Here is a 72089-nt window from a genome sequence, read left to right as displayed (position 1 = left end):
GTATTAAAGTCGTCTTAAAGACTCACACACACGCAACTCATCAGCTTATCGAGTGGGCGTTCGATGCTATCAATACCATCGACAAATGCGAATGCGATATGTTTGGTTTGAATGAGAGTGTAAATGTGTGTGCAAATGTCCTGGATATGTGCCATGTATGACCACACATGCACGACAATTGGAGATGTGTAAGCACGTGTGTCTGTGTGATTGTCTTGTCGGCAATGTGGATTAACTTTGTCTCCTGTCGCTCAACCTGTTGAGGTGTTCTATGCAAACACCGTCAATTCCAGTAAACGCCATGGGGATAACGCGTGGCTACAAATATAGGATTTCTTTTGGATATTCAGAAGGCTACTATATCCCCATCATCTCCTGACCACAAATCAAAGATGAGTTGAAAAAGCTTCACAAGAAATTTGCGATGAAGACAAATGCCCATGAAATATCCTCGAACTTACCCCTGCCAAGGTCTTAAGGATTCATGTCAGTTGGTATGCCTTAATATTTGGCGTATGTGGAGGTGGCAGTGTGACCTTCAGTTCTACGTTATTGACCAAGACATGGTTGGCTTGCATATGGCGAGGAAGATGGGTGGCCAAGATGAGGGTGGCAGCCATGAATGTCTAGAGTCTTACAGGTGGTTGCCGAGAAATAGCTGTCTGCCTGTTGCTGACCAAGGCATACAACCGCAAAACACATATTCTATTCAAATTTGCTATTCTAATGCCAGCTGTTTCCATGTCCATATCCAGGGTGAGGGGATGTGGGGGTGAGAGTGGGCAAATGTAATGTGTGTGTGTGTGTTGGTTTGTACGGATGTTGCTACACATATCTCTCTCGGTCGGTGTGTGAATATCAACAATCAACAGGACTGTGGTGTCCTTACAGTTTTCTCTTTAGGTTTTTTTTTGTCATTGCTGGTTTTTCCATTGTGTCAGCTTGAATGTTGGCCATAGAGTAGTCTTGTTTTTGTTTTCCTTATGATTGCCTGAAATTTCTTCTTATTTTTCGTATTCTCACACAAACCCATTTTTTCCAACGAAGGCTCAAGGTCGCCTGTGAAAACGGAGTTCTTCTTATTCCCTTTTTGGAGCTTCTTACATGTCGTTTTTTCTCCACGCGAGTTCTCCTCCACTCGCAGTAGGTTTTCCTTCGAGTCTTTCCTTTTTTCTTCTTTATTCAGAAGTCTGCAATATTTTCTTGTATTTTTTTGCCGTGTTTCTGTCAGCTAGGTCTGGAGGATCTACCTCAATGTGCTCTATGGAAAATGAAAGTGGAAATATCAGGAGTCCCTGTGTCCGACCTCCTCCTCTCTGGGAAAGCAGGCCATTATAGTGATGATTCGTGAAAAAAAACCCAATGTGTTACACATGTTTGTTGTTGGCTGGATGGCTCATTCATTGCCTCATATTCGCTCTCTTCCTTTTTGTTTTGTCAAAGAAAGGGATGGGGGGGCGGGTGTACGAGAAGAGTCTTCGTTGTTTTTCTTAGCAAAAGGAAAAACGGCGAAATGTTCTTTGTCTTGTTGCTTTTGTTTGCATACGAATGGCCTGTACCCAGAGTTTGAATGAATGCATGAGTGCGTGTGTGCATGACATTGCCAGTGTGTGTGTGTGCGTGTGTTTGCCACAGTTCATTCTCTTCGCCGTTTGTGTTGATGCTGCTGTCGATTGTGTGTTTCGTTTTTCCTGAGTTTTCCTTTTTGTTTTACTCTGTCTGTCGAGTGGGCCTTGTGATTCTGCAAAAGCACTCTCCCAAGCACTCGCACACCACTACACACTCGTCCAACATAATTTTTTCCCTTGTTTCTTTTTCGGGCAACACTTGAATTGTTCAGATTTTTTTTTCGCCAACTCTTCGTTCCGATTTCAGTTTCTCTTTTATTGAAGAAATGATGAAAAAAAAATCACCAAAAGTGAACAAATTCAAAAGAAAAATTGCGGGTGGAAAATATGTGTGTTACCGGAAAATCCAAAAACAAAAAGATAGACAATATACAATCGCGATATAAAGAGGTTAATGATGACTTATACTGTCACAAACCCATCTGTATAGATAGCAATGTATGTATGTCAACGTGGAATTATGAATACCCATATATCAATAATCCCCGATATTAAGACTTGCAGGATGAAATGGTCTTAAATATGGGCTTAATTAATTAAACTAAGTTAGATGAGAGGGATCTACATTAATAGAACTTTTGAAAGGCGAGATTTGAAAATATTTACATATCGTACGCGATGAAATTTTAGTCAAACTAAAAAACCATTTTGCTATACAATATTTTCTTTTATGTACCACACTAATGATTTCGTACCAAGGAAGCAGGTAATTGAAGTACATTCCTCTTAAATTTGAGTTGTGCCTATTTGATCCTGAGAAAACAAAAATTAATTTATTCTATTTTTTCTTCAACTTAAACATCCAAACTCAGTATCCACTTCAAGTGGAAATTATGCTATGTTTCAAGTAAAAAAAACCTTTGAAATAAAGTCTTGTAAAAAATATCTCCCAGTTTTTTACTTTTGGACTTTTTGACTTTAGTTTTTTTTTTCCCGTAGATCAGAACGAAAATATGTTCATATTTTAATCCTTCTGGAAGAAAAAGCTGTTAATCCAGTGAACAAAATCTCAAAAGAATCTTGTTTATTATACCCACCACCATAGGATGGGGGGTATATTAACTTTGTCATTCCGTTTGTAACACATCGAAATATTGCTCTAAGACCCCATAAAGTATATATATTCTGGGTCGTGGTGAAATTCTGAGTCGATCTGAGCATGTCCGTCCGTCCGTCCGTCCGTCCGTCCGTCCGTCTGTTGAAATCACGCTAACTTCCGAACGAAACAAGCTATCGACTTGAAACTTGGCACAAGTAGTTGTTATTGATGTAGGTCGGATGGTATTGCAAATGGGCCATATCGGTCCACTTTTACGTATAGCCCCCATATAAACGGACCCCAAAATTTGGCTTGCGAGGCCTCTAAGAGAAGCAAATTTCATCCGATCCGGCTGAAATTTGGTACATGGTGTTAGTATATGGTCCCTAACAACCATGCAAAAATTGGTTCACATCGGTTCATAATTATATATAGCCCCCATATAAACCGATCCACCGATTTGGCTTGCGAGGCCCCTAAGAGAAGCAAATTTCATCCGATCCGGCTGAAATTTGGTGCATGGTGTTAGTATATGGTCTCTAACAACCATGCAAAAATTGGTCCACATCGGTCCATAATTATATATAGCCCCCATATAAACCGATCCCCCGATTTGGCTTGCGAGGCCCCTAAGAGAAGCAAATTTCATCCGATCCGGCTGAAATTTGGTACATCGTGTCACTATATGGTCTCTAACAACCATGCAAAAATTGGTCCACATCGGTCCATAATTATATATAGCCCCCATATAAACCGATCCCCCGATTTGGCTTGCGAGGCCTCTAAGAGAAGCAAATTTCATCCGATCCGGCTGAAATTTGGTACATGGGTTTAGTATATGGTCTAGAACAACCATGCAAAAATTGGTCCACATCGGTCCATAATTATATATAGCCCCCATGTAAACCGATCCCCCGATTTGGCTTGCGAGGCCTCTAAGAGAAGCAAATTTCATCCGATATGGCTGAAATTTGGTACGTGATGTTAGTATATGGTCTCTAACAACCAAGCAGAAATTGGTCCACATCGGCTCATAATTATATATAGCCCCCATATAAACCGATCACCAGATTTGACCTCCGGAACCTCTTGGAAGACCAAAATTCATCTGATTCAGTTGAAATTTGGTACGCGGTGTTAATATATGGCCTCAAACTCCCATGCAAAAATTGGTCGATATCGGTCCATAATTATATATAGGCCCCATATAAACCGATCCCCAGATTTGACCTCCAGAGCCCCTTGGAAGAGCAAAATACTTCCCATTCGGTTGAAATTTGGTACGTGATGTTAGTATATGGTATCCAACAACCATGCAGGAATAAGAAGTTTTAAGATACCACAACCCAAGTAATTCGATTGTGGATGACAGTCTTTCGTAGAAGTTTCTACGCAATCCATGGTGGTGGGTACATAAGATTCGGCCTGGCCGAACTTGCGGCCGTATATACTTGTTTTTTATATCAATTTCATATCTACAGTATGACAAACTACAAGCTAGCTAGTTTTGTTAAAAGATAAGAAAATTCTGTTAAGTTTTTCAGGGGTGGATTATACGCTCTCAGTAATGCTGGTGAAGTCTTTGAGTGTTTCAAAGCTTCTCTAACTGGTTACACTGAAAAATAAAACGCCGTTCTGACTCGGCTCTAAAAAAGAGGTCCCTTTTCATTGAGCTAAAAATGGAATCGGGCAGCACTCATTGATAAGAGAGAAGTTCACCATTGTTGTATCAAAATGGACTGAAAGGCTAAGTGAGCCTGAAATATTTGACCGCCACTATGCCTATAATATATTGGGTATAATATATTGGGTTTATATGAAATTCATTTTATTTTATTCTTGTTAACCCTAGACAGCTTATCTTCGGATATAAAGTATCATATTTATTTATGTGTGCAAAAAAGGTCTTAATTTCACATTATATGCCAATTAAACTCTATATTTCAAATTTAGGGCAATGTTTAATAAATAAAATAATGACATAAATACCCATCATAATATGAGAAGATACCAACAGTATATGTATTTGTGGACCAAAATTATTTATACTATCTCAAATCCTTTAAATTTGTTGCGAGCTATATAAAGGTTTATATTCCCATATGCATGAATTTGAATCTGCATCGATTTAGACAAAATTGTATATACTTCTACAAAATCTATGTACTTAAAATTTAAATCTAACGTTATGGGACGTAACACAATTTTAACAAAAAATAAAAATGCAAGGAAAGTCTAAAGTCGGGCGGGCCGACTATAATATACTCTGCACAACTTTGTATTTAGATCTACATTTTGATACAATCTCAAATTAGACTTCTACAAAATCTCGGGAAATATTTGGGATATATTTATAATTGTTTAGACAATTTCGCAAAAATGCATTTATGATTCATTCATTGAAAAATTTTAAAATTTGAGTCATTTCTACAAGTTTTCGACTTAGCAGTGAGTATCAGTGAGCATACAATTTTGGAAAAATGTTTGTCTAGTAAATAAAATTTTGACTAAATTTTCTACAGAAACAAAATTTTGACTAAACTTTCTATAGAAATAAAATTTTGGCAAAATTTTCTATAGAAATCAAATTTTGACCAAATATATAGAAATAAAATTTTGAATAACATTTCTATAGAAATAAAATTTGGCAAAATTTTTTATAGAAATAAAAGTTTGAAAAAATTATCAATAGAAACACAATTAAAAAAAAAATTGTGTAGCGAACAAAATTTTGCAAAAATTTCTATAGAAATAAAATTTTGCAAAATATTCTATAGAAACTAAATTTTGACTAAATTTTCTATAGAAATAAAATTTGACCAAATTTTATATAGAAAAAAATATTTCTATAGTAATAAAATTTTGAATACATTTTTTATAGCAGTGAGTATCAGTGAGCATCAGTAAGAAAAAAAATTGAGAAAATTTGCTATAGAAATAAAATTTGACAATTTTTTCTTATAGAAATAAAATTTTGAAAAAAGTTATCAATAAAAATACAATTTTAGAAAAATGTTTGTGTAGTAAATAAAATTCTGCAAAATATTCTACAGAAACATAATTTTGACTAAATTTTCTATAGTAATAACATTTTGACCAAATTTTCTAATAAAAAATCTATTACTATAAAATTTTGGCAAAATTTTCTATAGAAATAAAATTTTGACTTAAATTTTTATAGAAATAAAATTATCAATAGAAATAAAATTTTGAAAAAATGTTTATGTAACAAACAAAATTTTGCACAATTTTCTATAGAAATAAAATTTTGCAAAATATTCTATAGAAACAAAATTTTGACTCAATTTTCTACAGAAATAAAATTTTGACTAAATTTTCTATAGAAAAAATATTTCTATAGTAATAAAATTTTGAATAAATTTTTTATAGAAATAAAATTTTGACAAAATTTGTATAGAAATAAAATTTTGACAAAACTTTTTATAGAAATAACATTTTGACAAAATTTTCTATAAAAAACAACTTTGAAAAATTTTCTGTCAATATTCCACATATGTATATGGCCTTAAAATAAAATTAAAAAAAAAAAAAAACATAATTTCGATTCTTCGAAATATTTCAAATAAATTTATATGAGCATTAAAATGGATCGATCCAGCCCATCTGCTAGTCTAACATTCTAAGAAACATAAAAAGATAGCCGTAATTGGAAGTTGATTTTCATTTACAATCATGCTGTACATTGATCGAATGAATAAAGCAATGGAAACTAATTTGCGTAAAAACTTGCTTAGTTACAAAAATGTGAAGTGTTTTAAAAAATATGATTTAGCCGGAGTCGGAGTCGAGCAAAATTTTTACGACTCCGACTCCAGCAAAATCTTCAGACTCCGACTCCAATACTCCGACTCCAATACTCCGACTCCAGCTCCACAGCCCTGCTCAAAACTACACCCAAAGAAAAAAATACTTTTAGACAAACGAAATTTGCTTTTGTTTTAAAGCATTTTCTTAAAGAGCAAATAAACATGAATTTGTGACGGGTGTTGTAACGATTTTTTGTAATGATTTTTATTTATTTCAATATAATAATTTTTGGCATCAAAATTTCAAATTTAGTTCCTCAGAAAAGAAAACTCTTCTTTCAGTGTAAGTTTCAAAAATGTTAACCTCCTCTTAATGATTTTGGTATGATTTCACGCGCAACACATATAATTAGGGAGCTATCTAGATTTAAATCTAGGTTATATAAAAATTAAAATTAGGTCATAAATTTAAGTCTCTTTCTCTCATTTTTGTCGCAAAAGTGTTATTTTCTCGTCAAAGATAACATGACTGAGATAACATCAGACAATGTTTCCCGTGAAAGATTAACATTATGCTCCTGAATCATGTTTGGCGTGCTCATATTGCTTTTCAATGAATTATATTTATCCGCTCACAAATTACAGGTTTTTCACTATCTTAACCCTCGAATGCCCAAGCTCGCCTTTAGGCGGGCTTCATTTAACAAGGAAGCTTTTAGTAAAACACACCTTAAGACAACAAAAATAGGCAAAATAAAAAGAAAACTTATTTGAAACTATTCAAGAGGTTTTGCAGCATATGCTGAATTTTACTTTACAATTTTTTCTTGATTAATTCTCTTGCTTTTGTATCATTAACATTGAAAATTTAATCAGCTGACAAAAAATTGGGGCATTAGAGGGTTAATTTTTCGACTTCTTATCATGTTGAATAACACCGAATTAAGTTGAGATGTAACTGTCATATTCATGTCTGGCTTTTGTTTTCTTTCTGTTTTTTAATTTTCTTTTTCTGCTATTAAATTAGATTTTCAATTCTGAAAAGGAAATCTTTCGTGGAAATTTTAAACATAATACTATAAAAATTGCACATGACATACTTTCGATTTGTTTTGGAAATTGTTCTTTTTATGAAAGTGAAAGAGAAAACTATTACGATGATCTCTTAAACGATCTACGATATAATGAATAATGGAGCTTTTCACCACACCGTGTATTAACTCTCTTAAAGAAATAGTGAATGCTCTTTCATTTATGAAAATGTATTCGATGACTTTTAAAAAGCTTTTGCATTTATTTGCAAAACACACACACACACATATGCGCGTTATTTCTCTTCTTGCAATTAACCACAAAATAGATTTGGATTTTATTTTGCTGTTATTCCCATATTCTACTGACCCATCTTGATCTGGTGTGGGCGGGGATTGTCTGCAGTGTCATGTGTCAATGGGTTCGTGAATAGTCTCTTATCTGCAGTTGAATTTAATATTCAACAGGCTTCATGGATCGGCCTTATGCCTATTTAATCCATTTAAGACAATGTTAGAAGTAATAACAACATAATACCACACTACTTCCTCACAAGGCGTACGCAAGCAGATATGGAAATGAGTGTGAGCTTTGCTGTGTGTTAATCAGAATGAAATACTGAATTGAAGCAGTTTTCTTAACATACTTTTAGGCATGTTCCGAGAATAATTTGTTTATTCACCACCACCACCTCCGCCAACCAAGACTACTACTTCACCCCATTCACCATGACAGCATCTAAAGAAAAATCCAAAAAGGCTATAAGAATAAAAGATGGAATCAATGTCGTTAACAAAAACCAAAGCAAGCATCAAATTCGCATTTGAACTACATTCGCATACACACGCACTCACACCACATCTTCCCCTATGAGAGTATGTGTGCGAGGGTATGTGAACGATGGCGAAATGAAAATAACAAAACAAATCCCGATTTGTAAGCCAATTTGCACTTATGCTTATCTAACTAATGTCATATCATTTGTATAATGTTCTCGATATACGGCGTAAGCGTACGCAACAAACACATACGCAATCACCACACATATATGTACACAAACCCATTGGTTGTGCGTGAGAGTGTGTTCATAAATTGCTTATATGCATTAAACATAACACAGGCTCTCTACAAAAGACAACAACTCTTCACCTCCACTCTTCCCATCAGCCGCCTCCACCACCCTACATGTGTGACCAAATACAACCATCACAGATGCGATGTGAATGAAGAGGAATAGTTAAATTGAAAGTGTTGCGAAATCGGGGGAATGGGAGCAGGAAACAAGTGTTTCATCCTGCGGGGCTCCATTTCTAAGCTCATTTATGTTTATAACAAATGCGTGCCAACGCAAACATTTCCCGTTACCGTAACGCGTTGCCATACACGCAGTACAAGGCATATTTCCATTTTAGATACCCAGCAGCAACATTGCCGCGCAAATCTTCTAAAATATTCACGAAAATCGAGAACTGCCTAACATTCACCTAAATGGCTTACGCCACACACACATCAGACCCCCCCCCCCCCCCCACACCACTACTTTACATTTATGGCATTGCTATGAACTACTCACAAAACACACTAAAACCATACTAAAGGTTTCTTAATGGAAAAGTGAATATCTCCAGGAGACAGTGGCAAGGATATGAGAGGGATGTGCTCTATATTAACTCTACTCCATACACACACACATGTATGTCAGATAATATTCACTCTTGATTGTGTTAGTAGAAAAGGCAGGCGGCACACATCACCAAGCAAACTCATAGATAGGAATAAAGAAATGAACCTCCTATTCAACACTTGCTTTATCTGCCCGATGCCATCAAAATCCCGGGGCATAATATCGCAGATAGTAAATGTTGTTGGCGGCTCATGTTCCGGCCATAGAAATTCATCTAACGGCTGTAACAGGTAATTGAACACATTTTGAAGTGAGCTGTGTGTGTGTGCGTGTGGGTTAGTGCGTAATTTTTTTCTTGTTTGATTTTGATATGCTAGTTGTATACACCTTGACTCCCCCCTCTTCGAGATCTTGGATGTGTGTAAGGGACTATAAAAAGGATTTGTTGGGGATATGTTTAGATAATAGAATACATTCGAATGACTGCCATTGAACAGCTGTTGGATCCTCTGGCAGGTCGTTTGCTGAGCTGGGCCAAATTGCAAATGCGTATTCAATGGCAAATAAGGGAATTTTCTTATTTCCGATTTGCACTTGGTTAGTTTGCATTCATAAATAATTCCAAATCGCTTTGAAGCATTCGCACATAACGCACATTTACTTGGACGTAGATGGAAGGTAGATGGATAGATAGGCTGGTAGGAGTACATTGGCCATAATCGTAAGGCGTATTGAGGCTGATTGAAAATGTAAATGGATCTCTTACATATTCTCGCAATGATGATGGGCCCATGGTTATTACAAATCGAGCACATAAAACGAATAAAGGTGAAAGTCATTTGGGGAATTGATCCATAGGCCAAATAGCATTGGGTTTGCCAGCGAAGACCAATGTAAGAATGTGGGTATGAGGTATTCGATATCGCTACGAACAGTCGAAGATGAATAATTGAAACATGGAAACTTAATAACAACTGCTTACTTTCAAACTATTGTATACTAGTTTTGTAATCATCTCTCTAGAAATTCAAAGTACTAGTCTATATCATAAGAATCGAATTTTATTCGATTGTTAAATCCGTGTAAAGAATACCCAGGTGTAAATAATTAGTAGAACGCTACAATACGATTTGCTCCAAGATCAGCTAAAGACGTTTTTTAAGTGAAACATGACCTTGAAATCCAGTTTAAATTTGAAGTTTTAAGTTTCTGTTAAAACATATATATGAAGCATTTTCATAATTCATTATGTATAATACTGAAAAACGAATTAATTAAATCTTGCTTTCCAGTAATAAGAACAAAGAACTACATTTAAATGTGAAATATGTACCAGATGAAGTCGTTGCTCTTATGGCTTGGAATCAATACCAAAGTCATTAAAGTAAAGCTTTCAAAAATAGGAGATTGTTTTCAAGACTTTATTCCAAAGTATCTATAATTTATTAATTAATATTAAGACACATAAAACCTCAATTTAAAAGTGAGATTTTTTGTTTGGCTTGTTCTCAACACCAAAATAATGTATGTAAAACTAAATCTTTGACGTTGTGAGCTTTTTCAGTGTATCCTGCAACCCAAATTTCTACACCCTCAAAAAATTCGCTTCTCTAACATATGTTCCAAACATATTTTGCAGGAAGCACATATATGTTATTGGATACTGCCGAAATATTAGTATGTTTGTTTTATGTGAACATATTATATGTTTGGAAGCATTTTGAGCCCAAAAATATTATATGCTTGGAAGAATTTTCCCCAAAGAAGATTGTGCTCATTACCTCACATAATTTTCACTTCCACGAATTTTTTAGTTATTGGCACCTTTTTCTGTAATACAAATAATGTTGAAGAAATTATTCAATTTTATAATTTTTTTAAATTTTACCTTTCGCCTGGACGGAGAATCGAACCGGTGATCATACAGTCTGTAAGGCAATACACTATCCACTGGGCTACGTAGCTGTTATAGTCACCAGACAATTATCGTTATAAGTTACATTTATATATCATAGTTTGCAGCGCCCACGAGCCCATGCAAACATAACATTATTTAACAGAAACATACATTTGGTGGCCACGTGGAGCAGTGAATAGCATATCTGCCTTGCATGCAAAGGGTCGTGGGTTCAATCCCTGCTCCGACCGAACACCAATGTTTTTTTTTAATTTACACATTTATATTTATACTATATAAAATTTTTATAATGAAACTTCGAAATGTGGGTTATTAAAGATTTACTTAGCTGATGGCCTCTGTAGCCAATGCTACTATTGTAATATTATTCTTATATTATACTATAAGTATAATTTTGTAAATAAAAAAAAAAAAAAAAAAAAAAAAAAAAAAGATTTACAGCCCGAAACAGTGCTTGATATAAACGAAATGGACTGAGCTTTTGGATAAAATATATATTTTTTTTATTGCAAAAATAACAGTTTTGTGACAAAAAACTGTTTTGGTATAAAAGTGAGAAATTTTGGAAGGAATTCAAAAACTCTAACAAAAGAAGGGCGTGGAGTCGAGTATAAACATACATAAATAATTTTATAATATACACATTAATTTATTTAGGCGTGAACAGTTTTTTACTAGCATTTTACACAATTTTAAATGCATTTAAAACTTAACGTGTTTTGTACTTAATTCCATTTTTACCTTTAAGGTCGGTATTATTTTGGCATTATCGCTCTAAAATGACCTTGTTTTGCCTTTTACTTTTCGTTAATAATCCTTTTTAAAGAAAATAAACTTTTTCAATTGTTTTAGCTGCAAAACTCGAACTTAAAGCCCGCGTTTATATTTGAAGGTATCCGTCGACTCCTCTTGGACTACTTATTAATAAAGAGGAACTAAACTTTTATATAATTTACTGTTTAATTTTTCACTATTTCCTCCTTTTTTCATTTTACTGTCCCAACTCCAACAAGAGTATAGTGCCCTTTCGTTATTTTTATAAAGATCCCTTTGTAATTTTTGTATATTTTCCACCGTTTTTTTTTTTTAATTTCCTTTTTTTTAAATTTCCTTAAGCATATCAAATTTTTGGCCTTATCATAAAACAGTTTTCCGAAACAACGTACAAGCGGTTTCACAGAAATTGCTCTCTTTTCATTCTCTCGCTGTGTTATGTTGATATCTGTCATCAACCCTCCCGGTTTCCATCTCTAGTTCTTTCTCTATACATTCTCTCTCTCTGTCGCTCTCTGAATAAAATATCACAACATATATATGTTTACTCGAAATTTGTAAATTTATATATGTTTACATTCACACATATTATTTTTATGAAACATTCATGTCCCAAACATAATATATTCTAACATATTAACATATGTGTCCCAAACATTTAGTGTTAGTTTAGGAACATTACATGTTTGCACTTAAATATTGTGTTTAAAAATTGTGCCCGAAACACATTTTGTTTATATCGGAACATATGAAAAACATATTTTTATAACAGTGTATGTGTATGCATTCGTTAACTCAAACTTAGTAGATTACTTGGACTTTAAGAATAGTTAAATTTAAATTGGAAAACGTTAAGAATTATAATCAAAATCATAAAGCCGGCTTTTCGACTTTTCTCAAACTTTGGAAAAGTCGAATTAGACTTTATTAGAGTTTCAAAAACTGATTTCTTGACTTTTTAAAAATATTGAGCTGCGATTAAACTTGCTAATTTTCATCGTGTTTCTGTCCATATATATTCCTTTTAAAATATTTTCTAAAATAAATGATATCGCTCACAGATATTCTTAGAGTTACCTAAGAGGTATTTGCAGTATACTGGCATTTTAATCAAATGTTGGCTTCCATTAAAAATCGATTGGTCTATTTTGGGTATCGTATGTTAAATAGTCGATGTGGCATATTACAGTGGGCAAAAAAATTAAGACTACTTAATATATTTTTCATGCGAAATACATTTGTCTTCATTGTTTTCTACACCCAGAAAAAAGTGCCTTCGAAACTAAAGGAAAAAATCAATTTAGTTTAGCCATTTTATTTCCATTAAGTTAAATTTTTGTGTGAAATAATAAAATTTACTTGTGTCAGTAAAAAAATCCTAAACTGAAAGCAGTTAGGAGTAGTTCATTGACTAGAATAAGGCATGGAATTTTACTAATACTGGGTATAAGAATTTACTACTGAACAAGAAAATTTTATTCACTGATAACAAAGCATTCGAAAAATAAACAAAAACCGTATATGGTATATCTTTTTATTTAAGATAAGAACGCTTCAAATTAAGCTTGGGATCTAATAAAACTATTGACATTTATTGAAAGAAAAATATCGAATAAAACACCAAAAAACAAATAGACATAATTAATTTTCTTTCACTTGTTAAAGACAATTTTGTAGTTTGAAGGAAACAGTTGGAGTTCAAAATGGCATGAATGTCTTTAGTGCCATACGAAGTTCATGATGGACGCATTTGTAGTAAAGTTTACAAATTTAAAGAAATAATGAACTATTTTGTGAGAAAAACGAATTTAGTAAATCTCTGTGCTTAATTTGTGTATAATTTTTTTCCGTTTTTTAGTTAATTTAACTAACGTAGAGTATCTTAAAGATACATCGAATTGTACCTATACCAAAGGCAGTAGATACGAGTTCCGTTAGAAACTACAGACTTGTAGCAGTTTTATCTACATTAGATAAAGTGTATGAGAAAATTATTTACGATAATTTATTTTCATACTGTATGGAAAACCGTTTATTGTATGATTATCAATACGGTTTTAGACGCAGATGTGGAACTGAGGAGGCAGTACTTAGTGTCATGAAATATATATGTAGTGGTTTGGATAATGGTTTCAACGGAGTTGCGGGAATATTTTTCGATTTTTTTAAAGCGTTCGATCTGGTAGATCATCAGTTATTTCTTGAAAAATGTCTCTTTTATTTAAGAGTTATTTATCACATAGAAAGCAGTATGTCGATGTCGACGGATCGCGGAGTTTTAAAGTTCAGTTATTCACGGAGTTCCACAGGGAAGTTGTTTAGGACTTTTACTATTTTTGATATATATTAATGACTTAAAAAATCTTCAACTCAGTGGTAAACTTATTCTGTACGCTGATGATGTATGTTTATTTTATCCGTATAATTTTGATATTTCATTAAAGACAGCTATAGAGAAAGATTCGGCGTTGCTTTTCGAATTCGCAAGACTGAACAGGCTTATTTTGAATCCAGAGACGACGAGGCTGATAAGATTTCGGCCTATTCCTTCAGCCAATAATGAGTTTAGCGTGCGTATTAACGGCGAACTGATTCGGGAGACTAATTCTGTGAAATATCTAGGTATTATTTTACAAAGTAATCTGAGGTGGGATTCGCATATTGTGGCTTTAAAGATGAGGATTGCACCCGCTATTGGAATTTTGTACAAGATAAAGAACACATTTCATACTAGTACGAAACTTAAGATTTTTTCTTGCCTAATACAATCACATCTGAATTATATAGTTACAGCTTATGCTTATAATAAAACTAACAGTATATTGAAATCACTACAATCCATGCAAAACAAAGCGTTACGAATTGTATATAATTTGCCATCGAGCTACTCCAGTTTGACATTATTTAAAAATGTTGCAAAAACTACCTTGCCAATCAATGGGTTAAATAAATACAATATCCTGAAATATGTTTTTAGATCCATTTTTAAAATCGGTTACCACACAACGCATTTTTCTCAGAACCAAACGATATTGAATACAAGGAATGGAATAAATTTGCGAATGCCAAGATGTCGTCTGGAAAAGACAAAACAACGTATAGATCAAATTGGCAGGATAACCTATAATAGGTTACCCGTAGAACTAAAGGCATGTTTTCCAATATCGAGATTTAAAATGCTATGTAAAAGATATATAACTTAATAACTATGAATCGCTTCTGCTCTAATAATTAATTTTTTTCTGCACTAGTTTTACCTATAGTATTCACTATATTATTATTATACTATGAATCTGTTTAGCAATATTAATTGTTAGCATCTCTTATACATACATATATAGTTTTTGTTTTTTTTATCTGAACATTATGAAATAATTTTTGCCAATTTGTCCCAATATTGCCTTCTTGGGCGGGACCATATATATATAAGGAATTATTAATTAAATTGTTCAATAAAATCACATAATAAAAAAAAATGAAATAAAGTTAGATTGTTTTGAATGAAATAGATAGTTCACTTTTTTTTGGAATCATACTCCCTAAAATATTTTTTTAGGACCAAACCAAAAAATGGAACTATTGTCACTAACAAACAAAAATATGTTTCAAATGTAAACAATTTGGTTTGCGAAAAATTTAATAATTGGATTTGAGATTCATACCAGCTCATTTGTAAAACTTTAATTTTGAAAAAATGGCGACTTATTTTTTTATTTAATTTCATAATTATATTATTGCCTCAGCGCTGATAGGCATTGTAGAGACTAGTTGGCAAAATTTTATACTATTAGTTAATATTAAACTATTTTGAGATCAATTGTAATATTCAAAGCATTTCGTTTCCTGTACAACATATTGGTTATAAGTTATTGTTGTATTGCGACTACAAAGGAATAAATCAACAATTGACAACAAACACTCCGTTAGGTTAAGTTAGGTTAGGTGGCAGCCCGATGTATCAGGCTCACTTAGACTATTCAGACCATTGTGATGTTTACTTCTTTAAATTCCTTTAAATTTTTCTACACTGTCTTATCATATAATCTTGTATACCAGAATATTCAATACTTGCTTTGTCGTCTAGGTCCGGCAAAACACAAGCCGCAGTCGCTTGTGTTGCAAACAGTTTGATTTCGCACGAATTCGAACGTGTAATGACCTACCTCATCACATGGACATGCCAAAATAATGCTCCAAGCGCAAAAGTCCAACGGATTGAAAACCGGAGTTTTTCCTTACCACTGTGCGGTAGAAATGAAGTGAGGATCCTTCTGTATAAGCCCTTGGGTTGTGCGTGCAGAGTATGATGGTACTTAGAACTGTTGGAATGTCTGCGGTCGAAATGTTTGTCTTAATTCAGTATTTGGGACATACTTCTCGATAATACTCGGCATTCGTATTGACCCCACGGACTACTAAAACGACCGGGGAACGACCATCTGTTGCTACGACGTCACACTTCTGGCCCAAATTGGAGCATTCATCAAAGGAATATAGAACAAAATGTGGAAGGACAAATTAAACCGCATCACTTGTATATGGGTATCACATCTAAGTCCATATTCGGTTTAGTTCGAAATTCTCAAGGCTACTAATCAACGCAATCGAATTTCTACACTTTATAATTTCATGTCATTTGGATGCTTGTATTTGAACACATTTGGATAAAATAAGGAATGGTTCGTTGGACAGCATCCATACGTTGGCAGATGGAGATTATGAAAATTCAATGTCGTGAACCAAGAGATATTTTGGTTTCTTTTGCAATATCCTACCACTTTTTCGTTTTGCATCCTATAGACTTCACGTTGCCCTGGTTCCTGTGTAATGGAATGTGTGTCATTTATTCTCGCATTTACAATTTAACTCACCCCTTATGAATGACATTCACCATAAAATGGACCATTTGACAAAGTCCTTTGTTTGTGATTTCTCCATGCGTTGGTCGTTACGATGGTGTGCAGCGATTTATTTTTCTTTCTGTTGCCTCATGGTTGAGTCATACAAATTTTGTTCATTGTCTTCTGTTTGGTCGGTCTGTTGCATGGTTCGAAAAAACTGGCGGGAAATTGCAGGAGTAGAGGTTGTGTAAATGTGTCCTTCTGCCTTATGGAATTTCGATTTTCTAATCTCAAGTGTTCTTTTCACGTGCATATGGGAATCATTAAAACGGGGATATCCACCAACCTAAGACTCCCCACCAAAATGAGTCCACAATCTATACCTAAAATTTTGTATGATCGGAAATGTCCAATCTACTATGCAAGTTTGGCAGAGAATGTGGACTCTCGTAACCGTAATCGCGAAAAAACCCCAATTTCGAACAAAAAGAAAACCAATTCAGTCACTTATCGCAATTTGAGTTCTTTACACCTCTTTGTAGATTTCCATGAAACGAAGCAGCAGATACTGCGCTGCTTGTGTGTTATTCCCAAATAAAGGACCAAGTGCAAACACTTCAATGGGAAAAATATTTTTTCGGCAAAAAATTCGTCCTTGCTTTGTTGCAGTTTCTTTTTGGCTATGGCCGAATGTCGGTGTATTCTAAAAAACGAAAGAAAGCAAATCCAGACCGATTCATTCTTTTTCCCCGGTTGTTGTTTGCCGTTGCCTTATTCTTCTTGTTGCGGCATTTGGCCATTTGGCACTCCAGAATGTGCGACGAAATCGCAATGTGGGTCTGCCATGCAGCCGCATACCCTGTCATGGTTGGTGGGTATGGTGATAGTCACGTGGGGATAGCGGCAGTGGATATGACTCTCGCGATATTAGGAGCCCAGAAGAGCTCATGCAGTTTGCAGTCAGTGGTCCATCGATATTACTCATGCAAAATGTGTGTGTGTGTGTGTTTGTGTGTGAATTACTAGGACGAGAATTTGCTGGAGGATATTTTTGTTTCTCTTGGTGACGACTGGGTTCTGTGGGGGATGGGGGTGGATGTGTTCTGAACCACGATTTGTTTCATTTGTGTTGCCAATATATTTTTTGGTGCATGTTGCTGGTATCTTTTTGCCTGGTCGTAGCATATGCGTGTATGTGTGTGTGTGTCTGTCCATGTGTGAAGAGTTGGACGATTGAATTTTCTTTTTTGGAAGAAATCATTTTAACCGGATTCCTGTGCGGTTGTCGTTGCATTGTACTCGGAACCTTCATTTGTTTTCTTCCATTGTCAGTTAGACAAGTTGAGAGCACTTTTGACACGAGCTTTGTAAACATTTGGAATTTGGCCATCTGCTCGCTAGGGGAGTAGGGGAGCCACTTCACCAAATGGGCCATCATCCATGATAACGAGAGTTATCAAAATCAAATTGACAGTTAGATGTGTGTCTTTAGTGTTCGTTTTTTTCGCATTCGGTTTTGTCCCTCGTGTTCAACCGAAGCATTTTTATCGACTGAAAGGATTTAGATGAGTGCGAGTTCGGCTTTTGTGTTTGCCAAGTGCGCTTAGTGCATTGTTGGCACTTTGTTTTTCATAAACTCCGATGGAAATTGCTGGTCATTTGTTGTGCATTCGAATGGATATGCTGCCTGCCTAACTGCTTGACTGCCTGGCTGCATTCATTCTAGCTTGCAAATTGAATTAGTGCCAGGATTTTGAGCATTTCATTCGAGTTTCCACTCCTCCTCCTCATTCTCTGTAGCTATGGTTTTGTAGTGGTTCTATAGTGTGTGTGTGTGTGGCAGGGGGCAAGTGTTTTCTAGGATTTAGTTAAACTCTCTGGAAAAATGGCAAATAATACATTTGATTTTCATTTGTTGTTGTTGTTGTTGCTGTTGTTATGGAGCATATGAATGACCCGGCCACATGCAAGATCCACAACTAAAGTCGTTACCATTACGGAACAGCGCACAACACTGCACGGTACACAAAGGCAAGTGGCCTCTTAACTTTCTACCTAACTGGACATAGAAAAGTGTTCCTGGGACGTGCATGAGTTGTAACAACATTTCAAAGTGTTTGCGTTGTATGAGTTTTTTGCGGTGTTTCTTGCACTGCGGAGCAGTTTCAGTTCCATTTGAATACATTCCTTTTGTGTGTTGGCTCGGCTACAGTGGCCAAATGTAGCCTCAATGTGGCCTCAAAGTACCACAGCCTCTTACCTTTCCCTTGGCCACCGATTTCTATTTTTCTTTTCTTTTTTCGTTGCTTCCTGCAACATTCCCATTTTGATTGCATGGACTAATCTGTATCGGTGGGGCTAGGAGTTTGAGGCTGTTGTTTTGTTATTAACATTTTTCTGTTAATGTTAATATTTAAAATTAATTTAATGCTGCTTTCTGTGTATCCGTGTGGATTTGTGTTTTTTATTTAATTTTCCTTTAGTTCGCTTTGAAGAAGTCGGCTAGCATTGGAATGGAGGGAGAAGGGGGTTCAGAATAATTTAATTGATTTTAAAAATGCATAAAGTTCCGTTGCACATTTAAATATTTGTTGTTGGTCGTATGATACTTGCGCTGCTCTTAATTAGTTTGCTCTAAAAAAAGCCTATGTGGTAGATGGTAAAATTTGTGATGATAGCAAATATTTGGATCTAGCAAAAGGATTCTGTGATTGACTCAAATGCTGCTGTGGAGCAGAACGTCGTTGATATTTCATCAATACCTCCACCTCCACCACTGCATCTGGATTTCAATAGTGAATTTGTAATTACACTTCAATTGCGGTAAGAATAATACTTGGGAAATGATAGCGTTAATAATTGCTACTCTGGATTTTTTTAAATAAAACGAAATTTTTAATTTTTAATCTGTGTGTATTGAAGTTAGTATATGCATAAATGTATTTGTTTGAAGCTTCGACAGTCTATTTTAGTCGATGTAAAACGCCCACAAAATACTTGAGATGTATGCTTAAACAAATGTTTAGTTTGACCTAAAAATTAGGTTGGATTAGCAAATTTTTAAGGAAGAAATAAATTTGAAGAATATTGAACTGTATATTGGGTATTAATCTGTTGGATGATATCGTACACTAAAAACAAACTTACTTGACCCAAAGATATTGTCTTTATGGTAATTATTGTGGTACAGATTGGTTTTATCATGTTTCATGTACTATCAAAGTCCTTTATAATCGAGTTAACGACAACTTACATTTTCAAATTCAGACTCGAATTGAAGTAGAAATTATGCTATGTTTCAAGCAAAACACGCCTTTAAAATAAAGTTATGAACGACTTCTCCTATTTTTTAACGCTCTTTAGCCAAGATACAAAAAGTTTACAAAGTTAAAGACGATTTTATTCATTTTGAAGAATTTTTCAGAATTATTAAAATCAAAATGACGTTAGTCAAACAAACATATCCATTTTTAAGTCGAATCACTCAACTACACTCAAAAAAAAGTTTACTTGGATGAGGCTTCTCTAAAATAAGGAAAATAGGGTCCTTAATAGCCTATATTTGAAGCGTTTTTATCTTAAATCTAAAGTTTCAATATTTCAATGAGCTTAACATGGAATCGGACAGCACTCAGTGATAAGAGAGAAGTTCACCAATGTGGTATCACAATGGACTGAATAGTCTAAGTGAGCCTGATACATCGGGCTGCCACCTAACCTAACCTACACTGAAAAAAAGCATACTCGGTTCCAAAGATTTTGTCTTTACTTTAAAAAATTTGGTATTGATTCCGAGCCAAAGAAGCTGAGAATACAAGTAAGGATACTTTTAAGACACAATTCTCTTTTAAATTTAGGTTTTGTGTACTTGCTTCTAGGAAGCAAATTTTAATTTTTCGCTTTTTCAACTTTTTTTCTTCATATGCTATCAAAGTCCTTTAAAAACGAGTTAACGGCAACTTTATTTTCCAAATTAGTACTCGACTTCCAGTAGAAATTATGCTATGTTTGAAGTAAAAAACTTCTTTAAAATAAAGTTTTGAAAAACATGTCCTATATTTGAACGATTTTTTGCTTTGTAGTCAAGATGCAAAAAGACAACAAATTTAAAGACAATTTCATTAAATTTAAAGAATTTTTCTTAATTATTAAAGTCAAGTTGACCTTAGCCTATAAATTTTTTCTTTCATGTTAAGATACCCATTTTTAAGTCAAATCACTTAATTATAAGAGCAATACGACTTCATTGAAAAGTTTATCGACTTTTGTACAAGGAAAATAACTTTATTTTGGAGAAATGCGTCTTCTATGCTAAGCAAAATTTGTATTCGTATTTTAAAGACACGAAATCTTTGACCTCACGACAATATTTTTTTTGCAGTGTATATGGTAAGCAAAATTCGCATTAGTATTTTATGGTCACGAACACTGTGGCCTCGCGATAATAGTTTTTTTCAGCGTAGCTGGTGCGAATTGTTCACAAAAGTGAACTCTCCAGGACACACAGAAAAAAGTGTCTCGTAAATTTAAGAAGATTTTTACAATAACTACTCAACGAAAATTAACTACTCGAAAGGAAATTTTACAAATTCTAAGTAGCAATCGTTTAGTTCATGGCCTACAAAATACGATGGAAATTTCCTTAAAAAATTTCTTAACTGGTAGTTAAAAATTCGCTTGTCATGCTATAAAACTACTTGTGAAATGTAATGTATTTTCTATATAATAAGTGCAATTTACTATAAGATTTTTTTGTATGAGAAAAAATTTTTTTTGGAAAAATGAACTTGAAAGTGAATAGCAATTTCTTACTGACAATTCCTATAGTTAATAATTGTTGGTAAAAAATTACCCAATCAAATATTTTTAGTTCACATGTAATTAAATTTATAGACATTTTCGTCAAAAATGGTAGATAACATTTCATGAAAATTTTGCAAATTTTAAGTTAAACGTTTCATCGTTCATAAACTGGTGTGCCTTTACGAATATTATTCTTAGAGTAAATTGTCAGCAGATGCGATGAACTAATGCATAGTACAGAGATCTTTATCGGCATAGTGGAATGTGATTAATGTAAAGATGATGTTACTTGAGTTTTGTTGTGTATACATAAGCGTGGGGTTGTTTTTATTTTTGTTCATTTAGTGGTTTGTGTGTGTGTGTTTGATATTCGCGGATGGTTTATTTGGCGGGATGAGGTGTTGTTTTCAATAAAGGCACATGTGTTTTTGTTGTTGTAGGAATGTTTTGGCTTTGCTTGGTTTTGTTTGGCATGCTTCAGTTGTATAGTTGGCGTTGGCGTGGGCTGTTGCATCTTTTAATCAGGTATGCAACAAGGGAATATAAAGGCATGGAATATTTTGGAGTTTTGAGACATATATTGGTGTTTGTTTATTAAATTTTTTAAATTAAAGTTATTTATATTTTATCGGTAGTTTAGAAAAAAGCTATTAAGAATATTTATGAAAATATGTTGAAATTGAAAGTGTATTGAAATTGTTATTATTCAATGTAAAAAATTAATATTCAATTCCAGATGAATTTGGAAAATTTTTGTTATATTTCAGCGTCATAAATTGGTAAGTATTTTTTTAATATGGCTTTCTTTAAAAAATAATGTTTTTTATGCCTATTATTATTTGTTAATTAATTTTTTTTAACCAGTTTAATGTTTTTCTTTGTTGTAAAAGCAATATTTAATTTCAGAGAAACTCCAGATGGAATTGAACAAATTTAAAAAATAGAGAATTGGTAAGTTTTCCTTTTTAAAATTGGCTTTCTTTCAACTAGAATATTTACGTTTTTATGACCTTTTTATCATCAATATTACAGGTTTTATTTTAGTATTTCTTTAATCAAATTTGTTGGAAACCAATGTAATATTTTTAATGTAAAACAAAATATTTAATTTCAGAATAACCCCTTAAAAATTTGCTTGTAATTTAATAGTGAATTGGTAAGGATTCTTTAACTTTCTTTTAATCTGAATATTTGTTTTTTTATGCATATTATTATTTTTTCATTAGATTTTTTGAAAACCTCTTTAGTAATTTTATTTAATGTAAAAAATAAATATTTAATTTCAGAGTAACCCAAATAAATTTGGACAACTTTTTATGTTTCCCCTCAGCGTACAATTTAATAGAGAATTGGTAAGTTTTATATTAAAACTTTTGCTTTCTTTCAACTAGAATAACTATTTTATTATATCCTTCACATCGATAACAACACAGTTTTATGAGTTTATTTAGAATACTCCAATATTTCTCTAATTGTTTCAGGTACACATTTTACGAGATACGTTTTCCAAAGAAAAGTTGAATTCCTTACACCTTTTGATAAAATATGGTAAGTTACAAGCTAAAATGATGAATTAAAAAATTATATTTCATTACATGGTGTTAATTTTTAACAATTTTCATTATTGCTTCCATTTTTTTCCAGCAAGATATGTGAAAAAATTACCTACGATGAACAAAAAAAGGATAAGTCAAAATGTCCAAACAGCGAGTTCAAATGAACTACTCTCTGTTCCACGTGGTCATAATTTTTATTCACAAAAAACATTGTATTAAGAACTTTCATCATAAGTTTTTCTAATAAAGCACTTTTGCTTAAAGAAAGTTTAACTTTAATGAATGAAAAATTTCATAATAGTAAAACGGTTTGTTGTTCCTTTAATTATATAATTTCTCTGAACTGTGGAATGATTGATTTAAAAATAGTTTAGTCGTCGACATTTTAAAGAGACTGTTAACCAATTTTTATTATCGGGTTTCCTACAAAATAAGCAAGTAAACCAAAATAATACTGACTTTTTAACTTGGTAGGGGTATATAAATCTTATGGTGTTGTAAAAATGAACTAAACTACAATGTTATAGATGAACTAAAATTTAAGAAAATTATAAACTAGACAAGTTGAAAAAAATCTTAAGGGCTAAATCATGGTCAATATTACTACAGTTTAGTTTATTTTGCAATGGAAAAGGGTTCACTGTTTTTTTCAGTGCACTAAAGCCCCTGAGTCGATCTAGACAAGTCCGTCCGTCCGCCTGTGTCTCTGAACTCATTTTTGTGATCAAAGTCTAGGTCACATTTTGAGTCCAATCGACTTCAAATTTGGCACAAGTATTTCTGTTAGGTCAGAATATAACCCTATTGATTTTGGAAGTAATCGGTTCAGATTTACATATAGCTCCCATATATATCTTTCGATATGGCCACAGAGACAAAAATTTAATTCCGGTTTACTTAAAAGTTTGCACTGCACTCAAACAAATTTGAACTCTCTATTTCACTAAAGCCAATTTATCTTTGTTTTAGTTCATAGAATTATTATGTTTGGAGAAAGTTTCCTTTACTCTAAAAATTTTTTGCGTACGTTAGTTAAATTAACTAAAAAAACCAGAACAAATTATACACAAAATAATCATAAAGATTTACTAAATTCGTATTTCTCACCAAATAGTTCATTATTTCTTTAAATTTGTAAGTTTTACTCCAAATGCGTCTATCATGAACTTCCTATGTCACTAAAGACATTCTTGGTATTTTGAATTCCAATTTTTTCCTTCAAACTACAAAATTTTCTTTAACAAGTGAAACATATTAATTATGTCTAATAAATTTTCTTGAATTTGGCGAAAAATATTCACTTATTTATGTGATACCGGAGTGATGGCAGCGTTTGTAATAGTGTTTAGTTCAAATTTTCTAAAAATATTAAAAATTTTCTAAAATTAACCAAAAGTTTTCTTCCTGGTGAGTTCACAGTTTTTTTCAATATGGGAATAGAATTAACATTGTAACTATATACACCACAAAAAAGTAAACTGTTTTACTGGAAGAATGAACTACCTTGCGCGAAAATTGAACTGTTTTGTACCCCATGTTTTGAGATTTCCACGAAGTGTTGTTAAAACCAGGAAAATTTAGTACCATGTTGTACTTTTTAACTGTTGTTCTCGAAATTACTCCCTCTCATTGAAGAAAAAATTAAGTAAAAGTAAATAAGAAAATCATTAGCGCCAAATCATGACCATTTTAACCATACAGTAGTTCATTCTTACTATTTTTGGGAATCGTACGAAAATTTTCATTTGCTTTAGTTAAAAATGAACTTATGTGTAGGGTCATTGAACTTTATACTCGTGTTTAGTTCATAAAATGTTTGAGACATACTTAAAAAACGAAAATTTCATTGGACTGTGGAAAGTTTCGCAAAAAATAATAAAATTGAACTACAAACAAATAATTTTTTGCAATAAAAATAAGTTAAATTTGGATTTAGTTTAACTACGGACATTTTTTTCTGTGTATTCCAATTTTGGTTGAAATCGGTTCAGATATAGATATAGCTTCCATATATATCTTTCACCCGATTTTCACCCATATGACCACAGAGGTCAAAGTAGTAATCCGATTTATGTGAAATTTTGCACAAGAAGTAAAATTAACGTTGTAATTATGCGTTCCAAGTTTGGTTAAAATCTTTTCCGATTTAGATAAAGTTCCCATATATATATATCTTTCGACCAATTTACACTATATAACCACAGAGACAAAAATTTAACTCCGATAGTTTGTGAGATAGAGCGTCTTTTGTGAAGCAACTTCGGTTATTGTGAAAAAATGGAGAAAAAAGGAATTTGGTGTTTTGATAAAATACTGTTTTCTGAAGGGAATAAATACGGTGGAAGCAAAAACTTGGCTTGATAATGAGTTTCCGGACTCTGCCCCAGTGAAATCAACAATAATTGATTGGTATGCAAAATTCAAGTGTGGTGAAATGAGTAAGGAGGACGGTGAACGCAGTGGACGCCCGAAAGAGGTGGTTTTGAATGATTGACCGATTTTGAATGACCGTAAAATGAAGTTGATCGAGATAGCAGAGGCCTTAAAGATATCAAAGGAACGTGTTTGTCATATCATTCATCAATATTTGGATATGCGGAAGCTCTGTGCAAAATAGGTGCCGCGCGAGCTCACATTTGACCAAAAACAACAACGTGTTGATGAATCTGAGCGGTGTTTGCAGCTGTTAACTCGTAATATACCCGAGTTTTTCCGTTGATATGTGACAATGGATGAAACATGGCTCCATCACTACACTCCTGAGTCCAATAGACAGTCGGCTGAGTGGACAGCGACCGGTGAACCGTATCCGAAGCGTGGAAAGACTCAAAAGTCCGCCGGCAAAGTAATGGCCTCTGTTTTTGGGATGCGCATGAAATAATTTTTATCGATTATCTTGAGAAGGGAAAACCCATCAACAGTGACTTGGAGAGTTTGAAGGTCGAAATCGCGGCAAAATGGTCCCATATGAAGAAAAAACAAATATATACGGCCGTAAGTTCGGCCAGGCCGAAGCTTATGTACCCTCCATCATGGATTGCGTAGAAACTTCTTCTAAACACTGCCATCCACAATCGAATTACTTAAGTTGCGGTAACGCTTGCCGATGGCAAGGTATCTTAAAACCTCCTAACACCATCTTCTAAATTGTATGTAAGTCCATACGTGGTATATATTAAATCAAAAAAGATCGATCCAATACGTATATAATTCAGTTTGACAAAGTAGACATAAAATTTTGACAACATTTTCTACAGAAATAAAATGTTAAGAAAATTTTCTATAGAAATAAAATTTTCTATAGAAATAAAAATTTTGACAAAATTTTCTATAAAATCTTGGTAGATTATTTTTGGCTCTAGTGGCAACCATGATTATGAACCGATATGGACCAATTTTTGTGTGATTGGACCAACTGTTGTATAGTTGTTAGCGACCATATACTAACACCACGTTCCTAATTTGAACCGGATCGGATGAATTTTGCTCCTCCAAAAGGCTCCGGAGGTCAAATCTATATGGGGCTATATATATTTATGGACCGATATGGACCAGTTCTGGCACGGTTGTTAAAGATCATATACTAACACCATGTTCAAAATTACAACCGGATTGGATGAAATTTGCTTCTCTTGGAGACTTCGCAAGCCAAATCTGGGGATCGGTTTATATGGGCTCTATATATAATTATGGACCGATGTGGAATAATTTTTGCACAGTTGTTAGAGACCATATACCAATACCATGTACCAAATTTCAGCCGGATCGGATGCAATTTGCTTCTCTTTGAGCACGCAGAGAAGAACATGATTGTCACAATCATATTCGAAGAGCAAAATAATATGATAGGAGCTATTTTTGCGGCGACTATGTAACATTTTCACCCACAACCATGTTGGCTCAGTGAACATGGTTCTAAGAAAAATGTAATTGTCCTCATCTAAAATGTTATTATATTGATAAAAAGAATTTTGTTTGAATGAAAAGACAATGGTCACGATTTAAAATGTTATGGTATTCATTAAAAATGTTTTTCTCTTAGTTAAAAGAACATGGTCACAACCTAAAATGTTTTGATCTTTATGAAAAAACTTTTTTCATCGTCGAAAAAAGGACGCCACTTGAGAAAAGAAAACACAAAATTAACTTTATTTGTTTGTTTTTATTTATTTATAAACTAATTCATTGTTTATTTGTATTTATAATGTCGTGCAAGCAACCATCACATATTTTTACACACTCTATTTTGCTTCAATTTCAACAATAAGTAATCATTCCATATTTACTTCGTGCCCACCAAATTTAAAAATGCAGGCATCATGTAACTGCAAATAAAAATAAATTATACCATATGGCAAAATGCAGAACAAAAACAGGTACATTTTTTCAATTACACTTTCCTTTTTGTGTTCACATAAAACCACGTGCCACTTCTGAATAAATAAATTAACACAAAACACAGTAAATCCGTATTCTCCGTCCATTTCAAGAAACAATAAACACACGACTGACGCGCAAAATGAAAATCGTGTGTACCTGCTCAATGTTTTTATAAAATTCTTTTCGCTGCAAACAAGTTAAAAAATTAAATGGTCACGAAAAAAATGTAAATGGTCTTTATGGCCATGTAATGGTTCTAGACATGTCTATAGTTAACCTATAAAAATACTTTTTTCCCTGTAAAAAAGTAAAAAAAATTGAATGGTCAGGTACATGATTTTCCCCACCATTTAATGGTCTCAAATTAAATCATTTAAATGATAGAACATGTTTGCGGTATTTGAGAACCATTCAAATGCTTATTGCCACCATACATTTTTCTCCGCTCGAAAACTATTTTTACAAAGACAAAATACATGGTTTTCGCGGCAATTACATGCTCTAGATAAGCATAAAATGGATGCGGCAACCATGTCCAAACATGGTTTTTCTGTGCGTGAGGCTTCGCAAGCCAAATCTGGAGATCGGTTTATATGGGGTCTATATATAATTATGTACCGATGTGGACCAATTTTTGCACGGTTGTTAGAGACCATATATCAACATCATGTACCAAATTTTAGCCGGATCGGATGAAATTTGCTTCTCTTTGAGGCTCCGCAAGCCAAATCTGGGATCGGTTTATATGGGGGCTATATATAATTTAGGACCGATGTGGACCAATTTTTGCATGATTGTTGGAGACCATCTACCAACACCATGTACCAAATTTCAGCCGGATCGGATGAAATATGCTTCTCTTAGAGGCTCCACAAGCCAAATCTGGGGATCGGTTTATATGGGGGCTATATATAATTATGGACCGATGTAGACCAATTTTTGCATGGTTGTTAGAGACCATATACCAACGCCATGTACCAAATTTCAGCCGTATCGGATGAAATATACTTCTCTTAGAGGCTCCACAAGCCAAATCTGGGGATCGGTTTATATGGAGGCTATATATAATTAAGGACCGATGTGGACCAATTTTTGCATGATTGTTGGAGACCATCTACCAACACCATGTACCAAATTTCAGCCGGATCGGATGAAATATGCTTCTCTTAGAGGCTCCACAAGCCAAATCTGGGGATCGGTTTATATGGGGGCTATATATAATTATGGACCGATGTAGACCAATTTTTGCATGATTGTTAGAGACCATCTACCAACACCATGTACCAAATTTCAGCCGTATCGGATGAAATATACTTCTCTTAGAGGCTCCACAAGCCAAATCTGGGGATCGGTTTATATGGAGGCTATATATAATTAAGGACCGATGTGGACCAATTTTTGCATGATTGTTGGAGACCATCTACCAACACCATGTACCAAATTTCAGCCGGATCGGATGAAATATGCTTCTCTTAGAGGCTCCACAAGCCATATCTGGGGATCGGTTTATATGGGGGCTATATATAATTATGGACCGATGTAGACCAATTTTTGCATGGTTGTTAGAGACCATATACCAACGCCATATACCAAATTTCAGCCGGATCGGATGAAATATGCTTCTGTTAGAGGCTCCACAAGCCAAATCTGAGGGTCCCTTTATATGGGGGCTATACGTAAAAGTGGACCGATATGGCCCATTTTCAATACCATCCGACCTACATCGATAAGAACTACTTGTGCCAAGTTTCAAGTCGACAGCTTGTTTCGTTCGGAAGTTAGCGTGATTTCAACAGACGGACGGACGGACGGACATGCTTAGATCGACTCAGAATTTCACCACGACCCAGAATATATATACTTTATGGGGTCTTAGAGCAATATTTCGATGTGTTACAAACGGAATGACAAAGTTAATATACCCCCATCCTATGATGGAGGGTATAAAAAGTGTTGTTCCACCAAGACAACGCACCGTACCACAAATCATTGAGAACGATGGCAAAAATGCATGAATTGGGCCTCGAATTGCTTCCCCACCCACCGTATTCCCAGATCTGGCCCCCAGCGACTTTTTCTTGTTCTCAGACCTCAAAAGGATGCTCGCAGCGAAAAAATTTGACTGCAATGAAGATGTGATCGCCGAAACTGAGGCATATTTTGAGGCAAAACCGAAGGAGTACTACCAAAATGGTATCAAAAAATTGGAAGGTCGTTATAATCGTTGTATCGCTCTTGAAGGGAACTATGTTGAATAATAAAAACGAATTTTGACAAAAAAATGTGTTTTTTCTTTGTTAGACCGGGGACTTATCAGCCAATCTGTTATGTTTGCCAAATTTGGTTAAAATCAGTCGTGAGGCCAAAGATTTCATGTCCTTAAAATACAAATGCAAATTTTGCTTAGCGTACAAGACGCATTTCTCTAATACAAAGTTTTTTCCTTGTCCAAAAGTCGATAAACTTTTCGTATTGTCCTTATAATTAAGTGATTTGGCTTAAAAATGGATATCATAACATGAAAAAAAAATTTTTTGGGTGAAGATCAACTTGTCTTTAATAATTCATAAAAATTCTTTAAATTTAATGAAATTGTCTTTAAATTTGTTGTCTTTTTGCATCTTGACTACAAAGCAAAAAATCGTTCAAAAGTAGGACATGATTTCCAACACTTTATTTTAAAGACGTTTTTTACTTGAAAGATAGCATAATTTCTACTTGAAGTCAAGTCTGAGTTTAGAAAATAAAGTTATCGTTAACTCGTTTGAAAGAACTTTGATATCATATGAAGAAAAAAAGCTGAAAAAACGAAAAATTAAAATTTGCTTCCTAGAAGCAAGTACACAAAACCCAAATTTAAACGAGAATTGTGGCTTAAAAGTATCCTTACTAGTATTCTCCGCTTCTTTGGCTCGGAATAAATACCAAGATTGTTAAAGTAAAGACAAAATCTTTGGAACGGGGCATGCTTTTTCTTTTTGAGTGTTCCGACGTTTCCTTATAAAACCACCACTGCTAAGTCGAAAATGTGTAAAAATGACTCAAATTTTCCTATATTTATTATACTTATCTATCATCTGATAAATCACTTTAGCGAAGATGTGAAAAAAGTGCTTTAGATTTAAATATTTCTAATATTTTTTTACTAACATTGTCTAGTAGAAGTCTGCCAAATTTTGTCCAGATCGGGCCCGCTTTAAATATACTCGTATGTATATGGGAACATAATTGTTTATATATGTACCAGTTGGTTAGAAGGATTTGAGATGGTGTCGAAAATGTAGATCTACAAAGTGGCGCGGGCCGTCTGCCCCGCCGACTTTAGACTTTTCTTACTTTTTATTGAAGTGTTGCAGTATTAAAAAATATTTATGAATCTTTAAATCTAGGCTCCATAAAACTTACATTAGGGTACATATCTAATCGAATTGTAGTTTTTTGTGATATATTTACAAAGCTATTAACGTAAAAATAAATGTCCGTTGAAAAATCCAAATTATAGTATAGTATATGTTTTTTTTCAGCTATACAAGTATCGCTTCTATATAGTCGTCCCCGAGAATATTTTTGGGAACTTTTGTTGAAGTTGAGATTTCGCCTATTGAAATCTAGATAACTTTGTTAGAGAATATAAAAATCGAAATTGTCATTGGTATAGAATGATGATCGTAATCTTTGTCGATTTTGGAATTGCTAAAGAGAAAAATTCTTCCTTTCTATTCATTTGGGGGGATGATTATATCTCCTTTGCATAGAATAAATCCTTCATGTCTTGCAATGGGATTGTTTACAACCCTTACCGCTGACAAACCCTCCTGTTGTATATGCTGATATTAGTATCAGTTGTGTGTGTGTGTTTGTGAGTTCGCATTCTGGGTTATTCAATACACTAATACCAGAGTAATAACGCCTTCAGAGCCGTAGTAAATTGTGTAGTAAAAACTTTTTACGGCTTACCTAAAACATCCCAAGTAAAATTGACGATTAAAAATAAAAATAAGAAATGCTCGTACATAATAAATGCGAATGTGAATACAAACGAAACGAAAGAAAACCCATCTAAACAGTTTATGTTGTGGCGTAAAAATGAAATCAAAATACTTAAAAAACTGCAACAATAAATTTTGTTGCTACTGCCTGCCGTTTTGCTAGTGTCCCGGTGCCAGCATGCGTGCGTATGTGTGTGTATGAGTTGGTTGCAGGAGTTCCTCGGACAGCAAGGATATATCAGAAGCTAAGAGTAAAACAGGCCATCTAACAATACACTTTACAACTATGTGAATACTAAACACTGCAGTACACTTAAATAAGATCACAGTTGGCATTTCGAATCATGGCAAATACATTCAAATGGAAAACAAGCAAAACAATAATAAAATGAAAATTTTACAATACACTCAAAAAAAAGTTTACTTGGATCCAAATATTTTGACCTTCCCTTAAGGATTTTGGTATTGATTCCGAGCCAAAGATGCGACTTCTTTAAAATAAAGACATTTTTTACGGACCTTCCTGCCTTTAAATCTAGGATCAATAAAATTAAAATTGGATACAGATCTCATTCATCGAGTTTTTATTTTCCTTTTGCGATATATTAATAAAGATATTTATGTACAAACAAATTCCAATTACAAAATCCAAATTATGCCAAAGTAAAAACAGTTGTCTTAATGCTAAACAAACTTTAAACCAAAGATGCAAATCCTTAAAATAAGTCTTAGCCTATATTTGAAGCGTTTTTATCTTAAATTTAAAAATTCAATATGTCAGTTGAGTTAAAGACGATTTCGTTAACTTAAAAATGTTTTTCTTTATTTTAAGGAAACTTTGTCTTATTTCAAAGATCTACAACTTCAGCAGAGAGACGCAAAATTTCAAGATTTGTGTCCTAAATTTAATGAAAAAAATGTTTCGAAGCAAGGATTATAAACTTTATTCTAATTAAAATGTCATTGTTTTAAAGAATTTTGTCCTTAGCATTGCGTAAATTTGGAGTCCTAAAATTTAAGTTGCATAATCTTCCATATTAGGTCAATATTTTTTTCAGTGTACGTATTATGCTTTCAAAACCATTGTAGTCATTGTTTTTCACTTCTCTCAGATTATAAGAATTTATTCTTAATTTAGAGACTCCCAATATCAATACCAATATCTTTGCAGGAAAGTCAAAATCATTGGATCCAACTATATTTTTTTTTAGCGCAGGTATTACAAAAAACAACAACTAGATTCAAGTACATATTATTTTTATTTTTTAAGCAATTTTACTCAGCTCAAATAATTTTTTTTCATTCCAAGTAGGTTGTGCAACCCTTAATATGCCCGCCACACATACTAAGGGCCATGGGTTCCATTCCAGTTTCGACCGAACACCAAAAAACTTTTTCATGGGTGGATTATCTTCTTCTGGTAATCCTGGTGACATTTCTTAGTGACCCAAAGCTCCTCTACGTGGTTTCACCGTAATATGAAATGCCTTATGGACTCGACTAAACAAAAGAAGGTCCCTTGTCATCGAGATAAATATATCCCCATGTTCCGGTCTACGAATTCGCAAAACGCAAAATTTTCCTCAACCTCTATTTTCCGAACCACAAAGATATATAAATAATATGAAATTTATACACAGAACAGTGTGTATAAATTTCAAATTATGCATATGGAAATTATGGATAAGAAATTTTTTGGATGAAGATGGAATTGTTCAGATGTTATTGACAATCCCACATTTGGCGTTTTGCGAATTCGTAAACCAGAATAGTGGGGATAGAATCGGGCAGCATTCAATCATCAGGGTGAAGTTCACCACCTGTGATACAAAAATGGACTGAATAGTCTAAGTGAGCCTAACGAGCTGCCACCTAAATATGGGAGCCACCATGGTGCAATGGTTAGCACGCCCGCCTTGTATACACAAGGTCGTGAGTATGATTCCTGCTTCGACCGAACACCAAAAAGTTTTTCAGCGGTGGATTATCCCACCTCAGTAATGCTTGTGACATTTCTGAGGGTTTCAAAGCTTCTCTAAGTGGTTTCACTGCAATGTGGACCGCCGTTCGGACTCGGCTATAAAAAGGAGGTCCCTTATCATTGAGCTTAACATGGAATCGGGCAGCACTCAGTGATAAGAGAGAAGTTCACCAATGTGTTATCACAATGGACTGAATAGTCCAAGTGAGCCTGATATATCGGGTTGCCACCTAACCTAACCTATCCAAAATATGTCTGAAATATTTTATTAACTATGTGTAGGTATACATTTCAATGACCATACAAACAAGTTTAATGCAAACTCCTGTAAAAGAAGTTTTTCGTACAATTCAAAATTCAAAAAGTGTGAGTAAATAATAGTTATTTTAACATCATATTAACTGCAGTACAAATTAGTTCATTTTTCGCAAAAAACAGTTTGCTAATTTTCTGCGGACTCCATGAAATAAGCCCCCATGAAATAACTCCCCATAATGAAAAAGTGAAATATATCCTCAATATTTTGGGGACTTATTTCGTAAAAACAATAATAAGATAATTATGAATTAAATTCATTATTTCTTCATTATAGTTCATAACAATTTCAACTTCTTACCAATCAGCCAGGAGTCGTTTGGCATTAAGAGAATAAAATGATATCTTATTTAAATTAATTATACTCCAATATAATGAAACTGCAAAGAAATGAAAGACTATATAATTTGATGCACGCAAAACAAAATATTTTTTTAGTTTTTTTATTTAGCATGCGAGAAACAGAAATTGGAAAATTCGCGCGACGTTTTCAATTTCTGTTTCCTTTAATCTCAGAAAATGTATAATTTTTATTCAACCACACAACATTTATTGTTATGTCTTATTATGATTTACTTAATTTGAATATTGTATACTTATTGAGAATGAATTAAAATAATGAATTTAAATAAATTAAAATTAGTGATTAAATAAATATTTAGGATGTATTATTCAAATATTTAAAACCAAAAACAATTATATTTAGTAAAAAAAATGTGTTAAAACTGATGATATATTGATTCTCGTTTTCCGTGTCGTTTCATTATTATATCCGAGTATTTCCATTATTGTTATCTTAACCCAACCATCAGCCATTTGTAAGTGGTTGGCAGTGTATGCAATAATGAACATATATTTACAGGCCCTCAAAATGAATTATTTATTTATGTCTCTGACTGGGCCATGATGGATGGACGCATGGATGAAGTATGAATGGATGGATACCCAGCCAAAGATGATGAACTTGATTAGCCATTAATTTTGGACAGAATGGAAAGTTTGGCATTTTCCTATTAATCGAATTTAGAAATATTTTGCGTAGAAAGCAAATCGTTTTTATTATTATTGTTTTTTTTTTTAAGTTTATGAGCCTCGAGATTATCCAATCATCCACCGGAACATCCGTGTTGCGGAGGGGGTAGATGGAAGCAATGCACTTTGCTTTCACTTGGGCGATGCGGCTGCTGTTGCTCGTGCCTCCTGGACTGGGAGTCATGAAAAACGCAAATAAAAAATATGTTCAAATATAAAATAAACATTATGGAGAGCAATAAGAATAAGAAAATACACAAAGTAATGGCTTTAGGAAAAGTTCAAATATTCGAGGAGCACTCTTCCACCTTCATAGGGTGATGAGGGTGATGGATGTGACGAAGACGTTAACACGGTGGTGGTAGGTAGCGCTGGCGGCGTATGGCGGCTGCTCATGTAAGCGCCATTAAAAAGTGCTGATTATGACCATTGCAGATGAATGTAACATGGCAGGATTATAAAGCCTGCTCTAGTTATGACTCTGTGTAGGAAAACAAGCAAGGAAGGAAGAAGCCTTGTTTTGTGGATTTCAGATACGAGTAACTGCTGCCATTACAAAGTTTCTAAACTTTACGATTCCATGTGAACGAAACGGAACGAAAAGTGAGCACAAGTAGAAGTTAAAACGCCCATGATATTAAAAAATGCTCAGTACCGCAATAAGTTCTCGCTGTAACTCAGCTTTTATGGCACATCCAGGAAGAAAAGCCATAGCGAAGCATCGAATCATTCTCTTCACCATGACATACGATACGAGGATTCACTTGTGATCGTTGTATTGACTAAAGGCCACGATAGTAAAACCAGTAGCGTCTACAGTGCATTTTACACCCAGAAAAAAATGACCCCTTCTTTAAGTTAAAATGAACTCATTGCGAAGAAAGTTGAACTTCGTATAGCGCCAAAGACATTTTTATTTGTTTGAACGATGTGATTTTAGTAGAAATTAGGAATAATGCATTCCATATATTAGTTAACATTTTCCTATAGTTATATACCACTATACTACAGAATGAAAAAAATTAACTAATTTGAATTCATATATGGAATGATTTTATTGAAATTTTTTCATTCATTTCGACAAATCTTACACATTTGTGGTAAAACTTTTACTTCATAATTAGAACTGCTTACCTTCGTTTTTAAATACAATTTTATTTATTTCTATAAGCAATTTTGTCTTCAACAAAAGACATGTTTTATTAATATATTGAATATATTTATTAAGAATCAACAGCATCGAATCTCTTTGAAATATTAGTTTATTATTCCACTATTTCCAATTTCCGTGTGATATTATCAACTGTAAAATGCACTTTTTCTTCTTCTTGTACTTTTCACTTTTAATAAGTTGCTGCCTAACGATTTTGTCCTCCTTTTACAATTTCAATACCTACAAATATAAAAAATCATAAAACATTTTTGTTGCAAAAGGTTAGCGTCACTGAATATTACCTGATAATTGAAGATTCCAAAATGAAGACAAATGAAAGGGTTGTTATTCTTCTGGAGTTTTCTTTCTTTATATACTATCACGAACATTGATAGATTTATTTAAAAAAAGAAAATTTTTCTCACTAATTTAAAATAACAAATATTTTATATATTTTATTTATTATTTATTATATTATTTTACCATATTATTTTTTAACAATCTCTCCGAAACAACGCGATTCCAACTAAAAAAACAACCGACGCGCAAATATATCGATTACACCCACGCGCTAACACATCGATTACGATGCCAGGTATCGATTACAGGTAGACAATAGAAATTTAGGAAAATTTCCTATATTCTAACAAGTGTGTTTCCTTAAGTTTTGAAAGGATTGCATACTTCTTAGTACGAATGAACTAAAATATTTTTCTATGCCAAGTGTTGTTCGTATGTATGAAAAACTTTCTATTATAAAGGAAGTCGCAATTATCATTTTATAAGAAATTTTACTAATTTTTAAGAAACTTGGTTTTAGTTCGGTTTTTGTTTATTTTTACGAATGCTTTGTTATCGGTGAATAAAATGTTTTTTTCAGTAGTAAATTCTTATACCCAGCGAAGAAAATAGTATGAGTAAAATTCCATGCCTTATTCTAGTTAATGAACTATTCCTAACTGCTTACAGTTTAGGATTTTTTTACTGAAACGAGTAAATTTTATTATTTTTCACAAAAATTTACCTTAATGGAAAAAAAATGGATAAACTATATTGATGAAAATTTTTTCCTTTAGTTTCGAAGGCACTTTTTTCTGGGTGTAGAGGGAGGGAGAGGATATATTGGCCATAATACTTGTGGAAGTATCGACTTCATTGAAAAGGTTATCGCCTTGTCAGTTTTAGGAATTACTTTGGACTACATGGAATATTGTACTTTGAACTGGATATTGCTAAGTGAGCAGCGAATTTTATACCTTTTAAATATAGATCAACATTTTTAGAAATTTCCTCTACAGATGAATTTATTTTTTGTATAGGTCAACTTTGTTTTGTACACGCAAAAAAATAATTCTTTCCTCCCAAACGAAATTTTAGACAAACAAAGTTCGTTTCTCATTTGCTTTTCGCTGTAAGGAAGTGTATTTGAAAGAAAAGTATATACTTGTGAAAGAAAAGTATATACTTGTGATAAACGTTTATTCTTTTCCAGGATGTAAAAACAATTTCATAAAGACAAACTAAAAAAAAAACATTGTTTTCTTGCTAATTGCATTTTCCCTCACATCTTTCTCACATCCACAAGGTTTTTTATTAGTTCTTAATACCTTTTCCTGTAATACCAACAATGTAGAAGAAATTATACGATTTTATAAATTTTTAAAATTTTTTTACCTTTCGCCAGGACGGAGAATCGAACCGCGGACCATGCACTTTGTAAGCCAACACACTAACCACTGAGCTATGTACCTGTTATGGTCATCAATATATAAATATCCATATAAGTTATATTTGTATAGCATAGCTTGCGGCGCCCACGAAACGAATAAACAAAGTTTATTTAACAGAAAAAAACATTTAGTTTGGCACCGTGGAGCAGTGGTTGCTACGTCCGACTTGCATGCCAAGGGTCGTGGGTTCGATCCCTGCTTCAACCAACGTTTTTTTTTACACATATTCGAGATATGTTCGGGAGATTTGAACTGTAAAATGTGTCTTATTAAAGACCTAAAGTCAGAAAAGAACAGTGTTTGATATAAACGAAATGGACAGTGTTGTTGTTTCAAAAATAACTTGTTTATTGAAAAAATAATAATTTTGTAACAAACGAAGTTTTTTGGTGATAAAAGTTTAAAATTTTCGAAGCAATTCAAAAAACTCTAACAAAAGAAAAACGTTTTCGGTACACGTTTTCCAAACGTTTTTTTTTTCTTTGCGTGTAGTTTTATCGAATGGAGATTGTTTCTTGATCATAAAGGCGTATAGAGCCATAATATTAATTGAAACTTTTATGTTTTGAAAATCGACTTTTAGTACATGCGACTGAATGTTAGTTATGAATATTTAATTTTGAAAGCCGCAGGGTCTATTTGGGAAGTATATTTCATCAGAAGGCCTAATCAATTCAATATTTGTAAAAATAAACTTCCAATTGTGGAAATACACAACTTAAAGCGGTATACGTGGATATTTGGTCGTTTCAACTGACAAACTACACTTTTCGTTATCACAATTTAATTATCATATTTCTCCAAAATGCATACGGCTAAGGATATCTTCTAATAGACTAGCTTCAAATGATCACATGAATTATAGCAAACTTTAAAAAATTAAGAGTCTTAGTTGAAAGTGTGTCGTGATCCTATTTATTTTATTTCTAAAGGCTTAACTGAAAATGTGACCTCATTCTATAATGTTGTATTAAACCTCAAAATTGGACATGTATGTTTTTTTTTTTTGTGGCAAAAATACAAAAATTGTTGTAACAATTTGTTTTTTGATCTTAAAGTTTGAACGAAATTTCTCCAACGTATAAACTGTTATGCGTATTATAAAATGCAACACTATTATGTTGGTTGTAGTCACAGTACAAAATTTGGTTTTCAATATGCCCAGAAAAACGGCGTTATCGGAGAAATGAACTACTTCGTTAAAAAATGTAACTAAATTGTATTAAAGTTTTTGAGATTTCCATAGTACGAAAATTTCCTGACTTTATTATTTTTAACTACACTGAAAGAAGACTGTACTGAGGAACGAAATTTTAGACAAATAAATTTAACTTTTTATACTAAAGAATTTTCTTTATAAGCAAAACATTTGAGAGAGAGGGAGTACTCCGCGTTTGGTTACGCACCATAAGAAATCCATCTGCAGATGAATAGAATTTGTATTACATTGACGAGAATTAAACAACAATAGGTACGTTTGTCGACAGCCAGGAAGTCTGGATCGGGGGGAAATCGAAAACCGGAAGCCGCTGAGACGACAAAGAGAGTTGCCGGTAGTTTCAAGCGAAAGAAATATCAAAGTTCGCAAAGAAATATCTGCACCTGTGGCTTGAAAAGCAGCATTTTCATAGCTTCCGGGACTGTCCACCAAGAAATTTACGTGAAAGAGTGTTTGAATAAACGTCTGCTGCCTTTCCTGAAGAAACACGGTTGTTCCTTACTGTTTTGGCCGGATTTGGCTTCTTGCCATTACGGTAAAAAGGCCATGGAGTGGTACGCCGCCAACAACATGCAGGTGGTTCCCAAGGACAAGAACCCTCCCAACACGCCAGAGCTCCGCCCAATTGAGAAATACTGGGCTATTGTCAAGCTGAACCTAAAGAAGACCAAAAAACTGCTAAGGACGAGCAGCAGTTCAAGGCAAACTGGCTTTCTGCGGCGAAGAAGGTGGACAAGGTGGGTGTACAAAATCTGATGGCAGGTGTCAAGCGTGAGGCCCGGCAATTCGGATTTGGAAACTGAATTTTTTACTACTTGAACTTGAAAAAGAAATTTAATTTGATTTTTTAAATAAACGATTTCACCGATTTACACGCGTTTTCCCTTGACCAAATTTTGACCCTTTAATGCCATACGAAGTTCAAGATGGGCGTATTTGTAGTAAAATTTAGAAATTTAAAGAATAACGAACTATTTTCTGAGAAGTACGAATTTAGTAAATATTTTTTATTCATTTGTGCATATTTTTTCCCCGTTTTTTAGTTTATTTAACTGACGTACGCTAAATATTATTAGAGAAAAATAAGCTTTCTCCAAACATAGTAATTCCATGAATTAAAATAAAGTTGAATTGGCTTTAGTGAAATAGAGGGTTCATATTTTTTTAATGTATAAACCCCTCCCAGTATTGAGAGAAGAAGAATTGCGATACCGCTCTGCCTAGCACAGAGTTACCTAACCTGTTTCTTTTGTTTGTTGTCGGCTAAGAAAGTTGTTAAACGCGTTACATTTTTAATTTCCGTAATTTCAACTTAAAGAAGTCTTAAAAATAAAAAAGAAATATCGAAATTTATAGACCCTGTGCCCCAGTCGAGCAGCAACTGCATGTAGTTATAGTCATTCCAAACTCCTACTCCTACATAGTAAGACTTACATTAAAATGTTAAGCAACAACCACAACGACGACAACAACAACAATAACAGCACTAAGAAAAGGAGCATCAGCATTCAGCCTCAGCATCAATATCAACAAACCGGAAGGCATCACTAAATAAAACAAACACAGAGCACTTTGCTAACATTTTAGACGGTTTAAGGATACCGCAAGTCTCACAGAAAAAAGTACAATGAACGGCATCGATACACATACGTGCCACAGCCCTTGCGACCACCCCTGCACCGCTCTAGCACACTTTTAATGACAACACTAAAAAGTTTAAGCGTTATTATTTCTTGGTTAAAAATTATGCGCAAAGGATGATGAACAACAAAAAAAATGAAATAAAAACTGAAAATCCATGGAAAAAACACAATACAAATAAATCCGTGTAAGTGTGGGTGTGTGTTTGGTACAAATGTGTGTTCGAGATTGTAAAAATGGCAAATTCATGGCCCCACCAGCAACCTTTAGCACTCAAGCAGTAACCTAAAAATCATAAACTATGTTCAGCTTTGGTTTTCCTCATCAGCAGCGAATCGTGTATCGGAATGGGAGCTTAAGATGAGGGGCCATCCAAACTCTGTCAACCCCTTGGGACCCTGGGGGATGACAGTGGCGATGTTGGTTGACGCTGATGTCGCTTGTAATAACATTGCTTGTTATTACCTTTATATTGCTCCAGCAAACGCGCAAAATAACGCACATAACTCAATATTCGAGAACATCTTCGACCGATGTTGGTTACAAATTTCCTCATGCATGTTGCCGGTGGCGGAAGGGAGCGAGGCAGACATTGGGGCACTGCTTCTTTATGGCCTCCAGTGAAATTTCATCGACTCATCTATACGCGTCATGCTCGAGGTTTATAACGCAAATAGTTGCTCGAAGAAACAATTTTACAACTTTGTTGTGCAATGTTCCTACGTCTCTATTCCCTTTGGCCAAGGATGCACCAGAATGGCAGAGGGGAAGGTGGCAAACATTTTTACCGTTTTTTGTTTTTATTTAAAATTCTTCTCCTTGGGACTTAAGCCCGTTGGTTGTTTTCCTTTTTTATCCTCAAATTCTTATTCTAGTCCATCTGCTTCCTGCACCGCCGTATGGAAAGCTGTTTTGTTTTCGGCCATTGTGTAGTTCTGGTCAGAGTTGTTAAAATGCGTTTTAATGGTTCAATAAAACACCAAAATAAGGAATACATATTACTGGACGCTCACATAACCTTGCCGGGACAAAAACAAGAATGTACCGAGTTTGCATTAAATTCTGGAAAACAATTAGCGTAAAAAAGCAGTTTGGCGATTTAGTTGTTTCTCTTGTCTTACATCTTTGGCCTGTCTCCAAAGTGCTAAAGATGGACTATGAAAATGTACAAATTTGACTGACAAAGTTTTTTTTAAAACAATGTTTGTCCCGCTCGTTAAAGCCAGGATACATACAACATGTCGGCATTAGGTTTAATGCAGTCGACTGCAGGTATTACTTGGATCAGCTAAGAACATTGAAATGATTTTTCTTTTTACAAAACTACTCCTTTATGGCTATGTAACAATTTAGATGTAAAATGGAAATTGCAGTACCAATTTACACTGAAAAAAGTGAATATTTGAAGCAAATACAAAAATTGTGATTTCAATTATTTTTATATTTGATTTTCAGCTTATTACAAAAATCATGAATCCAAGTACCAAAATTGTAAAGTCGTCGTAAAATTAATTTTAAATAATTGGATATTTGTATTGAGTAGAAAATTAATTGGAATTTGTCATGACATTTAAATGATACTGTAATCAATCCAAATACATTAGTTTTTAAAATACATGATGTTTTTAATTATGGTAGTAATTGAACTGAGTAAAATGTTTATTAAATTTTGTAGCCGGGAACAATATATATATACAATATATATATACAATATATATAATATATTTCAGTAAACCAATTACTATAACAATTGAGTTAAGCGCGTAGAATATTGATTTTTATATGAATAAATACACCCAGAAAATGTGTTTATGCTTTTTACTAGAAATAATATCTGAATAAAGAATCTTATATAATACGAGTAAAGTCGAAAAGAGGATTTTACAGAATCTCTCAGCCACACATATGTGATATAATGGAGACTGGAAAACACGGGGGATTTGCACAACCTCGTCCAATACTCATTTGGCATCATTTGTTTAATCGCCTCAACTTTATTTACTGTAATATAAAATATTTAGAAATAAATACTCGAATTTATATATAGTCGAAGTTCTGTTTAACGAATATCCCATTTAGCGAAAATCCAATTTAACGAACGTCAAAATTCTTATCAATGAGTATTCTAAATAACGAACAATTGAACAAAATTTACGTTCGATTTAACGAAAAGGCTTTTAATCTTAAGAAAATAAACAACAAAAAATCAGCAATATTTGACGATTGTGAGAATGGCTTAAGTCCATAGGAAATGTCCACAAAGTACGACATTCCCAAGATATTTAGATTCCATTAAAATGTTGGAAAACACATATTCAATGGCCGGGTAACTGGTAAAGTTAGGTTAGATAGAGTGGCGCAGCTTCGCTACGGGAAATGGATCTACAACAGAACCGGTACAGGACTTCTCCCTGGTATGAATAGACCAGTCCCAGTTCTGGCCGAAACGTATGGAAGGGACCGGTCACTTCAACACGGGTTTGTCATTGACGGGGATAAATTTACACTGCAGGCCACGGATTGGACTCATTCCAAACTACATGACCTGGGAGAACTTAGTAAAGGGTGATACGGTCAAAATTTGATCAATATAAACTTGACGTATTTCTTTCAATTTTGCATTTAAAAAACCTGAACAACCCTCATTTTGAAGGTGTGTGTGTGTAGAATGTTGCTCCTATTTTGATTTTGGAATTCACTCTTCAGTTTTCAAAATGCCATCCAAGCAAGAAGAGTAGCGTATCAAAATTTTGCTCGCGCATCGCGAAAATCCGAGCTACTCGCACGCACGCAAAGTAAAATCGCTAAAAGTTGCCAAATCAACCGTTACAAATGTAATTAAATTGTTTTGGGAACCTTTGTCGACAGCCAGGAAGTCTGGATCGGGGGGAAATCGAAAACCGGAAGCCGCTGAGACGACAAAGAGAGTTGCCGGTAGTTTCAAGCGAAACCCTAACCTCTCTCTCCGAGATGCCGCAAATAAGCTGGGTGTATCGTCTACAACCGTGCATCGAGCCAAAAAACGAGCCGGACTATCGACTTACAAGAAGGTAGTGACTGCAAATCGCGATGATAAACAAAATACGACGGCCAAAGCGCGATCCCGGAGGCTGTACACGACGATGCTGACGAAGTTTGACTGCGTGGTAATGGACGACGAAACCTACGTCAAAGCCGACTACAAGCAGCTTCCGGGACAGGAGTTTTATACGGCAAAATGAAGGGGATAGGTAGCAGATATTTTCAAGCACATAAAACTGTCAAAGTTCGCAAAGAAATATCTGGTTTGGCAAGCCATCTGTACCTGTGGCTTGAAAAGCAGCATTTTCATAGCTTCCGGGACTGCCAACCAAGAAATTTACGTGAGAGAGTGTTTGAATAAACGTCTGCTGCCTTTCCTGAAGAAACACGGTTGTTCCGTACTGTTTTGGCCGGATTTGGCATCTTGCCATTACGGTTAAAAGGCCATGGAGTGGTACGCCGCCAACAACGTGCAGGTGGTTCCCAAGGACAAGAACCTTCCCAACATGACAGAGCTCCGCCCAATTGAGAAATACTGGGCTATTGTCAAGCGGAACCTAAGGAAGACCAAAAAAACTGCTAAGGTCGAGCAGCAGTTCAAGGCAAACTGGCTTACTGCGGCGAAGAAGGTGGACAAGGTGGCTGTACAAAATCTGATGGCAGGTGTCAAGCGTGAGGCCCGGCAATTCGGATTTGGAAAAGTGAAAGCCTAACTGAATATTTTTCCTGAATTTTATACTAATTGAACTTGAAAAAGAAATTTAATTTGATTTTTTAAATAAACGATTTCCCCGATTTACACGCGTTTTCCCTTGACCAAATTTTGACCGTATCACCCTTTAGGACTAGACAGGTCCTCATGAAACAGTCTGGCACAAACCCTTAGGTACAGGTATAATTTTGATCATCCAAATTGCATCAGAAAGAAAAACTTTTGGGCTATGTTGGACCATAGGTAAATGTCTAGATCAAATAAAATTTGAAAATAAAGAGAGTATAGAAATCAATAAATTATATGAAAATTTAAAAACTACGACAAACTCGAGCACTAGTACTAGTACTAGTCCTGTAATAGGTCCGTTAGTGGCAATATTCCGTAGGATTGCCAGTTGGACAAGTGGTGAATTTTTCTCTTAATAATGAGTGCTACCCGATTCTATATTTAGCTTATAGCTGAAGATAAACTATGAAATACACAGGAATATCAACATCATTAGTGAGAGGGATAAACTACCGCTGAAAAACTTTTTTGGTGCCCGGTCGAAACGGCAATCTAGCGTTGAGAGTACATCTATGCCGACAGGAGCAGCGGAGTAGTGGTGTATGTAAGACGTTTTTGGAAGATGTTACTATGAACACTACCTATGCCTGGCCATTCTTGAAACCGGGCACTGGAAACAAATTAGGCAATTCGTCTAAGAAGTTAGAGTACACAAATTATGACATGGGTGTGTATAGGCATACGACAGCGAATCTTGGATCCTCTCTTCAATCTAACCTAACGTAGATATATCAAGTTCATCAGGATTATTTTAAGTATTATTTTTAAAGTGTCTCTGTGCTTTAATTTTTTCAAATGATTATGAATTTTTACTCATCTGGTAAAAAAACTACGATTTTCAATAAAATTTAACATTTAATATTCCCGTTCGATTTAACGAATTTTTCTAAATAACGAAAGGGCCTGTTAGGTTAAAGTGGCAGCCCGATTAAATTTCAGGCTCACTTAGACTATTCAGTCCATTGTGACGAAAGGGCCTGACAATATATCGTTCGTTAAACCGAGCTTCGACTGTATTTATACGATTTTTACCTTTTGTTCGGACGACCGTGAACCGTACACTAAGCCATGTAATTCTGATAGTCATCAAATATTTGTTGTCGTTAATGTAAATTGTTCCTTCATTTGCGAGAGACTGAAAAAAATATGTGGTGCGTTAGCATGATTGAAAAACAAAATTGTTTGTGAATGCGCTTGAGTAAAATTTCTTCAAAATCACGATCAGGAAAAAATGTCTACGTTCGTGGACAAAAATTTTACTTCGTGCGATTACGTGACTGAAATTTCTCTCCCGCACATATGTATATCTAAAGTAAACGTTGTTTAGAACAAAGATACTTACCTACCGCAACACTACAAATGGTTTTTAATAAAAATTTTCGAAAGAGCGCGAAGAATATTTTCGGTCGTACTTTTGATTAGAGATCCGTGTTCTTTAAAGACCAATATGACAATAACATTAGATTCTGTTTATGTTAGTGTACTTATTTATTTTTGTTTCGTTGCCTAGTAACGTCAACAATATATGTTGTTTGGTTATCATGTGTTGAGCAATTACGTAGTGTAATAACTTCAATAACTTCTACACTTGGTCCAATTGAATAAAGTAATTGATGGGTTGTGAATTCTATTATCATAGATGTTGGATATTTTAGGCATTTTTCCATTGAACCAATTCTTTTTGTAATTGACTTAATAAAAATCGTATTTAATTTTAATTTTTTATTCACCCAGCAAAAGGCACAAAGGAACAACTTTAAAAGCTTACTCCCAGCAGAACCTCATCATAATACAGATATTGTCATATATCAGAGAAGTAGATTATAAAATAGTTTCAATGAATAAAACCGTATTAATTAATATTTAGCTCGAAAGAGATAAGCACTTGTATTCTTTACGGATGCCTTAGAGGCGACTGGGCTTACTTCAGATTTACACTTAAGGTCCCTGAAATCACTTTGTGAATTCACATATTTGAAAAATACAGTAATGAGGATTGCAAATGCGATATATATAGAATATTTGACACAGTACCATTCCATTTTCCGGAAAAATGAAAACTATTAATGTCAAATACAAGTGAATTTTGATCACACTATTTGCATTAGCGTAGCTAGACAGTTTTCCTAGGGGGGGCTATAGCCCCCCTAGCTAAACATTTATAGACTGAACTTATAGGTTCAATTAATGTTTTATTTCATAAAATTTAATAAAAAATTAGACATCAAAATAACTCGACAATTAATTTATAATAAAGCAACTAAAAGTAGTTCCACACTTTTCCACTTGTGAGTTGTTCTAAAGGCACAACTTTTTTTTCAAATAGTTTAAAAAAAAGAGTAAGAATAAATAAATTGGTACAAATTATTCAAATTTTCACAAAACTGCTAAATCCATTATAGAAAAATTGATAATTTTGGAAATTATTCGAGGAAAAACGTTTCAAACAAGCGTCAGAATGCATTAAAAATCATAAAAAAATATACAAATTATTTATTTGAGAAAATATCACAAAATTTTTTAATTCACATTCAAAACACTGAATTCGGATCTCACCTTAAGAAGTGATGCAAATTCATTGCAACGGCTGTTGAAACGGTGGACATTTGTCCTATGACAAGTTCATATTACATTCACTGCTTCTCCGCCAATGTTGCACCACTTCTAGACCCAAAAAGAACATTTTCACTACTTTTTTGGCGACGCTTTTTCGCAGCATTATTAAGATATTAATTTATGAAAGAATAGTTTTAATATCAATTACTATTTTTTTAATTAAATTGACTAAACTAAATCAATCATAAGTTCAACTACAGCTTTATTTCATAAATATCTGACTTCAAACATTGCCATCGGCAACTGCTACCACAACCCAATAATTCGATTGTTCATGAAACTTTGTGCGATTGTATTTACTTGTTTAATTTTTATAAAAATGAAAAAAACTATTGACATTTATAGAAAAATGGAAAATCATAAATAGAGTTTCAAATTCTGGGGGGGCTAAAATTTTTCTGGGGGGGTCTAAGCCCCCTCCCCAGAGGCCTTCCTACGCTTATGACTATTTGTCACCTAACAAATTTTAAAGCCTTAGAACTGTCAATTTTGTTGGGAAAACAACATGCTTTTGCATGTAAACCTCTATTTTAGTTGTGATTATAAGCATGGAATTTTTTGTTTATGTAGTTCGACCCACCTTATTGTATGTTCGAGGTTGTATTGCTTGTTCGTATCAAGTGTCTGACTATCTATTTTAAGAAATATTCTACCTAGAAATCTTGAGAAATCTTTAGCATACACATATAAAATTTGATATTATATAACTGTTAATTTTTGGTTACAATTCTAATATTGTTGGCAATTTCAAATTGATACCGCTTCCAAATTTCTTTTAGGTTTTAGTACTTTTTTTTTAATTTCATTAATATTATTACTTACAAAACAAAAATGAACAAAAAATATACAAAAAAGGTCATTTTTATATTAAAATGTGACTTTGAGTCGGTGACTTTGTTCACAACGTCATCAGCAGCTGGCAGCGCTGTCGTCGTTGCTGGTGTTGGTGGTAGAGTTGTTCTTAAACAATCATGTCTTTTACGCTTACACTTTTTGCTATGGAGCTTAGAAGCATTTACGATGAACAATGCCGGGACCGGATTCATCATATTCCTGTTTGGAGATCCACATTTGCTGGAAGGTAGACAAGGAGGCCAAGATGGAACCACCAATCCATACAGAGTACTTTCTTTCGGGGGGAGCAATGATCTTGATCTTAATGGTGGATGGAGCCAAGGCAGTGATTTCCTTTTGCATACGATCAGCAATACCTGTAATTGCAATGAAATTGAATTGAATTAGAAAAAAATTACTCTCTTCAGAAGGGTAATCGTGGCAAACTTACCAGGATACATGGTAGTACCACCGGACAAGACATTGTTGGCATACAAGTCCTTGCGAATATCAACATCGCACTTCATGATGGATTGGTAGACAGTCTCATGGATACCACATGATTCCATACCCAAGAATGAGGGTTGGAAAAGAGCTTCAGGAGAACGGAAACGTTCGTTGCCAATGGTGATCACTTGGCCATCAGGCAATTCATAGGACTTTTCCAATGAGGTGGAGGCAGCAGCGGTGGCCATTTCTTGTTCAAAGTCCAAGGCAACATAGCACAATTTCTCCTTAATATCGCGGACAATTTCACGCTCAGCAGTGGTGGTGAAAGAATAACCTCTCTCGGTGAGAATCTTCATCAAGTAGTCGGTCAAATCGCGACCAGCCAAATCCAAACGGAGAATGGCATGGGGCAAGGCATAACCTTCATAAATGGGGACAGTGTGGGAAACACCATCACCAGAGTCCAAAACGATACCAGTGGTACGACCAGAGGCATACAAGGAAAGCACGGCTTGGATGGCAACATACATGGCAGGTGAGTTGAAGGTTTCAAACATGATTTGAGTCATCTTCTCGCGATTGGCTTTGGGGTTCAAGGGGGCCTCAGTCAAAAGCACGGGATGTTCTTCGGGGGCCACACGCAATTCATTGTAGAAGGTATGATGCCACACCTTTTCCATATCATCCCAGTTTGTGATGATACCATGCTCAATGGGATATTTCAAAGTGAGGATACCACGCTTGCTCTGGGCCTCATCACCAACGTAGCAATCCTTTTGACCCATACCCACCATCACACCTTGATGGCGTGGACGTCCTACAATGGAGGGGAAGACGGCACGAGGAGCATCATCACCAGCGAAACCAGCCTTGCACATGCCAGATCCATTGTCTACGACGAGGGCAGAGGGTTCATCGTCACACATTTTGGCAGTAGCTTTTTAATTCTAGAAAATTCACAAACACCCACACAAATACAGAGAAGTCAATTTCAGATTATCAGGATATTCACAATCAATTTATATTTTTATATCCTTTTGACAAAAGACTTGTAATTTAATGTATCAACACCCATACACTTACACACTGATCACACAAAGAAGAAATGAACAACGGACTACCGGATGCTATGTTTATGCGAATGTGGCAGAGACCAGAGTGATTCTCGTATCTCGAGATCAACCTCTTTTAAATTGCCAAAAGATTCCCTTCGAGTTCTTCTAACACTGTCACTCGTTCGCACACATCCAAATACTTGGGCTACTCACACCTACACACTCTCGCCTACTCTCTCTCACACACATACACACACATTGAACGTTATGTTTTCAACATATTTCGGACGCAAATCACTCAAAATACTCAAAACTACCAAACGAACATCAACATCCAACATCACCCATGCCAGAAGAAGCGATCAGAGAGATTCTTCATATGCTGTCATTGCATTTCGGAGATGCCAAAATAGCCAAAAAGTAATGATAATGTGACAGTGAATTGTCTAACTGCGGTGACTGAGACGTACATCAGGTCTGAGGAGCAGGGGTGATTCCCACTCTGAGGTACTATAGGCGCGCAGGACTTGTGTCGAATATTGTTCTATTATTAAAATAATTCAGAGGGCAGAATCTTTTGTTCTTCTCTTCGGCGGCCAAGCATGGCGATATCCCCGCCACAATAAAATGAGCAATGCATTATTGTTTTGCATTACACTGCAAATGACCAAAGATGGTTTGACTTGTTGCCCACATGTTTGTGTGTGTGTATGTGTATGTACATTCACTAAAATGTATACGACCAATGCTACGAGGGAGCCACATCAACACCCTAATTAGGTGATATTTCATTTACCCCCCGCCATCTTTGTATGTACGTCTGATGTTTTGTGAGAGAACCTTTTTCAAAACATGTTTGTTTATGCATGTTCCCTATATTTCAGTTTTTGAACTTCGATATATGCATCTATCACTGGATCAAGGCAAACGTGTGAATAATTGTAAGACCAGGTCTCTCAATTTTACAAGAGAGCGAGAATACACCTTTATGGGGTTACAAAAACTTCTTTAGAAAAGATCTGAAAAATATTTAACATTTATGTGATAGACATTTTCGACAGCTTATTTTTGGACTTTGCCAAAACCACCTATGGGGTTTTGTCATTAGTCCACAGATATAAACAAACCAATTCACTAACGGAAAATGTAAATTATGACAATATTTTCAGAGAATCTCAGTTAGTATAATTATTACATACACAGAAACAAAAGTAGCTCGTAATTGATGGCAAATTTTGAAATTCAATTTAGTTAGGCGCATTTCTACCCAGGTAGTTCAAATTTCAAAAATTTTATGAAAATTTTGTAATAATTATTATTTTTAACTCTTTTGCAGTTCACGCGACTCTTTAAAATTAGTTAAACATTTTACTTAAAGTGGTGTACTCCGATATAGTTTAAAATGACAAAGATTTGGTAATTTTTTCGTGTAAGTAACGAAATTTTTACTTACACATATTACAATTTTTTTACCAGTACCAGTCATTTCAATTAATGATATTTTGTCTTAAATGGTAGTAAAAATGATTTGGCCCTTGGCCACCGTGGTGCATTGGTTAGCATGCCCGCCTTGCATACACGAGGTCGTGGGTTCGATTCCTGCTAACACCAAAAAGTTTTTCAGCGGTGGATTATCCCACCTCAGTAATGCTGGTGACATTTCTGAGGGTTTCAAAGCTTCTCTAAGTGGTTTCACTGCAATGTGGAACACCGTTCGGACTCGGCTATAAAAAGGAGGTCCCTTGTCATTGAGCTTAACATGGAATCGGGCAGCACTGTGGTATCACAATGAACTGAATAGTCTAAGTGAGCCTGATACATCGGGCTGCCACATAACCTAACCTAACCTAAGACAACTTTACCGTCAGTAAGTTCATTTTTTTACTATGGTGCACGAAATTTCTACTAATTTTAAAGAAATTGGTAGAAAAACAAACATGCAAGACATGACGTCTAAACATGCACCTCTCGAGAAGTGCTCTAAAAAATAAATAAATAAATAAATAAATAGAGAACTATGTTATTTCAATTTGTGACTCAAAAAGAATTTCTGAAAAAGTAAGTGCTAATATACACACGCAAAGAAAAAAAACGTTTGGAAAACGTGTACCGAAAACGTTTTTCTTTTGTTAGAGTTTTTTGAATTGCTTCGAAAATTTTAAACTTTTATCACCAAAAAAATTTGTTTGTTACAAAATTTTTATTTTTTCAATAAAAAAAGTTATTTTTGAAACAACAACACAGTCCATTTCGTTTATATCAAACACTGTTCTTTTCTGACTTTAGGTCTTTAATAAGACACATTTTACAGTTCAAACTTTAATATACTACAATGTAATGTTGAACATTTTTTCGGAATCTTCCGAACCTATCTGGAATATATGTCAAAAAAAAAAAACAAAAAAAAAACTTTGATCGAAGCAGGGATCGAACCCACGACCCTTGGCATGCAAGTCGGACGTAGCAACCACTGCTCCACGGTGCCAAACTAAATGTTTGTTTCTGTTAAATAAACTTTGTTTATTTGGTTCGTGGACGCCGCAAGCTATGCTATATAAATATAACTTATATGGATGATGACCATAACAGGTACATAGCTCAGTGGTTAGTGTGTTGGCTTACAAAGTGCATGGTCCGCGGTTCGATTCTCCGTCCAGGCGAAAGGTAAAAAAAATTTAAATTTGTAAAATCGTATAATTTCTTCTACATTGTTGGTATTACAGGAAAAGGTGTTAAGAACTAAAAAAACCTCGTGGATGTGAGAAAGATGTAAGGGAAAATGCAATTAGCAAGAAAACAATGTTTTTTTTTCTTTTTTGAGTTTGTCTTTATAAGATTGTTTTTACATCCTTTTCTTCTAAATATACTACCTTACAGCGAAAAGCAAATGAGAAACGAACTTTGTTTGTCTAAAATTTCGTTTGGGAGGAAAGAATTATTTTTTTGCGTGCAGCACTTCAAATAAAATCTTTTTCAAATCAAATGAAAACATTGTCAATTCAAATGATTTTTTTTTTCAAATGAAATGATTTTTGTAATTTTTAATTAAATTGTAGGATATATTTACATTTGGCTCAATTTTTTTCGAATTCATACTTTAGATCATTCATTTTTTTACTATGGTGCACGAAATTTCTACCAATTTTAAAGAAATTGGTAGAAATACAAACAGTGAAAACATTATCAATTCAAATGATTTTTTTTTTTTCAAATCAAATTATTTTTGTAATTTTTAATGAAATTGTAGAATATATTTACATTTAGCCCAATTTTTTTCGAATTCATACTTTAGATCATTGATGGTTGAGGTATAATTACTGTGTACATATCGAATTTTTTGTGCTAATTATAAATGCATTCTAATGAATTCGTTTGAAAAAGATTTCATTTGAAGTAAAAGTGCTATATATAGAGAAATACGGGTTTGTTTTAAAGACATCCGAAATACAGCACCGATGTTCTGAGTCTATAGTTATTTATAACATTTGATTGACCCCCAAAAGTATTGATTTATCAATCTAGATTGACTATGAGATAGACTTTTGAGCAACTTAATCTGAGGTATAGTACAAAATATTAAATGGAACAAAAAAGAAACTAATCACTCAAAAGGGATTTCTTTTTTTAATGACATCCAAAACACTGAATAATTACATCTGAAGGGCTTATGCGTTGTCAATATACCGGATGCTTAGATGGTTAACATACGCCCAAAATCAATAATCAGTGCTTTCAGTTATTGTGTCAAATAATTAAATCTCTTGAAAAAGATCTGAAAAAATAAATGAATGTTGATTTTTTTACAATATTTTGCGATTACCATATTGAATCAGGGAGATAGTATCGACAACAAAAAAGAAAGAAATAAATTAACATTTTTAAATTATGTTGTTTTTTCGGTGTAAAAAATCTATAAAAACTCATTTAAAAATTTAGCCGCCGAGCGGAAAGGTTTTCCATTCAACATACTTAACTGAAGATCAATGTAAAAGTAATAATTAAATTTGAGATTTGTTTTTATGTCCTAGCAAGAAAGTAGCTAATTATGGACCAATTTTAATACATCTAAGCATTTTTGTAGTTAAAATAAATAACATCTTTGGGGAGACATTTTTAGAAGTACTTTTAAAGTTGTGCCTTTAGAAGAACTTACAATTTTTTTTGCTGGCTCATTACATTACAAAGAAAACATGAAGCTAAAAGTATAGACAGAGTGATTTTCTGATCTGTAAAATCAGTATATTTATTTTGAAGCGAAAGCCAAAGCTACCACATTAATTAAAAAAATCGTAAACAATTAAGAATATATACTTTTAACTATAGAATTAGTAAGTATGTATAGGGCAAAAGGCATAATACACAATTCGATTCGTCGTGATTTGAAATAGAATAGATGAGATAACAATATCGCACGATGCTCATCAACTCTAATATGAGTGAAAGTACAGAATTTCTCATTTGACATAATCTGAATTTTTTTTTGAATTGAATGTAAGACATTAAATGTTCATTTCACATTAGCAAAATGTATTTAAAGAAATTATAGTGATATAATGTGGTGAATGAACAAATATAAAGGACAGACAGACATACGAGTGGAGGACATTGAAACGGGCGGTGCCAGACGAAGCGTATTCGTATCGTTTCCTCACACATTCGAGACGGTTTTTATAAAAATAAACCTGAGGAATTTCGGAAGATATTACACCATTTGATATACTACATAGACGATAATAAATATGCTGATAGAGCACACCCATGCTGCAGATTATCAAACCTGCAAGAATACAAGGCAAAAGGACTGAAGATGCATGATGTCTGTTGTCGTCTCACAGCGTCATGCCATTGAAATGATCCACCAGAAATTATTTGTTTAATTTTACCTATTTTTAAGATTTTCAAAAATAGATAAGAGTGAGTTGTTGTAGAGTTGGTTAAAAATTTTATCGGTAAGGTATTTTCTTAAGATCGATATAAATATAGCTCCCGCATATAAAACTCCTTTAAGGGCTTTAAAATTGATTCATTAACGCAGACATTGTTTCAGCACATTGATACAACCAGTCACATTACATCGCGATGCATTTGATGACAAGGGAAAGAAAAAATTTATTAAAATTACGCGGCAATTGTTTTATTATAATTAAAACAAAAAATACACAACGATGCAATATCAATCAATCAATCAATATCAATTTCTTAGCTATACTATTTCCAAAATACGAAATACCTAATGTAATTAATAAAACTTTTTCAAGCGCAAATGCATCCCATCATTCCAACTAATAAAACATTTTATAAAATTCTTTAAGTTAAAAAAATGTGCATAGTATTTATGGCCATGTAATGCTTCTAGACATATCTATACTTATAAAAACACTTTTTTCCCTGCAAAAAGTCAAAAAATGGAATGGCCAGGTAGGTCTAGATTCATCTTCACACGCTTGAATACCATTTGAGTATGAAATCAAAAATGAAAATTAATTTATTGTTTTTGTGATAGGGGATTTTGTTTTGCAACAATTTTGATCATAATTATAGAACCCACACCCAAAAAAAGTGAACCCACCGTGGAAGAAAATGTAGGTTTATTTTAGAAAATTTTAACTAAAATGGTTTTCTAATTGCAACATGTTACAAATAAGTTAATACTTTTTGTCAAATTGAAGAAAATGTATTAAAAATAATTATTTTTTTCTCTTGTTTAAGAAAATTTCATATGTTGAAAGAAAAAATTGGATTTAAAAATTATTAAAATGTCTTTAGCGCTATACAAATCAATTTAGGGAGCCACCAGGTGCAATGGTTAGCATGCCCGCCTTGCATTCACAAGGTCGTGGGTTCGATTCCTGCTTCGACCGAACACCGAAATGTTTTTCAGCGGTGGATTATCCCACCTCAGTAATGCTGGTGACATTTCTGAGGGTTTCAAAGCTTCTCTAAGTGGTTTCACTGCAATGTGGAACGCCGTTCGGACTCGGCTATAAAAAGGAGGTCCCTTGTCATTGAGCTTAACATGGAATCGGGCAGCACTCAGTGATAAGAGAGAAGTTCACCAATGTGGTACCACAATGGACTGAATAGTCTAAGTGAGCGTGATACATCGGGCTGCCACCTAACCTAACCATGAACTCAATTTAAGCAAACTTCTGCCATTTTAAGAAACTATGAACTTTTTTTTATTTTTTAGTAAAATTGTGCACTATATTTGTATAAAAATTTTTTTCTTATTTTTATTTCACGTTGAGCATTAAAGTTAGCAAAAAATTATTCAAATAAGGAACATTTACTCATATTGTGCAAAATTTAACTAAAATCAACTAATTTCCATGAACTAAAATAAAGTTCAGTTGGCATTAGAGACCCTTTTTTCTGGTTGCATGTAGATATAGAACTCAATTTTCCAGTTTTTGTAAACGGTAGCAACATAAATGACAGTATCCATTTCTGAAACATCGACAATAGCTCTTTACTAAAGTGTACTTGTTTATTGATTTTGCATTAAACGTATGACCGCATTAACTTATTATTATTTATTACTCAAATGGTGAACGTGTTCATATTAGAAACAACGTGTTCATATTAGAAACAAAAACATGGCCAACGAATAAGAGTTTTACCTAATAATCTTTTGGTCCTGGATGTATAGTTCAAGTATAATATAAGTCGGCATGTATTGTTAAGAGAGAACTACAAAAAGTAGTATCGCAATGGACTTTGATGAAAGGCGTTAGTATTCTTGTCTCTCTGGGTTAAAGGGACATCAGATACAAGAAAGCATACCAGCAGAGTTCATTGGGTCATCTCAAGAATGATAAATAGCATGATTGAATACTTCCAAAGAAGTAAATTTCTAAGTCAAAAAGTATTTAGTTACCTTTGTTAAAGAAATGCTCGCTCTCAATCTGAAAGGTCGTGTTATAATTAAAAAATTTCCAAGACACTTAGAGTATTCAGCCCATTGTGATACTGCAGCGGTGAACTTCTCTCTTATCACTGAGTGCTGCCCGATACCATGACAAGGGGCCTCCATTTTATAGTCGAGTCCGAACGGCGTTCCACATTGAAGTGAAACCACTTAGAGAAGCTTTGAAACACTCAGAAATGTCACCAGCATTCCATCGCTGAAAAACTTTTAGGTGTTCGCTCGAAGCAGGAATTGAACCCACGACCTTGTGTATGCAAGGCGGGCATGCTAACCATTGTACCTCGGTGGCTCCGACAAAATACAAAAGTCCCTTATTTGCCAACTCTGGTTTAATCATGCACGAGGGCAGTTCGGAAAGTTAAGTGTTTTGGAAACTTCCATCTCTGTTATGAACACATGTTAAATTTTGTTTCGATCTGGCACCTCTTTCATATAGAAACAGATGTTCAAAAAAGACGCATCCGCAATTTTTTTTTACAATGGAAAAATTAGAAATGCGTGCTGTCATTATTTACATAAAAAAGGTTTATCGGGACGAGAAATTCATGCCGCATTTGTTAACAGTCGATCACAAACGATTAAGAATGAATATTTCTCAAGCTTGTTTGGATCGTTTTAAGCGAAATAAAATGGATTTTAAGCGTCGTTCCATAACTGTTGATGAGACATGCATACACCACTATACTCCAGAGACAAAAGAACAATCCAAACAAAGGACTGAAGCTGGAGGAAGTGCCCCAAAGAAGGCAAAAACAATTCAAGCGGCTGGTAAGGTTATGGCAACGGTTTTTCTTTGACTTCAAAGGTATTTTATTGATTGACTTCATCAAGACAACGCATCAGCGCACAGGTGACTTTTACTTGTTCCCAAATCAAAAAAAAAAAAAAAATCTTTGCTGACAAACGTTTTACCTCAAATGAAAATGCTATTACAGTTGTAAACCACTATTTTGAAGACCTTGAGGAAAACTATTTTAATCAAGGGATGAATTGCTAGAAGAGCGTTGCACTAAGTGTATTGAAGTTTCAGGAGATTATATTAAAAAAAAAGTAAGTAAAGTATAAAGTCGGGCGGGGCCGACTATATCATACCCTAACCACCCTTACTGAATTAGTAATCATAAGCATGTGTGGGGTAACATTGATATAGGTCTGGGAGATAAACCGCAGTTGCATATTTAAGAAAATTAAGGGGAACATGTTTATGGGTGCTTTGTCTCAATCTGACTATAGCTCATAGTCCGTGTTGCCACACGCAAAGAAAAAAAAAACGTTTGGAAAACGGGTACCGAAAACGTTTTTCTTTTGTTAGAGTTTTTTGAATTGCTTCGAAAATTTTAAACTTTTATCATCAAAAAAATTCGTTTGTTACAAAATTTTTATTTTTTCAATAAAAAAAAGTTATTTTTGAAACAACAACACAGTCCATTTCGTTTATATCAAACACTGTTCTTTTCTGACTTTAGGTCTTTAATAAGACACATTTTACAGTTCAAAATTCAATATACTACAATGTAATGTTGAACATTTTTTCGGAATCTTCCGAACATATCTGGAATATATGTAAAAAAACTTTGGTCGAAGCAGGGATCGAACCCACGACCCTTAGGTTAGGTTAGGTTATGTGGCAGCCCGATGTATCAGGCTCACTTAGACTATTCAGTCCATTGTGATACCACAGTGGTGAACTTCTCTCTTATCACTGAGTGCCGCCCGATTCCATGTTAAGCTCAATGACAAGGGACCTCCTTTTTATAGCCGAGTCCGAACGGCGTTACACATTGCAGTGAAACCACTTAGAGAAGCTGCAATGTGTAACGCCGTTCGGACTCGGCTATAAAAAGGACTTGCATACCACGACCCTTGGTATGCAAGTCGGATGTAGCAACCACTGCTCCACGGTGCCAAACTAAATGTTTGTTTCTGTTAAATAAACTTTGTTTATTCGGTTCTTGGGCGCCGCAAGCTATGCTATATAAATATAGCTTATATGGATATTTATCTATTGAAGACCATAACAGGTACTTAGCGTAGTGTGTTGGCTTACAAAGTGCATGGTCCGCGGTTCGATTCTCCGTGGCGAAAGGTACAAAAAATTTAAAAATGTATAAAATCGTATAATTTCTTCTACATTGTTGGTATTACAGGAAAAGGGTTAAGAACTAAAAAAACTCGTGGATGTGAGAAAGATGTGAGGGAAAATGCAATTAGCAAGAAAACAATGTTTTTTTTTGAGTTTGTCTTTATGAAATTGTTTTTAATCCTGGTATTACAGGAAAAGGGTTAAGAACTAAAAAAACTCGTGGATGTGAGAAAGATGTGAGGGAAAATGCAATTAGCAAGAAAACAATGTTTTTTTTTGAGTTTGTCTTTATGAAATTGTTTTTAATCCTGGAAAAGAATAAACGTTTATCTAAAATTTCGTTTGGGAGGAAAGAATTATTTTTTTGCGCGCAGGGAAAATGTTTGGTTTACCCTACAAGGACAAAAAAAGTTCCCTAATTTCCCATACATTCCTAAACAATTTTCCCTACAATATTTTTCGTTAAATTTAAACAAATTTTACAAACCAAAAATGGTTCTAAGTACTTTATTATCTTAAAACATGAAAATGCAACGTATAACATATAACCTAGAAAATAAATTTGTATTACCACCACGGTTGCCACAGTTGGTAGTATTCTACCAAAAATAGTAATCTCTATAGAAATACTATATTTGAAAAAGTTTCTATAAACAATTTTTTTGAGAACTTTTTTTATAGAAATAAAATTTTGATAATAAATTCTATAGAAATAAAATTTTGAGAAAAAAATCCATAGAAATAAAATTTTGAGAAAAATTTTTATAGAAATAATATTAAAAAAAAATCTATAGAAATACAATTTTGACAAAATTTTCTACAAGAATAAAGTTTTAACAAAAATTTATATAGAAATATTTGTTTGGTAGATTTGTGGTAATCTTTAAATTTTGTTAATTTTTTTGGCACGAGTGACAACTGTTGTTACCACACATTGTTAAAGATCAAGCCTTGCCGGCTTCTAATTTCCTCCTCTAGAGCCACCAAAATGTAAAAATTATTAAAAATTGTGTTGAGTGAAAATGTCCCTACATTGTGGCCCTACGTCCTCACAAGACGCTAAATATTAGAAAAACCCTACATATAGGGAATTTCCCCTACTTCTAGCAACACTGGCTGTATTGATATTGCACCTACGGAGTTAGTATGCCACTAATTTTGAGCCCATTATTAAAAAAGTGAAAATCGTTAAATTAGTGTGGGTAATAAATACAAATTTGTAAAAATCGAGCAATATTCTTATGTATGAGCTACAAGTACGTATAAGTACGATCGGCTAGTACATCAAAATTTGAAATTTGAGTAACATTGGTTAATAAATAAGAGTACTATGGCCAAATTTGGGAAAATCGAGCGATGCATATATATTGAAGTTATATCTAAATCTGAACCAATTTGCATACTCTTTTGCGGGTTTGATTAATACCACAAAAGTTTACCTTGTGCAAGATTTGAGTAAGATCAGTTGAAATGAGGCGTGTATGGTCAAACATAAGGTTATTAGGGGCGATTTTTTCAAAATCGGGTGATACATATATGGGAGCTATATCTACATCTGAACCGATTTCGATGAAATTTTGCACATATAGTTAGTACTATAGAGGACTGGATCTAGCCAACTTTTAGTAAGATCGGTTAATAAATAAGGGTTTTATGGCCAAATTTAGAAAAATCGGGCGGTACATATATATGGGAGCTATAGCTAAATCTGAACTGATTTCGATGATTTTTTGCACATATAGTTAGTGCTATAGAAGATTATATTTAGCCAGCTTTGAGGTTGATAAATAAAGGATTTGTGGCCAAATTTGGGAAAATCGGGCGATATATATGAGATATATATCTAAATCTGAACCGATTTGGATGAAATTTGTCAGACTTGAAGGGCGATGGAAAAGATTACCTTTTGCCAAATTTGGTGACGATCCGTTTGAAAAAAAAAGCGCAACGGTATAAAGTTCAACGACCGTACACCTAAATTCAATATGAACTAAAGCAAAAGAAATTTTCGGTACGATTTCTAAAAATAGTAAAAATAACTAATGTATGTGTACAATTAGTTGTAATTGACAAAAATTGCAGTGAGCTTCATTTGAAATCCCAAATCAATATTTCTCGCTGAGTTCCAAATGAATACTAATTTCTTTATTGAATATAAACTTATATCCAGAATATTGAAAATCTTAAGCTAATCTAGAACAAGACAACAATAATATGTTATCATTCTTCTTGCTGTCTTATCACCTAACAAACGATCCCAAGTGAACATGCAGCACACATGCACGTCCATTAGATCTTTTGTTGTAACCCTTTGAAAACATCCTCACATATAAGTGTTTCTTAGTATGGGTTGTTCATTTTGATCGTTTCTCTTGTCTTCACAAGTGGAAAGAGAAAGTAATAAACTTAAATATAAACACTATGCTGGAGATTATTGATATGTAGGTACATAGGACGGATTTGTTCCATATGCATTTGTTTTGATTAGAACCCCTCAGAGATCCCATGTTCAATGCATATTTGGTTTGGAACAGTATGGTTAAATGGGCATGATTTGGCGCCAATTTTTAGTTAGTTATTTTTTTCTTCTATGAGAGGGTGTAATTTTGTGAACTGTAGTTAAAAAATACAATAGGGCATTAAATTTTCCTGGTTATAACAACCACAACTTCAAAATGCTGAGTACAATTTTTTCGTAAGAGGTAGTTTATTCTGCCTATACAACAGTTTACTGTTTTTCGGTATAGAAATTCAGCAGTCATAATTCAAGAGTCCCATATTATATCATTTCGATCTTGTTTTGTGTTGTGCACTTCAAACCTTCTATTTTCTGAAACTCAGATGAACTTGTTGGGCAGCTCATTACCCACTATCTCATGCCAGAGAATAAGAATGGGATAATTTGTACAATGATCAACATCATCATTTCCAACAACAAGAATACGTACCACATTAATTCGATGGCGTCGGCGATGTTCATCTTCATGACGATGCTCCATTGATTTGACAAGTGGCTGAGTGATTATTTATAGACGAGAATGCATTTGGCAGCATACACATTTCCATCGCTACCAGACAAAAAGTATATCGAGCGCTACCTGCGCTCTACCGTTTCTTGTAGTGACGGCTCGCTTTAGGTGTACGCAATGACGATTCTTCATAAATCATAAATACCGGAACAATGTTACGACGAGTCATAATTTGTCTTTGACATACATACATGGTGATCTTTGGCTATGGTCTGGTGAAAGTATCAGCTGGTCATTAAAGTGTTGAGGAAGGTGTCTTGAATGTTGTTTGACAAAGGTGATATTACATCAGTGGCAAGAACCACATTGAACGAAATGGACGATGATATTGCCCGGGGTTTGTTGAGCTGATTTTATGCAGTTTTGGCAGAATTGCCTTAAACGGTTAAAATTGCGGCGCCTGAACAATGGGCAGGTCCGTGTAGTTGTGTTATGTGTATACACTACCATGGATGTTTAATGTTACACATGGACGATGACTAGGAATGCGTTTGTGTGCGTACCTCCTGCCGCATTTCAAATTAGCACACATTAATTTGGCGTTTGACATGTGTGCAACGACAACGGAATGACCACCTCATCAACTTCACCATCAACCTCCATATCGGCCAAAGTTGGACTGGATGCATTTGTTTTTTCATGTGAGCATTTCGGTTTAGTTTTATTAGCTTTTTTGGTAATTTTTTGTTTCGCCATTCCTCCCAATTTTATTTTCTTCTCCAACCACATGACCAGTCTGGATTCGCTGCATGCTGCCATTGTGTGCGTATGTGAGGCGACCAAAAAAGCAGTGGGCGGAGTTTTTCCGGTTTTATTTTGTGTGAAGTCCTACATTACGCACACAAATCCACGCACCCATTGCTTTGCATTATCATTTGTACACTTCCGCTCTCTCCTTCACCGGTCACTATCCTGTAGCGGAGCAGTAACTGCACACACACATTCACATTGGTATACAGACAAAATAAAAAGTTTTGTTTTATTTTACTCTTTTACCGTGTTTTTTATGTGGATGTCGAATTTTCATTTTATTTTCATTTTTTGAGGAAAAAATGCATCAGCTTCCTTCCCACCTCCAATTCGAGGTTTGCGTGTGTACGCTTTGCAAGGGAGGAAAGGTGTTCACATGTGAAATGCATAGCACAGTCTGTATTATGAATCCCGCTACTCCTCGTCCATAGATTGGACCATAGAGTACTCGTGAATTTTTCGAGGTGGCTGGCCATTAGCTGCAAAAGTCTGCGGTGGTGAGTGTGTGTGTGCCCATGGAAAAATAAAAAACGTAAAAATCTAAATGAGTTTTTATAATATTTTATATATGCACTTGTTGTTTTATAATAAAACCAAAAAGTTGGACATTGCGTTAGGGAGTTGGGCAACAAACAGCTTACAGTTTGCGTGAGGTGGATGGTTTGTTATTTTAATTCTCAAACTGCCTACCAAAATGTGTGTAAAAAATGTCTATGCATGGATAAATGGCAAGAATTTGAGTGTTTGGAACAGTAGCGCTTTCATAAAATACCCGTTGAATTTTTATAATAGCATTCATATGAAGATTATAGGAATTTTGTGAAAATTGAAAATGCTCCAATGAAAATTTTAAGACATTTGGTAATTTTAGATTTATATTAATGACAATAAAATAATTGTGACATAATTAAGAATTTTCATCTAATTATTTATTTTATTTTGGAAATGTGAAAAAGCGCTCAATCGACTTTTGCGTTGACAAAATGTAAGGAGGCGAACGATCCGGAACAAATCTGAAGTGAAATATTTACATTTTTTACTTTAAAAGGCAAAAAGGAATATTACAAACCCCGACAAATTCGAGAAATGATGAGCAAAAAATAACTTTTGGCTGGAAGAGAGATAATTTAGTATATTTTCGATTTAGAATCACATTTGTGGATATCGGAGTCTTGGATATTTCAATGGATGTAAATTAACAAAACAAATATTCTCCAAAAGTGCACTTCATATGTTAGTCCTATTCGAACAGGTTCGGAGGACTAAACACGATGGCAATCCAATCGAAAGCTTTCTCGTGGTCCAATTAAAACTAGTTGCATCAAACTTTGATGATAGCCATGAAATATCACGAAAATATTTCCAATTAAAAAGTTAATTGAAACTGAAAATTTTTCAATTAAAAAATTAATTGGTTGATGTCGTACACAAAAAATATATCACCAAAATATTTCCAATTAAAAAGTTAATTGAAACTGAAAATTTTTGAATTAAAAAATTAATTGATATAATTAATTTGTTAATCAAAATCGAAACATTAAATCAATTAGGTCAACGATTAAAATTTTTAAATGTTTAATTAAACAATTAATTGATACAATTAATCAAACTCGGAAGACAAGTCTTCCGATCATAAATGATTGTTTTTTTTTTTTAATTTTAATATTTTTAATCAAACTAAAAACACAACGTTAGTTAAAAAATGTCTTAGCAATTTATCAATTTACTTAAAAAATGTAATCGATGTCGATTGCAAATCTCAAATAATTTATTTAAATAAAAAGTTAACTAAATAATGAATTGAATCAATTACAAAACTGGTAGAGTTTTCCAATCAACATCAATTAATGTTTTTATTAATTCAATTATGATTCAATTCAGGATTCAATTCAATGTAATTGATTTTTGCAATTGACATCATTCATTCGACAATAAAAAACAAAATGATGAAAGTTAGGTTAGGTGGCAGCCCGATGTATCAGGCTCACTTAGACTATTCAGTCCATTGTGATACCACATTGGTGAACTTCTCTCTTATCACTGAGTGCTACCCGATTCCAAGTTAATGGATTAATGATTAAAATAAACTCAAAATAAACTCAGCTAGCTGCATTCAAATCGATGATTTGACTTTGGCAAAGGAAAAGTGAGATATTTGTACGAAAATTTATTTAGGCAAAGCCGACTATTTAAAACCTTTTTGGGAGATTCGAGTGTAACTTACTTTGGGTTTATTCCGATAATTGGTTGATAATTTCGCTGCAAGTAGTGGTTCCTACCATCTTGCAGTCTATAGGGCTTTGCCCAAATAAATGTAACAAACATACTTCTCCTCTGTTGGCGATATCAAAAAATGATTGAAGAACAAACCAAAAAAACAAATGGGTCCATATAACAAAATTAACCGATATCCTCTTTACCTAAAAATTGATTGTTTGTGATTTCACTCAAATAATTCGATTCGATCAAAATTTTGACCTTGCCTTAAGGAATTTGGTATTGATTCCGAACCAAAGATTCAGCTTCTTTAAAAACAAGACAGTTTTTAGAGAGTTATCTGTCTTTAAATCTAGGCTCCATAAAATTACAGATCTGATCTATTCAAATCCAAATTATAACACATATTTCAAAGTAAAAAGTGTTTTCTTAGTTTCTAAATCACTTCAAATCAAAAAGGTACGTATATAATAAAAATCTTAGCCTATATTTGAAGCTTTTTTATATTTAATCCAAAGATTCAATTCAATTATTTCATTGAATCAAAAATGATTTTCTTTACTTTAAGGAAAATTTGCCTTACTCCAAAGACATGCGTATTTAACGGAAAGATTCGATGTGTACACTTAAAGAAAGAAATTTTTAAATGAAAGATTATAAATTTCTTTAATTAAAATTTCTTCATTCATAGAGAATTTGTTCTCAAAATTTAGGTTGCATAAGCTTTTATATTAGGATAATTTTTTTTGGAAAAATGGGTTATATCTACACTCGCAAAGGTTTACATAAATTCAATTTGACCATCCCTTAAAGATTGTGGAAAATGAAGATATTTGTTAGGCAGCTGTCTAGCTTTAAATTTAGGCTATATAAATTTAAAATGGGGATACATATTTAACATATATTTAAAGCCAAAAACACAGAAAAAAATATATCAAACTCGGAAGACTAAGTGAGTTAGTTTTTTTTTTTAATTTGTAAATAGAAATTTATTTAAAACAATCAACTTTTTAATTAAACTAAAAACACAAAGACAGATAAGAAAGTAATTGAAAATAGTCACGTTTTTAATTGAAGAAGTTAATTGAGTTTTGCAATCAATTAAATTAAATTTTTAATTGAATCAATTAAAAAATTAATAGAAATTTTCAAATCAAATCAATTAACTTTTCAATCATATATTTTTTTATACCCAATTAAAACTGTGATTGATACTATCATTTTCGTGATTGAAGACATTTCAATTAAAAAATTAATTGGATCAATAAAATTCGTGAATTTTTTTGTGTGAATGTTTTTTTATAATTTGTAAACTTGAAACTTTTTATCTTTATTCTAAAGATTCAATATATAAGTTAAATTAAAGATTATTTCTTTAAACGAAATATGTTTTTCTTTCCTTTAAGGGAAATTTGTCTTATTTAAGAGATAATAGTGTTCTCATTAATTAATTTAAGAAAACTTATATATAAAATTGCTTAAAAGAAATATACTGTTTTATTAGGACTCACTTACTTTTTGCAGTCTATGTATATTTTCTTACTGGATTCTAAGAAACATTCAAGATTTGTTATTACAAGGAGAGAGATGATATATACATATACTATTACTACCATAATAACAGTCTAATTTTATTATGATGTACTTTGGACCACACACGTATGTTGAATATAAATTTACATTGCTCATACGCTCCTCTTGGGTATACGCCCCTGTAATGTTTGATTTAAGCCCATTTCCAATATGATAACAATAAAGTCAAATATAATTCCTTAATTAACTTTTCAATCATATATTTTTTTATACCCAATTAAAACTGTGATTGATACTATCATTTTCGTGATTGAAGACATTTCAATTAAAAAATTAATTGGATCAATAAAATTCGTGATTTTTTTGTGTGAATGTTTTTTTATAATTTGTAAACTTGAAACTTTTTATCTTTATTCTAAAAATTCAATACATATGTTAAATTAAAGATTATTTCTTTAAACCAAATATGTTTTCCTTTCCTTTAAGGGAAATTTGACTTATTCAAGAGATAATAGTGTCCTAATTAATTATTTTAAGAAAACTTATATATAAAATTGCTTAAAAGAAATATACTGTTTTATTGAGACTCACTTACTTTTTGCAGTATATGTATATTTTCTTACTGGATTCTAAGAAACATTCAAGATTTGATATTACAAGGAGAGAGATGATGGATACATATACCATTACTACCATAATAACAGTCTAATTTTATTATGATGTACTTTGGACCACACACGTATGTTGAATATAAATTTACATTGCTCATACGCTCCTCTTAGGTATACGCCCCTGAAATGTTTGATTTAAGCCCATTTCCAATATGATAACAATAAAGTCAAATATAATTCCCAAACTATATGCATACATACGTACAGTGTATGTGCAAGCGACATACAGGATTACAGCAGCTCACGCATACACATACTCATACACATGCTGGCTGCATGCATTTGGAGTTTAGGATATGAATAAATGAGTGCGTGAGTGTGTGTATATGTGTACGGCAAATATTTTTACTTTTTGGTCCAATTTTATTTTTTATCAAAACACACAGCATCACACACACACACGTACACCCATTGATACATTTGACCAGCCACCCAACGATGCAACAACATTGCAGTTTTTGCCCATTCACCCATATAGACAACACATACGCATATGAACATACAAACATCGCTGCGAGTCGTGTGTAACGAAGCTTGGGCCGAGAGGATGTGGGATGGTCGTGCTTTGTTTTTTTACTGGCCATCGGCTGGTGATGTTGTGGTTCATTTTTGTGCGTAACAACATCGCTTCACACGGTATGGCATTGCATCGCATATCCTCTTTTTGCCATTTCGGTATGGTTGTTGTGATGTCATTTCACTCGCTCCACTTTGTCTGGTCTAGGCCGAGGATGTTTTAGTTTTATTTTGGAGCATTTTTTCTCCATGGCATTTTGTTTTGTTTTGCTTTATTTTTGGTAAATTCTGTATTGATGGGGTTTTGTTTTGTTTTTTTTCGTTTTTTGTGGATGGACTTGTGCAAAAAGGCAACTGCAAGGCCTAAAAAAAAACAGAAAAAGACCGAGTCATCGACGGTGATGGCAGTGCCATGTGCATTCAAACTGCACTGTCTCTGCTATGGAAAATGCAATTGCATCGGCATCGGTAAATCAGCGTTAGCCGTTGGCGCCGCAATAGGGGCAGCGAAATGCATTTTAGGTTGTGGCGAGTTCAGGCAGTATGGTGAGTTTCGTTATGAGAGTGTTGAAAGTGTGTGTGTGTGTGCGGTATAGACTTTTTGTGTGCGTAGGCCTATTTGATTTGTGCGGTGTTGATGGTAGGCTGTTGCATCTGCAGCAGCTACGTCTCCTATGCTGTCAGCTTCACTAACGGTTTTTTGTTTTAGTTTTTTTGTTTTGTTTTTTTTAAAAAGAGATTCTCAATAATGGCTTCATTTTTATTGGCTGATTGAAAATAAAAATATTCTTAGTTGCAATGATGATGTTTTTTAGTTTTATTTTTGGCTCGGTTCTTTTTGGCGTTTTGGATGGCCGTTGAGGCCACTTTTTTTGGGCTTATTCTACTTTTTTGCAAAGTGGCGTTAGGTTTGTGTGGCGGATGGGTTTTGTTTTTTTTTTTTTGCTGACATAGGAGATTGTGTAGTTGTTGTAATGGCAGCTGATGTTGCCGCTACTATTGTAGTTGTTGTTGTTGGTGTTTGGTTGCATGTTTACTTTTTGATGCATTATGTTGATATGTGGTCTGGTCATTGATGTCGTTGTCGTGTTGCTGGCCGTGTGTTCTTGTTGTTGTGCTACTTGCAGTTTCTTCTTTTTATTTTGTTGCATGGGGTGGGTCCTTCGTTTTTTATTTGTGCAATTTTGGCTTATGTTTCGTTTTATTTTTGGTTGTTTTGGTATTTTATGTGATGTCGTTTTTTTCTTTATTTTTGTAATTTTGTTTTGTGGAGGGCATACATCAAGTGTGTGTGTGTGTGGGTGTGCGTAGTTAATGAGTGTGTGTGTGTATTATGTGAGCTAGTGTTTACGCTAAATGTTCACAGACGCCATATTTTATTGTCAGCGTAGTTGGAAGTGTTGTTGTTTCTGTTATTGTTGTTGTATATTATTATAATTTTGCTGTTTGTCTTTGGTTTTGTAATATTATTTTGTTCAGGCCTTTTTAAAGAGCTCTTGCTCTTGTCCTCCCTATCTATTCCCCCTGGTTCCGAATTCAAGTGTCCCCCCACTCATCATCCCACCTTAACATGAGAGCAACAAAATTCAAAAGAAAGGAATAAAAAATTCACAGGCCTACTCCTACTTTTGGATTTTGTTTTGCCTCGGACACAATTGCTTTCGATCGCACTCACCCTTATGTGCCACAGTTGGGTGCATGCATGGATGGGCTCAAGTGTTGGTCGGTTGCAGTTTTGATATTTAAGTGGGTCGTTTGTTATTTAGCGCCAGTTTAACAGTTTAACAATATTCGCCATTTCGTTGGGATTTTTTTTCGGTAACATGGTCATCGATGAGACTCCATCCAAATCACCCACATTCGTAAGGTTTGGGGGGCTATGCATAGTGGCATGGCTTCCAATCGGTATAATCTCCGATTCCCGTTGTTTGGTGGTGGTAATGGCGTTGGTCTTGGTTGCTCGGTGTTGACAAGCGCTAAGAGGATACGAGTTTCCAACAGTCATAGAGAAGTAGACCTCCTCATTATTTTCTGTTAAATACAAAGCAAAGTAAAACGTCAATTTGTTGGATTTTCTTCCTTTTTTCCATTTGGCATGGACACCAGTTTCCGGAATTCGATGAGATGTGTATCCAAAACATTTTATTAATTGCAGCATTCAATGTATTTGGGTAGACGGCCTGAGCTTGGCTACTTTCTGATGAGGCCTATGATAATGTTTATCTGAGGGTGGTGCTTGAAGTGGCGGTCTACAATAATTAACCACATGGTTTTTGTTGACTTGGAATCGATTTTGGTTAACTGATAGGTGAATATCTGAGTCTGATGAGGTTTCACAATGAATACGAAATTCTGTTTAATCGACGCAAAATGTCGAATGTTGTCGCAAGAGGTTAATCACTCATTGAAGAAGAAATTGGTCCTATTGTTACTAAAACACGAAGTTGATATAAATTTGTGGCATTGATGGTATATTCCTGTATAGAAGAAACTGTGAACCCTATCTGCATGGATTTTTTGAAGATCGGAAAAATAATGTTATATATAACACAAGGAAACAATGGTTCCGTTGGTAAAGAACTGAATATTGTTTTTAAGGTTATTTAAGACGCTGAATCCAAATCTGCGCTTGTTTTTTTTTTCTATCAGTTCGACTTTTTGAGATATACCGTTATGTTCAAAATTAAGGCACAAACGGTTCACCATATTAAATTTAAGTCGTGCGTACGTAGTACCAAAAAATCTAACTTATTACATCAAACATGTTTTATTAAATTTGCGTACCTCTGATAAAGTCGTGTGTCTTTGAACTAAGGCAGTTTTTCTTAAAGTAAAGAAACACATTTTTGAATTAATGAAATCGTCCTTAAATTAACTAAAATATTGAATCATTAGATTTAAGATAAAAAGGCTCTAATTATAGGCTATTACTCATTGTGAGGACATATTATACATCGAAAGAAAAAGCGTTCGTCACTTAGGCGATTCAGTTTCATTAATGCGTTTTCGTCTATGTGATGAAAAGTTTCGTCCATGTGAGTATTTATAGGTAGTCCACGTGACAAAATCAATCATCAAAGTCAATTTTTATTCTTTTCATAGTTCGTCACATTGACAATCTAGTTTCGTCTACGAGACGAAATTATTTTCTTCCCGATTCAGCGAAAGTTAACCAAAATTAACATTTTATTTAAATGTATTTCGTTTATATGATGTCCCATTATATGAATTCCACATTTTAATATAATTTGGACAAAAGTTTTAAGTGTTTTATTTCCATGATGTATCAAGGATGCTGGTTTTCGTCAATGCGATGAAAGAATCTTCAAATTGATGAAATACAATTTTCTCTAAAATATGTGTCGAAAAAAATCGCAATATGAAATAAAACATAAAACGATATACGGTATATATACTATATGGATGATTGTAATTTAAATTTTCCGTTAGAACTAAAGTGAAACACCTAAAGGTCGAATCAATAGTCAATGTGACGAAACAGTGTTCAATGAAAATGTTCTTTTGAATCCGGAAGTGGTGCAAAATTGACGCAGAAGCGATGAATTTAACCTGGGCTTGTCATAGGACGGAAGTCCTCCATTTTAGCAGCCAGTGCACTGAATTTGCATCACTTCTATAGGTGTGATACGAATTCAATGTTTTGGATGTAAAATAAAAAAGTCTGTGATATTTTGTCAAATAAATAATTTTTAAAATTTTTATACCCACCACCATAGAATGGTGACGGGGGTATAATAAGTTTGTCATTCCGTTTGTAACGCATCGAAATATCGATTTCCGACTATATAAAGTATATATATTCTTGATCAGGGAGAAATTCTAAGACGATATAACGATGTCCGTCTGTCCGTCTGTCTGTCTGTCTGTCTGTCTGTCTGTCTGTCTGTCTGTCTGTTGTAATCACGCTACAGTCTTCAATAATGAAGCAATCGTGCTGAAATTTAGCACAAACTCGTCTTTTGTCTGCAGGCAGGTCAAGTTCGAAGATGGGCTATATCGGTCCAGGTTTTGATATAGTCCCCATATAAACCGACCTCCCGATTTGGGGTCTTTGGCTTATAGAAATCGTAGTTTTTATCCAATTTGCATGCAATTTGAAATCTAGAGGTATTTTATGCCCTTAAAGAGGTGTGGCAAAAATGGTGAGTATCGGTCCATGTTTTGGTATAGCCCCCATATAGACCGATCTCCCGATTTTACTTCTTGGGCTTATAGAAACCGCAGTTTTTATTCAATTTACCTGAAATTGGAAATCAAGAGGTATTGTAGGACTACAAATACGTGTGCCAAAAATTGTGAGTATTGGTCCATGTTTTGGTATGGTTCCCATATAAAACGACCTCCCGATTAGGGGTCTTGGGCTTATAGAAACCGTAGTTTTTATCAAATTTGTCTGAAATTGGAAATCTAGAGGTATTGTAGGACCACAAATACGTGTGCCGAAAACTGTGAGTATCGGTCCATATTTTGGTATAGTCCCCATATAGACCGATCTCCCGATTTTACTTCTTGGGCTTATAGAACCCGCAGTTTTTATTCAATTTACCTGAAATTGTAAATCTAGAATTATTATAGGACCACAAATGCGTGTGCCAAAAATTGTGTGTATCGGTCCATATTTTGGTATAGCCCCCATATAGACCGATCTCCCGATTTTACTTCTTGGGCTTATAGAAACCGCAGTATTTATTCAATTTACCTGAAATTGGGAATCTAGAGGTATTGTAGAACCACAAATACGTGTGCCAAAAATTGTGAGTATCGGTCCATGTTTTGGTATGGTCCCCATATAAAACGACCTCCCGATTTGGGTCTTGGGTTTATAGAAACCGTAGTTTTTATCCAATTTGTCTGAAATTGGAAATCTAGAGGTATTTTAGGACCATAAAGAGGTGTTCCCGATTTTACTTCTTGGGCTTCTAGAAACCGTAGTTTTTATCTGATTTGCCTGAAATTGTAAATATTCTGGTATTTTAGGCTCACAAAAACGTGCATCGGATTAAGTTTTTATCGGTCCATTTGGTAATGCCTCCATATAGACCGACTTCACTTCTTGAGGGTGTAGAAGGCGCACTGATCATGAAAATTGCTTGAAACTCAATGTAAAATTTCCAAATTTTACTTCTACAGATTTAAGATTTCAAATCAAGACGTTATTTTAT

The 72089-nt window shown here is 34.0% G+C and overlaps 1 protein-coding gene and 2 long non-coding RNA genes across 3 annotated transcripts; 1 reads left to right on the top strand and 2 right to left on the bottom strand.

Annotated features, from left to right (window-relative positions):
• Nucleotides 1-42206: 42206 nt before the first annotated feature.
• On the bottom strand, nt 42207-46314 carry LOC142228145 (uncharacterized). Its single transcript, XR_012720079.1, has 3 exons — nt 45567-46314; nt 45257-45359; nt 42207-42423 (listed from the first exon to the last, which is right to left on the bottom strand). It is a non-coding gene; the product is annotated as an uncharacterized LOC142228145 (long non-coding RNA).
• A 1295-nt stretch (nt 46315-47609) lies between these two features.
• On the bottom strand, nt 47610-49360 carry LOC142228144 (actin-5, muscle-specific). The gene is made up of 3 exons (XM_075298483.1): nt 49208-49360; nt 48126-49071; nt 47610-48051 (listed from the first exon to the last, which is right to left on the bottom strand). Exons 2-3 carry the CDS (start codon nt 49048-49050, stop codon nt 47846-47848), a joined length of 1131 nt encoding a protein of 376 aa, XP_075154598.1. The 5' UTR covers nt 49051-49071; nt 49208-49360; the 3' UTR covers nt 47610-47845.
• An 11891-nt stretch (nt 49361-61251) lies between these two features.
• On the top strand, nt 61252-62575 carry LOC142228143 (uncharacterized). The gene is made up of 2 exons (XR_012720078.1): nt 61252-61860; nt 61955-62575. It is a non-coding gene; the product is annotated as an uncharacterized LOC142228143 (long non-coding RNA).
• The last annotated feature ends 9514 nt before the right edge of the window (nt 62576-72089 follow it).

The sequence above is a fragment of the Haematobia irritans genome, chromosome 3 (assembly GCF_050003625.1).
Source record: "Haematobia irritans isolate KBUSLIRL chromosome 3, ASM5000362v1, whole genome shotgun sequence".
Classification (NCBI taxonomy): Eukaryota; Metazoa; Arthropoda; class Insecta; order Diptera; family Muscidae; genus Haematobia; species Haematobia irritans.
The sequence above is the reverse complement of the archived record's forward strand: the minus strand, read 5'-3'. Positions and strand labels throughout refer to the sequence as shown.

Coding starts and splice junctions, on each gene's coding strand:
- LOC142228144 (XM_075298483.1), bottom strand. CDS start 49,050: ATGTGTGACGATGAACCCTCTGCCCTCGTCGTAGACAATGGATCTGGC. Junction 48,052..48,125: donor TGGTACTACCATGTATCCTG/GTAAGTTTGCCA, acceptor TTGCAATTACAG/GTATTGCTGATCGTATGCAA.